The sequence below is a fragment of the Antechinus flavipes genome, chromosome 1 (assembly GCF_016432865.1).
Source record: "Antechinus flavipes isolate AdamAnt ecotype Samford, QLD, Australia chromosome 1, AdamAnt_v2, whole genome shotgun sequence".
In the NCBI taxonomy this organism is placed as follows: Eukaryota; Metazoa; Chordata; class Mammalia; order Dasyuromorphia; family Dasyuridae; genus Antechinus; species Antechinus flavipes.
In genome coordinates, this window is record NC_067398.1 from 384,595,974 (window position 1) to 384,668,062 (window position 72,089).

Genomic DNA, 72,089 nt, shown 5'->3' on the forward strand with positions numbered 1-72,089 from the left:
AGAGTGTTTTGGAGACAAAGGCAGTAGAAAGTGTTTTGAATTATTTCACATCAAAAGATCAAATAGACAAAGATATTAATGATTTGTCAAAATGTCAAATGTTATTATCTTCCAATATAATGAAGAAAAGATGGCTTTTCTCCCGATTTCAAAGCCTATTGAGTGGGCAGTGTCCATATAAGGGATTGTGATGAACACCTTGAGTGGACAAAAAAGAGAATCTTTTGTTTCAAGAGAAAGAATCCTTTACCCCTTGTAATCTTAGCCGAGTAACAATTACCTGGTCCTCAGATCTTCATCTACAAAATAAGGGAGATGGCTCAAATGACGCCTTTGACTTTTTACTTCTAAATATATAACTAGTAACGTCTGGATATCTCTTTCCTCATTTGTAATTGAAGGATGATGGATGACTGGTAAGGACCTTTCAGCTCTAAATCTATTGTCATATAAGAGACAAATTCCCAGAATAATATATTTCTTCTGAGTGTTATAGTGTCTACTAAAAGATAGATTCCCAGTCATTGGAGGCTACATAACATCTAGTACAAAAAACAGATTGGAGAATGATGATATGATAGCTCAGATCAAAGGTTATAACACTATGTCCATTTCGTAAATGTTAAGTGAGTAAGAACTTTAAAGGACCTCGGCCAGTTTTAAAATATGTTTTTTTTTTTTTCAGTCATCCCAAAATCCACATACTTTTTTGCCTGCACAAATTCAGAATAAAAATAATACAAAATAGGAGCTTGTTTTAAACATGTTTAGTAAAGCCCCCCCCCAAAAAAAAGTCTGTGTTGGCCATACTATAAAGTTTGATAATAAATACCCACAAATGAACTTTATATATATACGTGTATGTGTCTGTGTGTATACATACCTACAAATTATATTTATGTGTATATATACAGATTAAATTATAGATGTTTTAGTACATTTACATATGTATAAAAGCACACAATAAATGTGTATATACAAATATATATGCTTGACATACATATATACACACAATATGCATGTTTCTATAAGTATTTGTATGTATACAGATATACTGTATGCATGTATCTCTATACAAACTATATAAGTATTATTTATATGCATATTTACATACAGCCACATATATTTATATACAAATCTATGCACTACATGTATATCTATCTACATGTAAACAAATATATGAATACATACATATATGCATATGTGTTTATATTTTATCATCAGTCCTTTGGAATATTAATTGATTACGATGTTGCTCTAGGTTCCTAAGTTTTTTGATTGTTTATCTTTACAATATTGATATTGCTATACATATTATTCTCCTTGTCCCTTTCACTTCATTCTGTATCAGCTCATAATATTCTCTCTAGACTTCTCTGAAATCTTCCCCTTTATAATTTTTTATAGAAAAATAGCCTTCCATCATATTTATATGCTATATTTTATACAGCTAGATTGAAAAGCACCCCTGCAGATAGCAATTCTTTTCAACCTCAAAAAGAAATGTATGGATTTGGTATATCCTGAGTTTATTTTGCTTAGTATTAACCTCTCCCTTAATCCCTCTCTATCTGTCCCTTTTTCTTTCTCCTGTTTTTTTTTTTCTCCCATTTTATTGTTTCTTTAAGTGTATTTACATACCCAATTATGTATGTATTTTTCTGGCTTCTGACTAGTTCAAATTAGAGTGAACTTCAAAGGCTAGCCTCTGTCTTCCCCACTTTATCCTTATTTGTTTATGCTGCTAATTATATAATTTCCCCTAACCCTCTTCTCTTTCCACTCCCCATTATTTTCTTCTCCTCTTCTCTTTCCATTTTTCTTTTAACATCATTAATATATTCCAAAATCATCCTCTTCTCTTTCAATTCTTTTTTTTTCTCTTCAGATTGTTTTTAAGATATATTGTTATGGCTATCTTATATTTTCTTCCATTTTTCAGTCTTTTGATTTTATTTTAATAATACTTAGTATATCATGAAATCACTGGTTTTTATTTGTTTTCCAGCAGAATTTTCAGTTTGCTGCTTGGGCAGAATTTTTGTATCTTTTATGCCAAACTCAAAATTCCACTTTCAATGTTCTCTCCTGTTGCTTTCATTTCTATTCTATTCCCCCCTCTAGCATTCTCATTTCATTTATTTAAAAAAAGTTGAACTCATTAAAAAAGAAAAAGAAACCACATCTTTCATCTCTTACATGAATTCTAGCTTCATTTCTGCCTTATCTATCTATCTATCTATCTATTTTCCTTAGAGGCTATGTGTGTATTTATGTTTTATGGATATTTTCCTCTTTAGGTTTATGTCTTAAGAGCCTTTGTTACTATAATAGTTTGTTTTTATTGTGAGAAACTTTTTTCTTTGCAAATTTTTCCAGTCTACTTTCTGACTTCATACATGATGTTAGGTCTGGCCTATATAGAGAGGCAAAGTCTGGTCTGATTCTATTGCTACTATTTTGAATTTTTGTTTTACTTTAAATCTTGAGGAATATCTCAGATGGGCAATTAGTATTCCTCAAATAGTCTGATGTAGGACAAAGTCTGATCATTACCCCATCATCATTTTTCCTGATGAGCTCTAAAAATTTCTGGTTTGGATTTTGGGTTTGAACACCAATGGAATGACTACTGTAGATTCAGTATCTGTTAATTGGGAAGCTCTGCTGAGTCAGAGGGACAGAACTCCTGGTTCTCCTTTGGTTTGGAATTCCTGCCATGATTATTCCTCTATAGACTTCATACTAGGCTGAGACTAGAAGTGAGGCCCTTCTCTGCTTCTAGGATCTGAAGTATATGGAAGCTCATGAATTTTCTCTACCCTAGATATACAGGCTATGTGCATTATTCAATGTGGTATTCTCTTCTTTTGTATAATATATGATGGTTCTCTGGGAGCAGGTTTCTTGGGGAAGTTTTCTGGAGGCAGCCTTAGTTTCAGTTCAACATAATAATCACTCCCTTATAATAACCCAGTCCTTTATTATGTCCTTCAAAGTCTTGAACTTCAGCCCCTAGCTCCCTCCGAATGTCTCCAGCCAGCACAAAAGTGGAATATGGAATGAATCTGTCTCTGCCTCCAAGAGTGGACTTCTGTTTAGGCTTCTGTGTTTCTGTCTGGGCTTCTGTCTGGACTTCTGTGTCTGGGCCTGAGAGCTTCTTGCTTATATGCTGTACACTGAGTACACACCAATCATTATATCACTGGGAAAAATTATTTGTTGTAGGATTAAATCGATTCTAAACTAGATTTAAACACTGTCTCCTCAATTCCATTTAGTACCTTGTTTCAAGTTCTGGCCCATAACATCTCCTTGTAGGATTAGATCAATCATACTGAACCATGCTAAATTAGATAATTATTGTCTCTATCAATTTTAATGACTTAACACTTTGTAAGGATTCCAACAATTCAATAGGACAAAATAAATGTGTTTTGACTATAATGAAATGGGCAATTATTAAGATACCATAGGTGTGTGTTTTAAGATACCAGATAATTCATTTATTATCTTTTGAATTCTTGTCTTATTTCAAATCTCATGATCCTTGGCCTGGAAGGTACTCTGAAGGATCATCTTTTTTATTTCCTACTTTCATAGAGGATCACATTAAAATATACAATCATGTCATAAAAGTGGCTTCCCACTGTCTGATGACCAAGACTGGTACATTTCATTTATCCTCCAGGATTATCTGGAAGCAAAGTCAGTCAATCAACATTTATTAACCTCCTGCTATATGCTTGCCATTGTGTTATACAGTAGGGATCCAAGAAAAACAAAAGACAGTTTCTGCCTTTAATGAAGGACAATAACAAATAAAATGAAGCAGAAGAGGGATGGAATTAGAGGAGGGGAGGCATGAGAAAGGAGTTTCAGATTCCTACTGATAGAAAATAGAGACAGCTGACCCAGGCTCCATTTTAAGAAAACAAGGTTCTCATGAGGCATGAGTTCCAGGACTGAAGTGATCTTGCAGGAGGAAGCAGTTTATTTTTTATTTACTTAATATTAAATAATGACTTTTTATTTTATCTTTGGTCTTTTGTTTGTTTTGCTCATTATTGGCTACAGGAACTAAAAGGCAGGGAGAAGAAGGCAGTCATTCCAGCTCAATTCATTGTGACTTTTCCATGGGTGAACAAGATCTTCACCCTTTCTGAATGCATCTAGAAAGAAAGAAAAAAGATGCTTCCAGTCCAATAATTTTAAAGATGCATTTGGTTGTTTTGGCTGTATGACCAATGGAAATGGTTGGTAGAGGAACTCTGCATATCTTCTGACTAGAATCTTCCATGTGGGTGCCTCCATTTTAGTTGATTTAGGCATGTGCAAAGTAAAACCTCATTATATTGTTTTAAATAACCTTTACAGAAGGAAATGAAACAGAACTGAATTCTATTTTATTCTGTTCAAAAGAATTGAGCATGCATTCCTATAATCTTGCAGAGTAAATATAGCAATACAGTTGTAAATAGTTTTTGTTGATTATTTTTTAGTCATGTCCTAAGACCATTGGAGTTTTCTTGGCAAAGATATTGAAGGGGGTTGCCATTGCCTTCTCCAGCTCATTTTACAGATAAGGAAACTGAAGCAAACAGGATTAAATGACTTGTCCAGGGTCATATAACTAGTAAGTGTCTATTGGCATTCTAACCACCATGCCCTTAGATATCCCTATGTATACCAGAGATGAGTATATTGTTCTTCCTTCCTTTAATTTTATGTTGGTGAATTGGTTTCAAGACAAAAACCTAAGGATTTTGAGAAATCAGCTTCACTAAGTTGATTATAGGGCAGATTCTGAAATCTAAACTTTTAGATTGGCCAAATCTTGAGGTCACATCCTGAGCTCTTGGCAGGAGGAACAAAATGAGTAAGAAGAATTGACTTTTATTAAAAGGTTTTCTATATGCTTTTCATTTATTATCTCATTTTGAATCTCAATAATTCCATAAAGTAAGTGCCATTTCTACAAACACACACACACACACACACACACACACACACACACACACACACACACACCTGTTACAGAAGAGAAAATGAAAATTAAGAAAGATTAAGTGATTTTTTTTTAGGATCTCACAGCAAGTAATTATTTGTAATCAAGTTCAGGGTAGGATTCCATTCACTATACTGAAATATGTAGAAGAATTAAGAGACAGAAAACATAGCAGAGCATGAAAACAAAAACTATTCAAATGATCAGTTAGGTTGAACAAAGAAGCTGAGAGATCAGAGGAACAAACCAAGAAAAAAATGAAGGGAAAACTTTTGAGTCAATATTTCATATATTTAGGGATGGTAAAACAAGAAAAGGAGTAAGAAAAAAAAAATAGACCCACTAAGGCCCTTTGGGGTCAGTTCAGTTTCATGAGGCTCTCTCATTCATGATTTTTTTTTCTTTAGCCAGGCTTCACAACCTAACTCTATTATCTTTACAACTCTATTATCAAATTAATGGGCTTGATTAAATACTCACCAATTTTCATAAAAGATCAAGAGGGGTATAAATATGTCTTTTCTTTTAAAGTGTCCAAATAAGGTAGTTCTCTCTCTCTCTCTCTCTTTTTTTTCTATTGCTATAATTAAATATCTACATGCCAATTTTATGATTTCATAAATTATACTTTATACATGATTATTTTGTTTTGATCTTGAATTTCTCACATACTTATTCTAAAATACTAAATAATGATTTTTTAAAAGACAAAAATATCACTGGATTATGATTAAAGTAAGATATATGGTATTTCATTTATTTTAAATAGTAATAATATAAGGAAGAATCAATTTCACTGAAAATACAAATCCTGTTTATTTTAAGGGACTAATTAACAACTGAGAAACAAATGGGCCTTTTTATTGGGCATATTAAAGAAAACAAATGAACTACTCTAGGAACAAGAAATCAGAATTTTAGTCTGAACATTATTGAAACTTCATGATATATTTCTCTGTAGGTCTGAACATTATTGAAACTTCATGATATATTTCTCTGATATATGCTAAATATCTAACATTCAATTTCTAGCATTAGGAGTGCCTATAAAGAGAACCACAAATGTATAAGTTCTAGATCTTCTTACATAATCTAATCCAAAGCTTCCTCTAAGTTTCATGTACATTCTTAGCTCCTGTACAAACTCTTATCCCCTCTTTAGACCCTAATACTCTTTCTTTCAATAGTCCCATACAAATTATTATCTATCACTCTCTCTCTCTCTGTTCCTGTCCATCATTTATTTATTTATTTATCTATACATCATCATCTCTCTCTCTCTCTCTCTCTCTCTCTCTCTCTCTCTCTCTCTCTCTCTCTCTTTCTCCAATTCTATCTATCTATCTATATCTAATTTATCTGTCTGTTATAATGGGATAACAAGCAATCTTAAGGGATGAGAAATTTTTATTACGTCTATACTTTCTCCTAGCAACCCTACACATCTGTTTTGGAGTGGCAAGAGTATATATCTTAGCACCTAATTGACAGATGAGTACTATGTCTAGATCACCATCTTCCTACCCTAAAGATTTGTTCGATAATGAAACATTGTATATCCCTTAGCACAGAAAAAATACTATCTACATAAATATTCTTCATTCTATGTATTCTTCACATTTTATGTTCTTTATTCCATTTGTGTTCAGTGATAACATCAAGGTTATACATTTTTATATTCATAGTTGCTTTTGATTTCTAAGGTCTTTATAGTTTATTGCACACTGATATATAGCAATTTTATGAATAGACTAAGGGAATCTCAAGAAGACAGATTCTGAGTAATGGAGCTGCCTCTCCCCATGTTATATAAAAGCAATCTATAACACTAACTTTCTTTTTCTATTTTTTGCTGTTCTTTTTTATTTTTATTTTTCATTAGAGCTTCATTATATAAAAAATGGGCAATTTTTCAACATTGACCCTTGCAAAACTTTCTGTTTCAACTTTTCCTCTCCTTCACCTCACCCCCTCCCCTAGATGGCAGATCATCCTATACATGTTAAATATGTTAAAATACATGTTAAATACAATATATGTATATGTATATATATATATATTTATACAGTTATCTTGTTGCACAGGAAAGATCAGATTTAGAAAGAAGGTAAAAATAACCTGAGAAGAAAAAAAATGCAAGCAAATAGTAACAGAAAGAGTGGAAATGTTATGATGTGGTCCATATTAATTTCCCAGTGTTCTTTCTCTGGGTGTAGCTGGTTCTGTTCATTACAGAACAATTGGAACTGATTTGGATCCTCTCATTGTTGAAGAGAGCCACGTCCATCAGAATTGACCATCATGTAGTATTGTTTTTGTAGTGTATAATGATCTCCTGGTTCTGCTCATTTCACTTAGCATCAGTTCGTGTGTCTCTCCAAGCCTCTCTGTATTCATCCTGCATCATTTTGTATAGAAAAATAATATTCCATAACATTCATATACCACAATTTATTCAGCCATTCTCCAATTGGTGGGCATCCTTTCGATTCCCAGTTTTTAGCCACTATAAAAAGGGCTGGCACAAACATTTTTGCACATATGGGTCCCTTTTCTTTCTTTCTTTAATATCTCTTTGGAATATAAGGGCAGTAGTAACACTGCTAGATCAAAGGGAATGCACAGTTTGGTAACTTTTTGAGTATAGTTCCAAATTGCTCTCTAGAATGGTTGGATTTGTTCACTATTCCATCAACAATGCATCAGTGTCCCAGTTTTCCCACATCCCCACCAACATTCCTCATTATCTTTTCCTGTCATCTTAGCCAATCTGACAAGTATGTAGTGGTATCTCAGAATTGTCTTAATTTGCATTTCTCTGATCAACAATGATTTGGAACACCTTTTCAGATGATTAGGAATAGTTTCAATTCCTTCATCTGAAAATTGTCTGTTCGTATCTTTTGACCATTTATCAATTGGAGAATGGCTTGATTTCTTATAAATTAGGGTCAATTCTCTATATATTGTGGAGAGAACCTTTAGCTGTAAAAATGTTTTCCCAGTTTATTGCTTCCCTTCTAATCCTGTCCGCATTAGTTTTATTTGTACAAAAGCTTTTTAACTTAATATAATCAATTTTTTTTATTTTGTGATTAATAATGACTTCTAGCTCTTCTTTGGTCACAAATTCCTTCCTCCTCCACAGGTTTGAGAGTAAATGATCCTATGTTCTTCTAATTTATTTATAATCTCATTCTTTATAGTAGATCATGATCCCATTTTGACCTTACCTTGATGTACTGTGGTAAGTATGAGTCAATGCCTAATTTCTGGTATATTAATTCCCAATTTTCCCAGCAATTTTTGTCAAATAATGAATTCTTATCCTAAAGGCTGAAGTCTTTGGGTTTGTCAAAGACTAGATTGCTATAGTTATTGACTATTTTGTCCTGTGAACCTTACCTATTCCACTGATCAACTAATATATTTCTTAGCCAATACCAAATGATTTCAGTGACTGCTGCTTTATAATATAGCTTTAGATCAGGTACAGCTAGGCCACATTCATTTGATTTTTTTTAATGGTTCCCTTGAAATTTTTGACCTTTTGTTCTTCCTGATGAATTTTGTTGTTATTTTTTTCTAGGTCATTAAAAGAGTTTCTTGGGAGTCTGATTGGTATAGCACTAAATAACTAGATTAGTTTAGGTAGTATTATCATCTTTATTATATTCACTCGATCTATGCAGGAGCACTTAATATTTTTCCAATAGTTTAGATCTGACTTCATTTGTGTGAAAAGTGTTTGTAGTTTTGCTCATATAATTCTTGACTTTCCTTTAGCAGATAGATTCCCAAATATTTTATACTATCGACACATTTTAAATGGGATTTCTCTTTCTATCTCTTGCTGTTGGATTTTGTTGGCGATGTCTAAAAATGCTGATGATTTACGTGGATTTATTTTGTATCCTGCAACTTTGCTAAAATTGTGGATTATTTCTAATTGCTTTTTAGTAGAATCTCTGGGGTCTTCTAAGTATACCATCATATCATCTGCAAAGAGTGATAATTTGGTTTCTCATTACTTACTCTAATTCCTTTATTTCTTTTTCATCTCTTCTTGCCGAAGCTAGCATTTATAATACAATATTGAATAGTAATGGTATAGTGGGCAACCTTGTTTCTGATTTTACTGGGAATGGTTTTAGTTTATCACCATTACATATGATGCTTACGGATGATCTTAAATAGATGCCTTTGACTATTTTAAGGAAAAGTCCATGTATTCCTATGCTCTCTAGTGTTTTTTAGTAGGAATAAGTGTTGGATTTTATCAAATGCTTTTCCTGCATCTATTGAGATGATCATATGTTTTTTGTTAATTTAGTTATTGATATAGTCAATTATGCTAATAGTTTTTCTAATATTGAACCAGCCCTGCATTACTGATATAAATCCTACTTAGTCATGGTGTATTATCCTGGGAATGATTTTCTGTAGTCTTTTTGCTAAGATTTTATTTAAGATTTCTGCATTGATATTCATTAGCAAGATTAATCTATACTTTTCTTTCTCTGTTTTCATCCTACCTGATTTAGGTATCAGTACCATGTCTGTGTCATAAAAGGAATTTGGGAGGACTCCTTCATTCCTTATGTTTTCAAATAGTTTATATAGAATTAGAGTTAATTGTTCTTTAAATGTTTGGTGGAATTCACATGTAAATTCATCTGGTCCTGAGAATCTTTTTTAAGAGAGTTAATTAATAGCTTGTTCTATTTCTTTTTCTAAAATGGGAGTATTTAACCAATTTACTTCTTCCTCTGTTAATCTGGGAAACCTATGGTTTTGAAGATATTCATCCATTTCATTTAAGTTATCAAATGTATTGGCATAAAGTTGGGCAAAGTAACTCCTAACTATGACTCTAATTTCCTATTCCTTAGTGGACATTTCTTGCTTTTGATTTTTAAGACAAACAATTTGATTTTCCTCTTTCCTTTTTCTAATCAAATTTACCAAGGGTTTACCTATTTTGTTGGTTTTTTCATAAAACCAACTCTTAGTTTTATTTATTAATTTGAGGGTTTTTTTTACTTTCAGTTTATTAATCTCTCCTTTTATTTTTAGAATTTCAAGTTTAATAATTTATTGGGGGTTTTTAATTGGCTCTTTTTCTAGCTTTTTTAGTTGCAAGCCTAATTCATTGATCTTCTCTTTCTCTATTTTATGCAAGTAAGCCACCATAGATACACTTATTAACACTTTGGCTGCATCCCAAATATTTTGATGCATTATTGTCATTCTTTTGGATGAAATTATTGATTGTGTCTATGATTTGCTGTTTCACCCAATCATTCTTTTGATTTCTTTTTGATCTATTTTCCTCTGGCCCTTTATTGAACATAACTTTTATTGAATCATTATCTGAGAAGAATGCATTTATTATTTCTGCCTTTCTGCATTTGAAGTTGAGGTTTTTAATATCCTAATATATGGTCAATTTTTGTGAAGGTTCCATGAACTGCTGAAAAGAAAGTGTCCTCCTTTCTGTCTACATTTAGTTTTCTCCAAAGATCTATTTTCTAGTGTTCTGTTTACCTCTTTAACTTCTTATTTATTTGTGGTTTGATTTATGTAATTCTGAGAGCGCAAGGTTGAAATCTCCCACTATTATAGTTTTGCTCTCTGTTTCTTCTTGCAGCTCTCTTAACTTCTCCTTTAGGAATTTAGATGCGGATACCACTTGGTGCATATATGTTTAGTATTGATATTGATAGATTATCTATGCTACCTTTTAGCAAGATATAGTTTCCTTCCTTATCTCTTTTAATTAGATTAATTTTTTTGCTTTTGCTTGATCTGAGATCAGGATGCCTACCCGTGCTTTTTTGGCTTCATCTGAAGCATAGTAGATTCTACTCCAGCCTTTTACCTTTATTCTATATATATCACCCTGCTTCAAGTATGTTTCCTTTAAACAACATATTGTAGGATTTCATTTTTTAATCCAGTCTGCTCTCTGCGTCCGCTTTATGGGAGAGTTTACCCCATTCATATTTATAGTTAAAACTACTAATTCTGTATTTCCTGCCACCTTATTATCCCCAAATTATGCTTTTCTCTTTCCTTTGCCCTTTATCCCCTTCCCCAGTATTAGTCTTATGTACACCACTTGCCTCCTGAAGCTCTTCCTCTTTAGAATTCTCTCCACTCCTTGAAGTCCTTCCCCTTTTCTTAAACCTCTTCCTTACTATTTCTGTATTCTATTCTTTTTGCCCTAACTCTTCCCTTTTCATTTTTCTCCTCCCACTTTTCAATGAGGTGAGAGAAGTTTCCATGTAAACCAAATATATCTAATATTTTCTTTTTGAGCCAAATCTGATGAGAGTTAAGATTCAGATTATGTTCATCCCCAACACTTCCTTCCCTCAGATATAATAGGTTTCCTTTGCCTCTTCGTGAGATGTAATTTCTCTCTTTTTACCTCCACTTTTCTCTTTTTCTGGTACAATTTCCTTTCCACATCTAGTTCCTTTTTTATAACACTAAAATCAAATTATACATGTACTCTTTATGTATACCAATAACAGAAATACAGTTCTCAAGAATACTTTTAACCTTTTTATGCTTCTCTTGAGTCCTAAAATTGGAGGTCAAACTTTTTGTTTAGCTCTGTTTTTTTCATCAGGGATAAATGGAATTCACCTATTTCATTGAATGTCCACTTTCTTCTGTGGAAACAAAATGCTTAGTTTTGTGGGATAGTTTATTCTTGGCTGTATAACAATTTCTTTTGCCTTTCAGAATATCAGCAAGCCCTTCAATCCCTTAAGGTGGATGCTGCTACATTCTGAGTAATCCTTATGGTGGCTCCTCGGTATTTGAATTTTTTTTTTTTCTGGCTGCTTGTGGTATTTTTTTCTTTAGTCTGATAGTTCTGGAATTTAGCCACAGTATTTCTTGGAGTTTTGATTTGGGGATCTCTTTCAGTAGGAGATCCATGAATTCTTTCAATGTCTATTTTGCCTTCTGTTTCTATAACATCTGGGCAGTTCTCTTTGATGTTTTTCTGAAGAATAGTGTCTAGGCTCTTTTTTTCATCATGATTTTCAGGGATTCCAATAATCCTTAGATTATCTCTCCTAGATCTATTTTGTAGGTCTGTTGTTTTCTCAAGTAGGTTTTTTACCATTTTTTCCTACTTTTTAATTTTTTTTTTTTTTGGTTTTGCTTGACTGATTCTTGGTGTCTTCTCAAGACATTCATTTCCCTTTGTTCAAATGTGATTTTTAATGAATTATTTTCTTCAATAACTTTTTAAAATTTCTTTTTGTATTTGTCCAATTGAGAGTTTAAAATGAGTTTGTTTTGTTCTATGGAATTTTTTTCCATTTCACCAATTTTTAAAATATCTATATTTTCTTTTTTTCCAATTCACAAATTCTGTTTTCCTTGGAATTGTTTACCTTTTCCAATTCACAAATTCTGTTTTCCTGGGAGTTGATTTCTTTATCCACTCTATCTTTTAATGACTTTTCCTGACTCTCTTGCAAAGCTTTCCTTTCCTTTCCCCATTTTTCATCTAACTTTCTTTTAAGATCCTTTTAAATTTCTTCTATGAGAGTCTTGTATGATGGGTACCAAATCATATCCACCTTTGAATCTAGAGACAAACTGCTTTTAGTCTGCTCTCTTTTGAAGTTTGAAGTTTGCTCTCTTTCCATATAGAAGCTATCAATAGTTAGAGTGCACTTTGTCTTTTTGCTCATTTTGAAAAACAAAGCAAAACAAAACAAAACAACAACAACAACAACAACAACAACAACAAAAACTATGGTCTGCTTATCAGGGGCAGTCTGGTTTTTAAGCTGCCTCTGCAGACAACAGGAAGTGTCAATGAAGGGGCTGTCAGACAGCACTCACTGTCTGTGCTGGGACCTGAAATCATCATCAGCAGAAAGGCAGCTACTAGGGCTATGCTAGGAACAACTACTGCTTCTGTGCCTGGATCATGCTGAATTACTCTGGGTGTTGGATGGGTGTGGCCAGGTCCCAAGAGACTGTAGCATTTTGGGGTCACAGTGTTTACCCCTTTGTTTATAGCTTCTCTGCTGATCTACTGGTTTGCTGCCATGGCAGAGTAGCTTACAATGTGGTAGAGTTCTCCCCGCAGATTTTCCACCAGCAGAGACCATCCCCCATCCCCCTCTGGTCTGCTTAGTGTGAGCTGTTTCCCATGCTCTCATTACCTGCCTGAGACCTGTGCCTGGCCTATCCCCATTTCATCCCACCCATGAGCAAAACAGACCTTTTCTGGCAAATTTTGAGAATAACTTCTGTTGGTAATGTATTGTACTCCCAATATTTGTGAGTTTTGACAGTCAAGTACTAATTCTCAGGCTGAATATCATTAAAATAGATTGAGGGAAAGGAGAGTTTAGGGAGATACGTGTGTCCTCTCTGCCATCTTGGCCCTGTTCTTCTTGAAGAAGAAAAAATACAATGTACCAGAGTGAATCTGTATTTTGGCATCTGAAGACCTGTATTTCCTCTCACAATAAACAGTTCCTTGTTGGAATCCTTACAAAGTGTTAACTCATTAGAGTTGATAGAGACAATAATTATCTAATTTAGCATGGTTCAGTATGATTGATCTGATCTTACAAGGACATGTTACGGGCCAGAACTTGAAACAAGGTACTAAATGGAACTGATAGAAACAATGCTTGTGTTCAACCTTTAGAGAGCTCATATAAGCAAGAAGCTCTTAGGGCCAGAAGCACTCTGGGACAGACACAGAGCACTCTGGGAGATTGAAAGCCAGAAGCCCTCTCTTGGAGGTAAGACAGATTCATTCCAATTTTCATCTTGGTGCTGGCTGGAGATGTTTGGAAGAAGAGAAGCTGAAGCTGGGAGAGGCAAAAGATTAGCAATGAGAGCTCTCAGAACCAAGGAAAGAGATAAGAAATAAATGTTTGGATTTTATCAGATGGCTGTATTTGGAGTGATTATTACCCGGAACTGAAACTAAGATTGCCTCCAGAAAACCTCCCTAAGAAACCTGCTCTCCCTCAGAGAACCCTTATAGTATATAAAAGAAGAGAACACCACAGTTCCTCTCACAAGAAGCATGGCAAAGTTAGATGTCCTAACACTTGGCCTAAGGAAAAAATAATGCCTGTACATAACTTTCTCCCTTCAGGAACAGACATTGGAGTATGTTGGCAGTAGAAGCTAGTCAACAAGCATTTGAATGTGCTTACCTAAGTTATTTTAGAATGAAGATTTCCATATTTTGAAATTATTGCATGGCTAAACAATTCTTCCAAGGTTGCCAGTTCTTAACTTCTGGAATCTAGAGAATAAAATTTTAGAAATTAAAATAAAAATCCTCCCCCCAATATTGTATGTTTTTTAGATAACAAAACACTATACCTTGTTCCTGGGTAGCTCGTTATTTGGATTACAAATCTAGTTGGTTATATAATAAGGCAATTAGCACAGTGGATAAAGATCCTGGGCATAGAATCAGGAAGATGAATTCAAATGTGGCCTCAGACATTCAATAGCAATATAATTCTGGGCAAATCACTTAAATTCTGTTTGCCTTAGTTTCTTTAAATATAAAATGGGGATAATAACAGCATCTACCTTGCAGGGTTGTTTTGAGGAACAAATAACGGAATGTTTATATAATGTTTGTCACATTATAAGTATTTTCTTTTCTCTCTCCAATTCAATCTTATGTTAAGGGAGTTGCTTGTTTGTCCAACCACATGATATATTTGTCTTCTGAGGGGAAATTAAGCACAATGTAGTAATAAGGATCCTAGAGACTTTTTAGAGGAGGATACTATATGAATGCAGAACTCAAAAGAAATATTAAAGAGTTTTCAAACGAAATCCCCTAGTTCAATTTCTTTCTAGGGAGAGTTGATAGATTATTTGGTTGATTTATATATTTCAGCAGTGTGTTTATTGGCTTCTGTAAATTTTTTATGTCTTACACATTTTCAGATGAGATAAAGGCCATCCTAAATCCTGCTTGTAAAGGATTTTATTTACTTTTGTTGAAACCTAAAACCTATGTTTGATAAGAGATTTTCTTGGAGAAACTTCAGAAACAAATCAGAAGAGGAAAACTGACTCCTCTGGATATAGAATACCCTTCCGGGTAGCATACAATACAACATCTGGTTGTCTTGAGCCCCTGGTTTGTGTGTTGACATACATGGAATGAAAAAAAAAATCTGGACAAGAATATTGTTTGGACTGTTACATAAATGCTGAAGAAATTAAAAATAAAGGAAAACCAATAGATCAAAGAAATTTTCACAAAAATTTGGGAGTTCAGTTAGTATTAATGAAAGCAGATTGTGTAGGATAGAGATGAAGAAAGGGAGAATTTTAGGTGGGGCAAATAACCACATTAAGACAGGTAGAGTAGACTGCTGTCACTAGCTGAGCCATAACCTAGCTTTTTGATCTTGGCCAAGATATTTAACCTTTGAGCCTCATTTCTAAAATGAAGGTGCTAGACAAGTTGACTTAAGCCATTCCCATCTCTGATACTATATTATTCTCTGAATTTTCAGTTGACAAATTATCATTCTATGGAAGACGGTATGGAGCTTTTTGAGATTTTTTTTTTTTTTTTTGATGAGAGGAATGCTATGATGTTTAAAAATAAAGGTTGTTTTGGCAATGGTATTAGAATTCAGAACATACTAAAGAAGAGACAAATTATTCCCTATATAACTAGAATAAAACCCAAATCAATTTTATATTATAGTTAAGATTCTGAGTCTCCCATACATATAGAATTCCACTGAAACCAAACCAAAGGGAATAGAAAGGTCTGAATATTGTATGTATTTATTTCCACAAAAATAGTGGTCATGTTAATAAATCTAATGGATCAAAGACAACACATTCAAAAAAGTTTCAATGCAGTTTGGAGAAGGTTGAAAAATCTTTTGATACAGAATGGATGGAAAAGTTGATTCTTACCATTTAGAGGCAAGGTAGAAGCAAGGTGTTTGGGTCCTGAAGATGCAGCTTCCATGTGTATTTCCAAACTTGTGGTCCTTGAAATATAGATTAATGCAAGACCTGGTGGACTTGAAGACAGAAATCAAACTGAAAATTGAAGTACAAATTGATAAAGTTAATATATAGATCTTTCCTTAGTGTCATTTCACTTGGAAACATCATGTCCTTTGTTAATATTGAATAATTTGACAATATCAAAGACTTTGATTGTAAGAACTTTTGAAGAACACTAACTCTTTAATGGTTTCTGACCCTAAAAACAAATCTAAGCTGCCTCCTCTCTATGAGATAAAAATGGCATCTATTGTTATGAGATCAATGATTACTTCTTTGCAGATAATTCTCAAATCTTCCTTTCCAACTTAGATTATTTCTTAAACTCCAGTTCCACATTTCTATTAGTTTCCTCTAGACATTTCCTTGCATATCCTTCTAGCATCCCTAAATTATCATGAATCAAGCTGATTTATCATCTTATCCAACATCCACTTCTCTTAACTGTCCAGTTATGGCTTTTCTACATCTTTGAGGCTAAGGATCTTAGATTGGCATACATGATCTTGCCTTTTAAAAGTCTTGATAAGGTTTTAGAAAGGTGAATGTTGAAAACTATCTTTGCATATATTTGGAAAAATAAAACAAACTATTAAAATAAAATTCAACATAATTTATTTCATTTATTATCTTAAAATTTTTATTGTATGCATTTAAAAATTATTTTTTAAAAAAGGGTACCTGTTTTCACTAAATAACCAAAGGGATCTATACACACAGAAAGAAGGTTAAGAATTCCTGCAATGATAACTTAAAAGATTATATTTATTTACCCTTTAGGATGCTAAATTTTTAAACTTGGGATTTTCTTTGACTCTTCTTCAACCCTTTATTCTTATCAGTTGCTATGTATTATTGATTCTATCTTCACATCATTTCTTAGAATATCTAAGAATTCATAGAATATCTACTACTTCCACTACTTTAATGTAGATCCTATTTATTATTGGCCAAGACTATTGGAATAATTTTTAGTTTCTTCCTTCTAAAACCCATCCTAATTCTTTCTAATGTACTAAGAGCCTTGTTCTTCAGGGCATGCAAAATATCTATCTGTTGCCAATCCATATAGAGGCTTTGGTGAGTCTGATTCCAGAAGTATATGATGAATACTCTGATACTCTATTATTTGTCTCTTTGTCTCTTATTTCAGATCATGTACAGAGCATCTATTGTTTCCTGTCAGCTGAGTGCATGAGAATAGAAAATCTTTTGATTGGATTCTGAAGTAGAATTAAGTATACATACAAAAGGTTCTGCTTCACAGAAGAACTCTCTTTTCCTTGGTGGTTAATGAGACATGTACTACTACAAGAATCTGGATAGGACAGAAAGGCAGCAGTGGTGGAAGAGGTACTGCCCTGCTTTGTTGTCGTTCAAACATTTTTCAGTTTAGTGCTTGTAAAGTTCATGCTAGATTTTTGTTTGTTTGTTTGTTTGTTTGTTTTGTTTTGTTTTGTTTTTTGTTTTTGTTTTTGTTTTTGGAATTAAGGAGTGCAGGAGGCAGGAGAGCCACCAAGAGGATGATCAAAAATGGAATATCCCATTTCCAGTCCTTCTCAGCCCTTAAATACCTTGCTATGATTACATCATTACAGCACACTATGTAAGTGTGAACTAAAGAACCATTACATCACCATGCTAAATACTAAGTATATGTATAGTAAAGAACCATCATCTCATCAATTCCACTGAGTTAACACCTTGTAGTAAGTATCCTTGTTTCAAATATACTTCTCCAGAGTTCAGACCTTCTATAATAACTAGGTGAATGAAGCAGATGGATAAATGACTTGCCCAGGGTCAAACACCTAGACAGGGTCTGCAATCATATCTGAACTCAGGAAAAGGAGTCTTCATAACTCTAGGTCCATACTCTATACAATGTGCCACTTTCTTCCCTATTAGTCTGCAACTTGCTGCTAATTCTCCCTATCTAGACCCTATCTGCCACTGTTTAAAAAAATATATTTTATCTTTGTATGCATTCTTTCCTTACGTTAGATGAAAGTGTATTGAAGATGGAACCAACAACATTATGATCTGGTAAACTTCAAAAAGCTGGAAGACCAACTGAAGTCTAATAACTAGAGTACAGATCAGAACCTTCTGGTTATGGTGGCAGTTGCTGAAGCTACTAAGGAGGGAGCTCAGAAAAGTGACCTACTTCACTCAACCGAGGAGTATACTAATTAGGCACCGAAATATAATGTCCTTCAAGCAACAAAGCATTTTGTCCACCAGCTATGTTACAGCCAGACTTTAATTAAGTTAAGAGACTTTAATTGTGAATTTTAAAATTTGAATCTACTTTCTCCAATCCCTGAAATAGTAGGGGAAAATGTGGTTCTGGTTTTGTATAAGGTTGCATTTTTGTTCTTGTTATGGCTTCTCAGTAAAGATTTCTGGAAAAACACCAACAGATGTTAAATTGTTAAATTATATGAGAGAAATGTTACCTGTTCAGTCAATATGGGTGGAATACAATAGATGAAAACGTGTAAATAATTTGTTGTTCATTTGTTTCAGTTGTGTACAGTTCTCCATGACTCCATTTGGGGTTTCCTTGGCAAGGACACTGGAGTGGTTTGTCATTTCCTTCTTCAGTTTAGTTTACAAATGAGGAAACTGGGGCAAATTTTTGTTAAGTGATTTGCCCACAGGGTCACATAGCTAGTGTCTGAGGTCACTTTTGAACTCAGATCTTCCTGACTTCAGGCCTGATAATCTGCCTATTACGTCATGTAGCTGCCTTTGTGAACAATAGAGCTAAAAAATCTGCTCCCAACCAGAGTAATCATGAGGACTCTAATGGAAGTGCTATCCTTGTTCTAGGGACCCAACATACAAGTGCAAGTGAGAATTGGAAATGAACTACACATTATGTGGTCTGCCAACATATGAATCTAAACATGACTACCCAGAACAAAAATCTTAAGTGGTTCCCCATGACTTCTGGGTTAAAATGTCAACTCTTTAATATTGGCTGGCATATGTGGCACTCCATAATCTGCTTTAGCCTAGTTTCTGCAGCTCCTTCTCTCCCCTTTTCTCATTCATTCATATCTACTTTCTTCTATCACTGAAACATGTTTGTATTTTGGAATTCTTTTCCTTTTTCAAGGTACAATTAGGCTGCCAGTGCCCCTGTTAAGCCAACTCTGATCTCTCCAGAAAAAGTAATCACCATCTTAAATTTTTGGATCTCTCTCATGTACTATTGCATTTTACACTGCATCATAGCTTTTTGTGTTCACAAGTTTTATCCCTCCTATTAAATTTGAAGCTTTGGAGGAGAATAGGTTATCACGTTTTACCTTTAAATTCCTAAAAGCTTTCTAGTAGTTTGCTAAGTGTATAGTTGGCTTTTAAAAATGATATGAGTCAAATTTGAAATTTAAAATTGAAGCCATTAAAAGCTTTATAGTATAAAATAACCTGACTTTGAAAAGTTTGTTAATTTAATATTTAGTTTACCTAATTAATGATATCACATTAATCAATAATCCTTTATGTATATCATAAAATAGAAGTCTCATAAATCATATTCATTTATTAAACATGTCATTCTAAATATGTTATATGTTTATATGAATTATATTTTTAATCAATAGTATGGATAATTTATTTGAAGTAATAGATGCAATAATTTCTCTCATAGAAATTAATATCTAGATCACAGAAGAAGACTGAGCTTTTAAATATATAAATACAGATTATGAAGATGCTGATTTGTTAGATAATAATAAACATAGCCAAACTGAAAACTTTAAGAGATGTTGCCTATTTGATTTTGAATTTAAGGCTATATCCTATATATGAAATTTACTGCTACATTTTCAATTTTTCTCTTTCTCTTGTAGACATAGAACCTGGTCCCTGGGTTCTTATACATCCTTCTCACCAACTGAATTCAAAGGAAGCAAGGAGATTGCAAGATTAGACCAATGGTTTGCATTTGCCATTGGAAAAATGATTTAATCACATTAGGGACTATCAGGAATGACAGAAATGTAAATATTCCTTGGGCAAGATAAAGATAAATAATGTTCTATTGCCAGTTTTTCCATGGAGATAAAATAACAAAATTAATAAATAATAACACCTGACCATATTCTCTTTCAGCTAAAGAGTAAAGGTATGAGCAAAATACTGAATGTGAAAATAACAGCTTCATTCATCTTAGGCTGATCTATAAACTGTGTCATTTACCGATCTTGGGCATATGGTCTATTCTCAGAGACAAAAGTGGTTAGTCAAATACATTCAAACTCTTTTTTTTCCTTTAACAGATTTGTTCCCCCCCACACCTTTTTTTCCTCTGCTCAGAGAAAAAACACAAGATTAAAAATGGTGTGTGTGTGTGTGTGTGTGTGTGTGTGTGTGTGCGTGCACGCGCGCCTTTGAATGTCTTTCATGGAATATGAAAAAGGAAATTTTCCTGGCCATCCACTTTCCAATTTCTGAGTCATTGCCTATCCTGCTAAATTGCTTAATACTTCCCATAGTGGACCTGTGACCTGGAATCTTTATGCAAGATTAATGGGAAAGCAAATGGGAATTAGTATTGGGGTGGGTTGTTCTGCAGCTCTCTCTTTTATCTAGCACTCCACCTGTTTTTTACAATTATTCTTTCATTAGTTTCTGAATTCAGAGATCCTACAAAAGACCTTTCCTTTCCCTGTCTCCATTTCCTCCCTCACGCCCACCCCATCTCCACACTGACACTCCCCCTCCATGCCCACCAAAAATTATCAAACTCACTCTGCCTCTAACTGACATGCTGACAGGAAATTATTACACGTCATTACACTTCTTAAAACACAATTTACCCAGCCTTTGCAAATTATTCTCCAGTGTATGTGAAGGGGTAATGGAAACTGTCGATTTCACTTATACTTGTCACTCGTACTTTCTTCTGGACAATGAACAATTTATGTTTTCTCTCTCAAAAAAACCCCAAAAACCCAACAACAACAACAACGCAATCTTTTGAAATATAAAAAAAGCAACTTCTACAAGGGAAAATAGAAATTAATCTCTTTGCCACTTCTTTTTCATTTGATTGTCTCAACCACAAAGTTATCAATGTATATTTTCAGTAGAGTCCTCCCATGTTTCTCATTTGCATATCTTTATTTATTGGGACGTCTGTGTAAAAAGGCCAAGCTCAGATAGATCCAACCCCTATTTGGAATAGCCTGCCAGCTTCCATCTCACCCACACATCTTAAACCTTATTGTCTGACATATACAGTCTGTCTACAGTGTCTTTCTTTCCACTTCCTCCCTAGAACACCTTCTCCACCCACCCCCTTGCTACCACTTGTGTCTGTGAGACTCTATCATCCAGCCATTTGTCTTTGGGCCTTGTCTGAAATAATTTGAACTGCCAAATCTCAAAATGAATAGGTTTTGTTAACACAAAAGGCTAAGGAACTAGTTGGAAATTTTAAAGAGCTCACCATCCCCAACTTTTAACTGATCATATTGTTCCTCATTCAGGCATTCTTCTGTCAGCCTTATTCCGCCTCAATGGGAGAAGGATGATGAATTGTTTGGTTACTGGAGGCAGAGAAAAAGAAATCCTGTGCTAGGGTCTGGGAATTGGTTAAGTACTTCTGCTGAGCTTCAACCTCATAATCACTCTTAGCAACTTGGCTTCCTTGATTTATAAACTGAGGTGGTGATTAATGATCTTTTAAGTGAACAAGGCAGGCCGAAGTCTCACCAATAGGACCACTCTAACACACTGACGATCATTTGTAGGGGAAGAATAACAGCCTTTGCATTTAGGTAACTGAGACAGCTTCAGAGCAACTCCCAGTCTGCATTCACCAACATTAATCAGCTGTATAGTTTGCCTATTTTTGACATAATTCCTTGAGACCATACCTCTTCAGATCAGCAGCTGGCAACAGGATTTAAATAGAGTTGTAAATGTGAGAGATCTGGAGTTCTCCTTCCAGGGGGAGTAAAAACAACGGGGGAGGAGTGAGTGAATCTGAGTCACTTTGTGAATAGAGCATCCAAATTACTCAGAACCAGGAGAAAAAATATGTATATGTGTGTTCATATGTATATGTATATATATATACATATATATATGTGTGTGTGTGTGTGTGTGCATATATGCACATATACATACATAGATACAGAGACAGATCATAGATATGAATAGAGATAAAAAGATATAGATAAACAAAAACAAATATCTTCTCCCTGCTGGGCCTTGAGTTTCATGCAAATGCCATTTTCTATTTGTCTGGTCTTACCATCCACATCACTCTGTTTTGACCCTTCTGGTTTTAATCCCTGTAGGAAGTGTTCAGTCTTCTAGCTAGCTCCTGAACACCTTCAATTCAAATATGCCCGAGGTCATATTTGTTATTCTTTAGAGCAAAGTTAGAATTCTTCCCTTCTGGGTTATGCTGAACTTGAAGTGTTTTAATGAAATCTTGGCACTAGAAGTCTCCACTGTTTGAGGATGTGCCCAAAGATGATTAATGAAAATCGACAGAAACACTGACAGTAAGTGCTCACTGTACACTCAATCGTGTAATCTTCCTTTCTTGCCCAAATTTTGACTCCTCAGGCATTCACTTTATTCACCTCTTCTTGCCTGCTGGGTCCCACACCTAAGTGGACTTGCTGATCTCTGAGACTGGGCTTGTGTCAATTGCCTCTGTAGCAAGTCCAGGGAAAAGAGCCTTTTTGTCCATCATTTTTGAAAGAAGAGAAAAAACAAACAAACAAACAAACAAATATAAACATTGTTTTCTGGTGATTACAAGATGAAGATTCATGAAAATAATAATTATAATTGAAGTCAATATTGCTGACAAGCAATAAACACAAAGTAGAAACAGTTTTGCTATAGTTGTGCTAAAGAAGGATCAGTAGTGGAACACTAACTTTGGCTAAACAGGGAGCTTTCAGCTCTCCCTAGGGGCAAATTCTGAAATACTTTCAATCTGGTCAGAACTCCAGAGAAAACTTTAATGTGTCTAAAAAAGGAGGGGCCATGGGGAAGTTAAGTCACATATTTATTTTCTGAAATTCAGTGTTAATGAACTAAAACTTTTGCTCTAATATTTGTAATGTTTTCTTCTCAAGCCTTTTACAAGGAAACAGAAGTGCAACTAATTAAATTATTGATTGGCTCAGGCTATGGACAGATAGTTAATATCACCCTCTTTTAAACAAGTCTGTGAATGCGGGCTTTTGTGAAATGCTAACTGAATCTCCCAAACAACAGTTTTTTTGTTTTGTTTGTTTGTTTGTTTGTTTGTTTTTAGGGAGGCACTTAGAGTATGTTTGAAAACTACCAACACAGAACTCCACACTGAGCAAATATGCTAGCAAATATCCCAAAGACTGAAGGGAATGAATATTCTCACTGCAAACAGCTTTTACTTCATCAAGGATAAGGGGGAAAAAATGAATGAACTTTCATTGAAGATAGGACTTAATCTGTGATAGGAAGTCACTTCACCAATGCAAATTATTTTAGTTCTTTGTTTCAGACCTTTGAGACCTGTGGCCTAGATTAATGAGTCTGAACATGGATTTAGTAATATATTAAATCATCTCAAGGTTTAATATTAGTAAAAGAAGGCTGATTTTAGTACCCTTCAATTAAAAGTGATGTGGATGGATTTATGATTTTATTCATGTGGGATGGAGAATGAAATCCTTCCTTGCTTTCTCATCTTGCACAACTTTTGTTCCTGTCCTCTCATCAATCTTTCACCAGGGATCCACTGAAGGTACTGAAAATTCTTCCTTAATCTGTTAGTCAGTCATAAGCATTTATTAAGTGCCTACTGTGTACTAGACACTGTGTTAAGTGCTAAAGATTCAAAAAGCAGCAAAGAACATTCACTGCCTTCAAGGGATTCAGAGTCTAGATCTCTTAATTCTATGTAGATAGCAAGAGAATATCTTTCATCGATGATACAGTTCTTGGTATATTATCTCTCCATCCCTCTTTTTTGACCATACTTCTTTCTGATGGGGTTATTAATGTAGTTTACCATTTGTGAATAAATGCTGTTAATCTGTCACAACTTATCCATGCTCACTAAGTGCCTCTGCATACCCTTTTGAATTATTTGCAATGTTAAGTTTTTTAAAAGTGTGATATTTCATCTCTTAAAAATGTATATCAAACTAAAAGGGGGAAAATAATTTAAAAAAAAACCCTTTGTTTCAGAAAAAAGTTGCACTCAGTAAGCCAATGTTGATGGAATTCTGCTGTATAATTAACATTGTGCTAGGCACTTTACATACAAAGATAAAAAGAAAATAATTTCTTCAATAAAAGAGCATATATTCTACTGAGCTAATTTTTAAAACTACATTATAGGAAGCTATAGATTTAAAAAAAAAATCCAAACCTGGATTTTCATGTGTGTTTGGAACTTCTAGTAAGGAAAACTCTTCTATCAATAAAGATCATCAACTCTATAATGTATAGTTTAGGATTGATGGGAACTAATAGAAAGTACGTGGCTTTACCAGTCATATAAATACTATGTTTTAGTGGCTGGATTTTAAACGTAGCCTTCTTGACTCTGAAGTCCATATTGCTATCAGTTATATACTACATTTCCTCAGAGGAGAGAATTCTAGGTAACTCAATACTTTTGGAGAAAAAGAGGTACATTTCAATTTTTAAGATTCCAGAATGACTTGGAATAACTGGGTGTTTGGAAGCCTAAATTCAAAAGCTATCTGAAATATTTGAAGCACATGGATTTAAAAAAATAATTTTTTAAAAGTCAGTTCAGAGAAATTTATTATATTCTTTCAAATTATGGCTGTACTTTGGGGATTTGAACATAGTCTGCTCAGGCCTACTGTATTGAGAGACAGAAAAAGAGAAAAATATGGAAACAAAGGAAAAGACCTAAGAACAAAATCTGCAGGAATCATTGGATTCCCTAACACAAGATGAGACTGTTGCAGGACTTCAAAACTTGCAGGAATTGTTGGATTCCTGGCACATGAACTAATGGACAATGGATTCCTTTTGGGCTATTTTTAGGACTTATGGACATGTATAAATCCTCATGTTGATTCATGTTATTTGTTACATTACTACTAGCCTGTGTTATGTTACTGTGTGCTTATATAATTTATGTAATTATGTGTAATACCTCCCAGATTGATGGATTTATGTACACCTGTTTCAAATGAGCCCTTTCAGAAACCTGCTAACCTGATATGATTTCCCATTTCCTTTGGTGTTTTCATCTCCCTTCCTGAGAAGTCAGGGAACACCTCCTTTTTATGATGTTTTCACTCCTCTTTTGAGCATTCAGGGAAGGCATGATCACCTTCTTTTTGGGGTTTCTCACCTCCTTGAGAAGTCAGGGAGGTCATGATCATCTATGTTCAAAATCAAAAGAAAGCAGGAGATGTTAGGATTCTTACAAGGTGCTAAGTTGGTTATCTAATTTTTTCATGGTGCTTAGCAGTTTTCTGGTTCACTAATGTGCTTAGTACTTGTTAGAGTTCTGCAAGAGTTCATACCTCTAAAAGAGTATATAAAAGGTCAAATCCACTTGGAGCTTTGGGAGATTCAGAACCAGGATTCAGTCAAAAGATTTACAAGTCCAGGAAATTCACAAGTCAGAAAGACAAGCCCACTAAAAAGGACAAGCCTACTAGAGGAGGACCCCACTAGAGGAGGACTGGGCCTCACTAAAGGAGGCAAGATAGATTTATTCCATATTCTACCTTTGTGCTGGCTGGAGGCTTTGGATTTGGAGGAATGAGAGGCTGAAGCTGGCAGAGACAAAAGACTAGCAGCAAGAGCTCTTGGAACCAAGGAGAGAGATAGGCTTCTAAGAAGGCTAACTAGGCTATTTTGAAGGAGACAATAAAGGATCTGAACTTTTAGCTCCTGGCTGCATTTGAAATGGTTATTACTTTAAACTGAAACTAAGGCTGCCTCCAGAAGCCCCCAAGAAACCTGCTCACAAAGAACATTATATTTTAGAGAAGAATATTACACTACAGAGTTTATTATACTCAGAAAGTCACAAGTTTTGTCCAGGTTCTTAAATATGTACTTGCTATAGATTTCCAATCACTAGGGGTTAAAATTTCATAAGCCAAATTCTCTAATAACATCTTAACATAAGATGATGTAGACCAATAAAAAGTGCATGCCTTTTTCAGGTCTTTGATAATTTCTAGATTAAAATGAGTGTATCTTCTCTTTTCTTGACTTGAAGAGTTAAGCTATTCCTTCACAGGATAAAATTCTATTCTCAAATCAACTGTATCCTGCCTTTCCTCTTTGGCTTTAAGTAGTGTCTTTTGCATTCGAGTCATGGGCGTGGAAGGGAAGGGAAGGAAGGGAGGTTTGGGGGGAGGGGGTGCTGGTGATATCACTGTCCCTCCCACTCCTCCTATTCCCTTCACCCAGGAAAGTGAAGTTGTTAGGGGAGGGTCATGAGCCTGCTCGGATTTAGGCAGAGTTGAAGCTGGATTGTGAAAGTGAAAATCACCAGGCCCTTTAAGTTCACTTATTCCCATGCCTTTTGGCTATTTTATCAGTACCATTCCCCTTCCCTTTCTCTTTCTTTTCATTCTTTCTTGTCTGGTTGTTCTACCCATAACTTTTCTTTTTTCTATAACTTGCAGGATTCTTTAAGGCCAATTGTATTATGTTGTATATATAAAATGTTTCCTTAGAAATTCAATCAGGACTATTTTCATTGTAATATTCACATAGTTGATCTCCTACTAGTTTCCAGTTATCTTCTGCTATTTCTTCTTCCTTGAAGAACCAAGGGGACATCCATTCTAATGTTTCCAAGAGTCCACCAATCTGCTCCCAAGTTACAAGCAAACCTTGCCTCTTTATTAGTCTAAGTATGTTTTCTATAAAGCTCCCTTGGGGTGGGGGGAAATCTTTTCCTAATATCTGCCCCATTTCTGCTAGAAAACAAGTTACCAGTTTACCAGCCTCTTTCCTCTTCATCCTTTTGTCAAGTGACTCTGACTTCTCTCTCCCAGCCCTCCAATACTTCCTACTATTACCTTACTACCATCCATTCAGCAGGCATTAATGATGAGGAGAGCCATCATCTAAATATATGCTAATAGAACCATTATCTTACACGAAATAGGTAATTAACCTTAAAGCTCTCTTTTCTTATTCAAGCACATCTTTTTTTAGAGTTTCAATCCTCTACAGAAAGTGTTGCACTTACCAGGATATCTTATAATATTTCCCTTTGGGAAACTGCTGGTGTTTTATTACATACATATATATAATTAAAACTATTTATTTATTTTCTTTCTTTTTCATAATATGATTTAAAGCTTTACTGATTTTGTGACTCTTAAAAACATTTTTGTTTTTCATTAGTCTGTTTTAAATTTGTTTTTGCTATTTTTCTGATTATAAACCTACTTAATTCATTAATTAATCTTTTAAAAAAATTTTTGAACATATGTAATCAGTGATATGATTTTCTTTTTATTCCTGCATTAGATTCATAATAGAAATATATATATACAAATATATGTATATATTTATGCATATATTTTATTAAAATTTTCATACTAATATAATATATTCTTTAATTTAGTTAATTTTTTTAGAATGTCACAAATTTTATTTGCATTTAATTGTGCATATTTTTCTTGGGGTCTTGTATTAATTATCATTTTATTGGTATAGTAAGTAAAGAATATATTTAATATTTCAGATCATTTACATTTCTCTATAATTTTTCTGTGCTGTAGTACACAGTATATATTTCAAAATATCTTGTGTTAAAGAAAAAAGTGCATATTCTTTAATAGTCATTATTATCCAAGTCTTTTGGTTCTAGCTTCTTCAATAGCTAGTTCAGTATTCTCTCCCTTTTCTTCAAACTCTATCAGCCAGTTATAACATCTGGATTTGGATGATGTGTCGGGAAAGTTCTTTAGAAAGAGACTGTACAGTTGTGTAGAAATTCTAAAATTAGCTCTGTTCTCCTACCCACATGCTGAAGAGGAGCAAGCTCATTGGTTGATTGTAGAGACATTCAAAAATCCTTGTTAGTTTCAGTTGGGTTTAATTTATTTCATTAGTTTCTGGGAAATCTCAGTGAACTCTGAGTGATGGGAAAGGAATCTCTAAATTTTAAAATTTTGAAATTTTAAAAAAATGTCACATGAATTTGGTTGTATCTCAGGTCAAGTGTTTTAGTCAGCCTAATATTCCAACTTTCTTCTCTCTTCTCTTCTAATCTCATTTCTGTCTCTCTCACTACTTTTCCCCATCTGTCTGTCTGTCTGTCTGCTGCCTCTGTTTCTCTCTGTCTCTTTCCTATATCTACACACCAGCTGGTTCAATGTTTCTTACATTATTTTTCCTTGATCACTTGGTTACTTATATTTGATATGAGATACAATTTCTCCTTTCCTTTATTAGCCTTTTGATTGTGTTTTAATACTTTTTAAAGTCTCTTGGAGATATAAGCTTTTGTTTTTTGTTTTTTTTTCATTTTAATTTTCAAGGAGTCTGTTACTTGGATAAGATTTTAGGCTTCTTGTGAGCTATTAATTCTCCTTTCAAGTCATTCCTCCAAAGTTCATATTAATTTTCCAATTCTTTCCTCTGTGAAGCACCTTCATTTCACTTATAAAATCATTTTTCATTTCTTTTATAACTCCCATTTCATTTCTTCAGGACTTCTAATGGACAAAACAAGAGAAATGTATACATAGAAACTAAAATAGACATTTCTGACTAATTTAAATTGAAAAATGTCTTTACAACAGAAAGTACAAGTGTACTGAGGCTCTTCCAAAGATGTATGTAAACATAATATTTTCAAAAAAAAAGAAGAGCAATCAGTTGAAAAATATTTGTAAATTATTATCAATTACAAGGAAATGCAAATTAGAGCAACTTCTTTTCTTTCCCTTTCTTTCTTTCATTTTCTTCCCTTTCCTTCTGTTCCCTTCTAATAGCACATTTCAAAATTAACAGATTTACAAAGATGACAAAAGTACAATTATTAGAAGGGCTAGAGGAGGAAAGGCATACTAATGTGAATCATAAATAAAATTTGAATAAACTGATAAAATATATTATTAATCCTAAGAAATGGTAAATTTGGAATATTAAAGGAAACCTTGGAATACTTAATCTAAGTTAAAGAAAGCAGAAACAATGACCCCGATTATTTAAATTAAATGAACATGAAGAGGCAAAAATAAATAAATCAAATAAATGGTGAATATCAATATCATGCAAGGACTTTAAAGTATAAAGCTTTTTTCTCTGTTAATAATAAAATAAATGTGCTTGAAAAGGTTTGGTAGAAGATTCCTTTGCAAAATTGATTTTTGGAAAGTATAAATTGTGTAAAAAAAAGTTTAAAAAATCAATTTTAAAAATAGGAAACAATAGTAAATATACACATTTATATAGTACTGTTTAAAGTTTACAAAATATATTTTTTAGAATCAACCCTATAACTTAGGTACTATACTATTTTTCTGAATATGCAATGCTGATCTTCACAGATCTTATGTGTCTTAAAACTACCAAGATTCTGAGATAGGATTTGAATCCAATTCTATCCTTCCTTTGTTCATTCCAATAACTCCTTCTACTCTCATATATTTCCTATCTCAGACTCACCAGAGTATCTCATTTATTTTCTTTCTTTCAAATCACTTAACTTCCTTAACCACAGCCTAGTTGTTCAAAGCACATTCTGATCAAAATCTTTCAAAGCCTCCATATTGATTAGTAAATTTCAAACTATTTTGTCTACCTTTCATGTTCTCTGTACCCCTAATCTGTTACTACCTCATATTACCAGGCTCATCTCATAGTATTCATATTTTCTATGTTACCTCTAAATTATAACACTGTTTCCAGAATATGGCTTGTATTTTCTACCTCTGTTTCTTGGTACTAATTGTTCCCCATATCTAAAATATATTTCTCATTAGTATGAGGGGGCCTAAGTACAATTCCATAGCCACAATTATATTGGGCAAATCACTGAAACTTCTTGAATTTCAGTATTCTAATATATAAAATGAAGATGTTTAATTAAATGAGACTTTAGAACCCTGCTAAAATGTTACCTTTTCTAATTTCTCCATTTAAAATGACTTTTTATCCCATAGCCCTCATATTGAACTTTGTTCATAACATTTGTTATAGTGACCAAGAGATTAAAGTGGTAATAATAATAATAAGGGTATGTGAGGTGATGCCTACATAGGAATCAGCTCTTACAGAGCTCTTCAATTTAACTTATTTGGCAAATAATTTCTAAATAGATACGTCAATTCTGCAACAACAACAACAAAATACATGGCAAAAATTCTAATCCAATAGACATCTACATCAGGCTTGAAGGCTTAACAGTGGGATAGCCAAAATGAATATAATTGTCAAATAATACTGAAGATCTACAGTGATTGTTTAATACTCAGTAAATGAAAATTAAACCAAAAAATGTTATAGGGAAACATGAAAAAAATGGTTGATTTCATGATTCAAAAGGTAGACTTTATAGATGATAGAGACAATGTCCTTGGCAATCTCAATATTTCACACCTGGTGCCCTAGTAACTAATTATAAAAAAACAAAACAAAAACCTACGTAAGCTATATCTATAATGCATTGCCTGTTTTGAAGCTCTATATCTGTTTCATATATTATCATTATTTATATATTCTTTGCTTGAGTAAGTTGTTCTTAATCATCATGTTACAAATATTTTAACCTATGGAAACTTCCTGAGTGCATATTATACAGAGCCTTACTTCAAAGAATGTAGCTACTACATGAGACCACCTATGTGAGTATCTACTTGATAAAAAAAATGTAAGTGCTTCCTGTATCAATTCACTGTTGCTATTATTAATTTGTCTTTCCTCCATGCTTCATCTGATGTGAATTTTGATCATGATTATGTGATATGAAGTATGTGTATAAGATCTGGAATTCTAGAGGCACTTATCAAAACCTAGATAGGCATAGAATTAATTGGATAGTTGCTAATATTGTTATTAAGATGGAAATTGATAACTGACTGCTTTATATTTATGCAGTTAGTACAATAAGTCTTTCAGTGATTTTAAATAATGTCAATTATTATGTTCTATTGAACTCAAAGAACCTGTAGTTGTTTCTTATTATTTTTCTGAGATCTGATTTTGTTCTACACTGGTTCTTCTATTGGATCATATTCTATTGTAGTGGATTCATGGATACAAAAAAGGGCTCCATAGTAATTGACTTTGGTTTAGATGGCAATATTTATCCCTTTCCCCCCACTAAATCAGTAACTTGCCAAATAAAGGGACAGTAGTTGCTGGCTAATGACAGTAGTTCTATATGTGGGACATCTGAACACTGAAGCATTTAGATTTATAGACATAGATAGGAACAATGTACATGGTTATTTGGTGTTTCTGTCAATAATCCATAATCACCTTGATGGAAAAAAGAGATTGAATTTGCCTTTCTATTTGTCCTTAGCACTTAGCAACTTACCTTGTACACAATAAGTGCTTAATAAATGTTTTTTGGCTAAACTAGAAAAAGACAGATAAAAGGAAAAATGATACTTCTAAGAAAATCCTATTCTCATAATGCACAGGGATAAATATTCAGGGTTAGAGGATGGAGAGATTATACATATGCCAATGATGTTTTTATAATTTAATGCTTTGAAAATAGGAAATAATTCATTCTTTTTTATTCATGTTCCCAGTAGCATATATAATAGCTGAGGCATAGCAGATGCTTAATAAATTTTATCAGTTATTTATTTCCCTGCTTAAAAAATAAAATCTTTATTAATTTATCTTATAATGAGATAGGGACTGACAAATGACTAAAATGTTTTAAAGAGCATTATCCTTTATTGTATTTCATAGTACAGGGGAAAAAAAACAACTGACTGAGAAAATACATTGAAAAGAGCTAATTTAATCATTATTGAACTACATGAAAGCTATGATCAAAGCTATGACAAAAAAATCAGCTAAAATTTCCCCAATATTCTGAACAGTGTAAAATAGGAATTGAAAGAATCCCTTGATTGCCAATGGAGAGGTCCCCAAATGAAAATTATAAGGTATATATTTCTAATTCCAGAGCTCCTAGGTTAAAGAGAAAATATTTCAAACAGCATGAAAGAAACCATTCAAATACCATGGAGCCTCAGTAACCATCATGCAAGATTTAGCAACTTCCACTTTAAATGAACAGAGAGCTAGGAATATGATATTCCAGAAATTCCAGAAATCAGTAAAATTAAATACAATCCTTCAAGGAAAGAAAATGTATATTTAATGATATAGAGGATTTTCAAGCACTCCTGGTGAAAAATAACAACAAAATAAAGATAACATAAGAAATTAAAAATAACATAATAACAACAATTTGACTTTGAAATATAAGACTGAACAGAATTGTAAAAACCTAAATGCAACTTTAAGAAAGCAACATTATTTAATTGGTGAAGTGTATTATTTTATTTGGGGGGAATTGACAATGCTTTATGACTATTGTAGCTCACTTTACAATTTAAATTGTCACTATTCTATAAATTATAACATCTAGAAGAAAGGAAAAAAGAATGAAAATGGATAAAAAACCCTCCATAAACATTTTGGAATTTTTAAAATTGCTAATAGCCTGTTGACAATGTCAGTTTCAGTGTTTCCTTTCACCTCCAAATTGGGAAAGATTTTTAAATAAATAAATACTTCCTTACAAAGTGCAATGCTTGCCATACTTTAAGCTGTTGCATTGTTTTCTTCAATTTATGTTATTATTGTAGTGTGTCTATTAAAAATTCAGTAATTTCCCCCTTTTATAACTTTTTCAAGGAGCCATCCTGCTTTTCAAGTTTTCTGCTCCATCTCTCTGCCATCTCCCATCACTAATATAATAATAGATTATTTGAAATCTTTTTCATGACAGTAGAATTTCACTGGAGCAGACTGCCTATTTTGAGATAATAACCTCCTCTGAACATTGCTGAATCCATGCCATGGCTGAACTGTCCAAAAGACCAATTATGAATCTAAAATGACTATGTAGATAAATTTCATATAGTCTGAAATATCACCTCTTCTCCCCTGCCTTATTCACAGCCAAAGGGAAAGGATGACCTTACTATTAAATTCTATTAGAAGTTATTTCACATCTACATACATATATAGATACATGCACACATGCAAACACATATGAAATATAAATTTATGTGAAGTTTTAGACATTATGTCTCTGTTGCTGTCTCTGTCTCTCTTCAATCCAACTTCAAATTGCACGTATGCTCAATTTCTTTTTGATTTTTCATTTTCTTTTTCTTTTTTTTAACAATTATAACTTTTTATTGACAGAAGCCATGCCTGGGTAATTTTTTACAACATCATCCCTTACACTCTCTTCTGTTTCGACTTTTCCCATCCCTCCCTCCACCTCCTCCCCCAGATGGCAAGCAGTCCTATGTCACAGTATATCCTAGATACAATATATGTTTGCAGAACCGAACAGTTCTCTTGTCGCACAGGAATAATTGGATTCAGAAGGTAAAAATAACCTGGGGAAAAAAAATGCAAATAGTTTACATTCATTTCCCAGTGTTCTTTCTTTGGATGTAGCTGCTTCATTGATCAATTGAAACTGAGTTAGATCTTCTCTTTGTCAAAGAAATCCACTTCCATAAGAATACATCCTCATACAGTATCATTGTTGAAGTGTATAATGATCTCCTGGTTCTGCTCATTTCACTTAGCATCAATTTATGTAACTCTCTCCAAGCTTCTCTATCTTCATCCTGTTGGTCATTTCTTACAAAACAATGATATCCTATAACATTCATATACCACAATTTACCCAACCATTCTCCAATTGATGGACATCCATTCATTTTCCACTTTTTAGCCAGCACAAAAAGGGCTGCCACAAACATTTTGGCACATGGAGGTCCCTTTCCCTTCTTTAATATTTTTTTGGGATATAAGCCCAGTAGTAGCATTGCTGGATCAAAGGGTATGCACAGTTTGGTAACTTTTTGGGCATAATTCCAGATTGCTCTCCAGATGCTCAATTTCTATTACCTGAGTTCTACAATTGGGGTATTGTGCAAATGTGAAGATTCACCTTAGACCAGAAAAACCATTATAGCCAGGCACATTTCTGTATACTTCTCCATCAGTTTTAACTTAGTGAGGTATACTGGAAAGAACATTCATCCAAAGACAATAATACCTGAGTTTAAATCCCTTCTTTGCTATTTACTACCTGTGTGACACTGAGCAGAACAGTTAGTTTCTCTGGGACTGTTCCCTCTTCTATAAAATAAGGTCCTTGAACTTGTTAGAATTCATCTGGTTCTCAAACTTATGATTTATTTTTTTTCTTACTGCCCCAAATTTATGAAAGAAGCTCTAGAAATTTTGAATTCATGCATGGCCCTGGTTTTATTTCATGGGACATATAATACTCTTATCTGAAACCATTCCTTCTCAGTCACCTGTGACCTTAAATGGCAGACAACACATATCTGCTATTTACAAAGGAAGAGGTTAACCAGAATATGAAAAATAATCATTATATTTATGGCAGTATGATAGACGACATAAGATTTTTTGGGGGTGATTTGACTTTCCTGGAAGGATAATTTTATTTTTGTGACAAAAAGCAACATTTGTTTAGATTACACATCTGTAGTAAATAGGCTGCACTTGGAGAAAATACTGCAGTATCATTTCAGAAGTTTATTTTGTTATGGGTGGTTTCATCTTCAACCAGTTGTAGCATTGATTTCTCTCAGTGGGTTAATTATCAGAGGTAGTTTCAATCTTCCTTGTAATGGACGGAAGGAAAAATGATGTTTTGATTTCAATGAAGCCTATTGACAATTGTGCTTGGGTTTCTCTTGGGTCCTAGAGTCAACTGACTTGGAAGTCTGTGTCATACAAGGACTATGGATGAAATTATTCATCTTATCTGTGGTTATAAAATTTTTGGCATGGTCTGGAGACTTTGTAAAAAAAAAAAAAAAGGAGGGGAAGGGTGATAGTGGTGGTATATCATATGGTTTTCTGCTCCCATTTGCAAGAGCAACATTCAGTGTTGGAAAATATGAAATGATGGGAATGTGTGGAAGTTGAAGCATGAGTTATTTATAGCTCAGTCCATCTTTTTTTGACAAGATGAAGATTGAGTAGGTAGACTGAATACCTTTTGTCCAGAGAATTTTTTTTCTAAACTTACAGCTGCAAATTTCCCTTCAGGAAGGCTGACTCAGAGAATGGTCTCCTGATCAGGAAAGCTCCATGCTCTTTTAGGGAGTTTCAAGTTTTGCTGCTTCATTTTCTAAATAATCAAAATATCTTTTCTCTTACTACCCACTAGGACATATCTTAACAATTTCTATATTTCCACTTAATTCTACCTTATGTTTGTTCAGGACTCATGAATTTTGAATTTTCCCCCCCTTTTTCTGTAGCCATCTCACAATATCCCTGGGAAGCAGGGAAATCTCAAAGCTCTGAGATGATATTATTACAGCCAAGTTTCTAGATAATTCTGAGAGAAGCTTTTATTGTTTTGACTCCATATTATTATCTACTACTTGGTATAGTAATGTCATGTCAGGATAATATCTACAAAATAATTAATTTTTATTAATTACTAATTAAGCCCAAAGAAATAGTCTCTTAACTAATCCTTTCACCATTATTTTGATACTACTGTGCATCTGTAATTTTCTTAATGAAAGAGAACCACTTAATTACAAAAAGCCAGTTACAGCTTTTTATCTTATCTATCACCTCACATAAAATCTCTAAATTCTGGGGATTCTACTTAAGATCTCTAGATTTTACTTTGATATCAATAGCACATGACCTTCCCAGCAGAAGCAGCTGATATCTCACAAGATAGACTGCTGTACTTTGACACAATGAATCAATAAAGATTTATTAAGAACAAAGGAGACAGAAAAACCAGAATTCAAATCTGGTTTCAAACATCTACTAGTCATGTGAATATGGGCTAGTCATAAGCTCCAATTGTCTCTGTTTTCTTGACTATAAAATGAGGGTATTAATGTCACCTACCAGGTAGGGTGGTAGTAAGGATAAAATGATATGATATTGCAAAAGCACTTAACAGTCTATGTGGGATAGTATAGGTACATTTTGTTCCCTTCCCATTGTTTGCCCTTCATTTTAGCTCCGTGGCTATTTTTTGTTTGGTTGTTTATATATTTACTTGATAACATCTTCTACCAGGACTACTTTTTCTATTTGATATTTATTTACTTTTATTTTATTAATTATAATTTCTAAAATCACCTTGACTTCCACATTTTTGCTCTTCCTCTCCACTATTTGGGGTGGGGTGAGAGAGAGAGAGAGAGAGAGAGAGAGAGAGAGAGAGAGAGAGAGAGAGAGAAAACAGACAGAGACAGAGAGATGCAAAGAAAGGTTAAAGAGTGACAGAGAGAGAGAGACAGAGAGACAAAGAAAGACAGAGATAGAGACAGAGAAAAACTGAGAGAGTCAGAGCCAGAAACAGAAAGACAGAAAGACAGAAAGACAAAGACAAAGGCAGAGACAGAGTCTGAGTCACAGAAATACAGAGAAAGAAAGACAGATGGACATACAGAAAGAAAGAAACAGGTCAAGACATATGGGAGACTGTGCAACAAGAGAACTGTTCGGTTCTGCAAACATATATTGTATCTAGGATATACTGCAACATGTTTAACATATATAGGACTGCTTGCCATCTAGGGGAGGGAGTGGAGGGAGGGAGGGGAAAAACCGGAACAGAAGTGAGTGCAAGGGATAATGTTATATATATATATATATATATATATATATGTTACCCTGGCATGGATTCTGTCAATAAAAAGTTATTATAAAATTAAAAAAAAAATGGGAGAGACACAGAAATAGAGGCAGCAACAGAGAGAAAGAGAGAAAAGAATGAGACAGAGTTATAAAGTTTAGGAAAACTAAGCAAAAGTTTAACTATGTTTGATGATATATAGAATATGTATGTCCACAGAGACTATGGACCTCTCCTAACAGGTATGCTGGAGCCTGTTCAAACTGACTTGCAAGGGGAAATTGCTAAATTTTCAGTGTTATTATTAACACATTGGAAATTAGAAAACTTACAAATCCAAAGTTTTTGTTGTTTGTTAATTTTCCTTCTCCATCAAGAAAACCAATTCTTAAACATTTGCCATAATACTCCTGGAAGGTCTGAAATTTTAAAATCTTTTATTCAAGTGCAAGCTTGGTAACAAAGTTACACAGCATTTAATTTTTATTTATTTGTTGCTCTTTTCAATTACTTTGTTATAGTTCTGTAATTTTTTTTTTCTGGTTCAATTTACTTCTCTCTGCAGCAGTGAATGCAGCTCTTTCCATACTTCTTTGAATTCTTAATCATCCTGTCCTATAACATAAGAATATTACATTTTATTTATATACTACAATTATCATAATGTCACATGATCATTAATTTAGAGTTTAAAGAAGGCTTAGAAGTCATTAAATCCATCACCCTTGGACCAGATGAGGAAATTGAGGCATACTCATACATGTATTTGTAAACACACATACATATACGCACATATGCTGTATATGCTTTCCTTTTTTTTTTTTAACACTCTTGTAATATACAGATATATATTTAGTGGTAGACATCTTGGGTCTCTTCCTGTTTATATTCTGAGAGTGATCCAATAAAATTATTTTTCTTTCAAGAAATATTAAATGATTTTGATATTTGCATGGGTAACAACTTGGAGCAGAATCTTTAAAATGTGATTTTGTCTGAAAAATTAAGTGCTTCTTTTGTTCTTAGAAAGAGCAAGCATAAGTTAAACAGTAAAAAATAGTGGCTCTTTGAATTGATGACTGATGACATTTATTATCTGATCTAGAACAAATCACTTAATCTAAATGACCCAGTGGAGAATGTATTAGACTTGTAGTCAAGAATTCCTGAGTTTAAACCTAGCTTCAGAAACTTACCAAGTATGTAATCCTTTCTTGTGTTTAGTCTTTCACTTGCAAAGCAGAAAATAATAGTACCTACTTTTCAGGGTTGTTTTAAGAATAAAATGAGATAGTATTTGTAAAGTCCTTAAGCTTAAAACTTACATTTAAACAAAACTTGAAGTAATGTATAAGTTTTGTTGGTATTATCATCATTATTATTGTCATCATTATTTAACCTGTCTAGATTTCAGGTAACTTGTTTCTAAAATAAAGATTTAGATTGTGTGATATCTGAGGTACTTTCCTGTTTATAGAACTCTGGTCCTATGTGATTTTCATTCTTATTCTTCTTTCAAGTATGATTTTAGCAAAAATGGCTTTGATAGATATGCAGAATATTTTTATAAAATTTTATAGAGATAGGAAAGTTAGCATATGGTTTGATAATCATGAATATTTATTTGAGTAATAAATAAATAAATAAATGATGTAAATGAATGGATAAATAAGTAAAGAGTATTAAAAAAACACAATTTATCAGACATTATGCTAAATGGTGAGGTTAAAAATAAAAGTAAAAATACAAGCAAAAACTTCTCATTCTTTCCCTGAAGTTATCTTCATGTCAAAAGAGCTGCCAGCAAGGGATGGAGAATTTCAGAAAGTAGTTGGTAGAATCAGGAATGTCTTCATCCGACATTTGGTATACTACTTTCTTTCAGATTTGATGACTCGATGTTCTTAAATGTGTATTGTCCCCAAGAAGAACCCTTCATTCATATTAAGGTTAGTCTTTTTTTTCTTGCAACTTTTAATACCATATCTATTTCCTTGCAGCAACTTGGTGACAAAAATGTAGTTAGTTTAAATATCATAATCATTATCAGTCTAAATAGTGCTATCATAATGGAAAAAAATTTTAAAAAGATGTAGAAATTTTAAAGATCTTTCCATTTTTGTATTTATTTTTGATTTGGCTTAATTGGATATTTTTCAAGACTCTGTTTTTTCCACTGCTTAATGAAATTTTTATAAATGAATGTTATTCACAACACCCATCATAATACCATGTCAGATTTTATAAACAAAGTTTAAATTCTAATTTTGACATTGGCTGTCAGATCTCTCTATATGGCATATAGATTAAATGTTTGCTTGGGTAAGGTGTGGACTCTTCTGATTTCATTATGTTGATTGACTTCTATCAGTTTAATTTCCTCATTACAATTGGTGCTAACATCTATTTTATCTAATTCTCACTTTTAAGTACCAATATCTTTTTTAAAGTAAATTAAATGTTTGTCTTAATTACACACCATATTTATTCTTCAATATCTGTTCTTCCTTCTGATTTGCTATTGTTTCAAATCTTTTATAACAAGATAATGAGTTGCTTGGGCATATATAACAGATTGAGAAATGATCACCAATCAAAACTCAGTTATTTTCTATTAAAATAAATTATTAGTGTATGTGATTGATGTTATTTAATATTGTCCTTGTTAAAAGGTTCTGCACTCTTCTTGAGAAAAATATTTTTGTAATATAGAAAGGAAACTTAATACATTGTACCCATTTTTGCCATCTTACATTCTTCCTTTGGAATTATATTTTCCAAAATATTTTAATTATTGTCTTATGTGGCCAGTTTTGCATTTTAGCTCTAACTGTTAGTATACACATTGGTTTAATACTGTAGGTCCTACAGAATTTTTCATAGAACTCATAGAATTTCTTTACCTCCTTATTTTAAAATAAGTGCTACATGACCAAGGGATGTTTTTTGTTGTCTACATGATAAAAACAACTCCACTTGACCCTTTTATCTGGTTTCCTGAGGAGGCCAAGTAAAGCAGTCTTCTATGTTATTTCCTTTTCCTTTTTTTTTTTTTTTTGGTTAGTTTTATTTATAAATGTAATATAAATGGATCCCTCTGTGTCACAGAAACAATATAATCAAATTAGAAAAGATTGTGCATTGTGAAATCTACACATTTATTCTTTGTTCCTTAGAACACATAAAGGTATAAAACAGTAAATTAAAGAAATTAAAGAAAACTAAAGAAAAAGTCTAATTCTTTAATATTGCAATTCCAACAAAAAATCACAATTTTTGTCTTAACAAATTAAAGATAGTCATCTGAAGAGTAATGTCTATATTTTTAACATGTCAGAGTATTGTAGATAGTGCTCATGAAAAAATCAAACTTTAACAGCATTTATCATTTGATAGAGTATCATTTTCTGAAAGTTAGTTACATTCACTTTCCCTAATCACAAATTTGTGATTTGTGTACACAAGAGTCATGATTTATTTAGAAGAAAATTAATTTCAAATGAATGAACTTAACTTGAATGTGTATGAAAATACTATTTAAATGAATAATTATACAACCTTTTTATTATAGCATTTTAATTTTCTAAGTACATGTAAAGACAAATTTTAACATTCATTTGAGAATTCTGAGTTTCAATTTTTTTTTTCTCTTTGACTCTCTCCCCTCTCTAACCTCTAAAATGGGAACATTTTGATATAGGTTATATATGTACAGTCACATAAAACATATTCCCATATTAATCATATTGTAAAAGATACAAGCCAAAGGAGAAAAAAAATCCCATTGAAAATGAGTAAAGTAAATGTAGTTTGCCTCAATCTGCATTCAGACTCCCTAAATTCTTTCTCTGGATGCGAACAACATTTTTTTCCTCACGAAACCTTTGGAACTGTTTTGAGTTTTTGAGAATAACTAAATGATTCACAGTTGATCATCACAGAATATTACTGTTACTGTGTACTGTCTTCTGGTTCTGCTTCCTTCACTTTACATCAATTATTTTCATGTAAATATTTCCATATTTTTTCTGAAATCTGTCTGCTTATCATTTCTTAGGATATATTACTATTCCATCACATTCATATACCCAAACTCATCCAGCAATTTCCCCAAATGATGGATATCCTCTCAATTTTCAATTCTTTGTCAATTTTCACACTTGACACATAAAATGTTTCTTGTGCAAGTCAATCTCACCTGAAATTCCTTTTAAAATCTTTTTTTGGATAAATGCATAGTAAAGACATTGCTGAATCAAAATATTTGCACGATTTGATTTCCCTTTGGATATAGTTCCAAATTGCTCTCCAGAATAGTTGGACCACTTCCCAACTTTACTAACTACACATTAGGGTTCAAATTTTCCACATCCTCTCCAACTTTTCTGTCATATTAGTTAATCTGATAGGTATTAGGTGGTATTTCAGACAATGTAGCTTCTTTTATGTAGTTACATATAGCAAAGAGAAGATAATAAAAATGGACATCAAATATAATTTTAAAATCTTTTTTCAAGTAATTCTAAGCACTTTGAGTCATGTAATAATTTTCCCCTCTTGGAATTTTTAGAATCTAGAGCAACTTCAAAGTTTGCTGGTAATGAGGAGTCACTCTCCTTAAAAACTTGTTCTGCTATGGAATATTATTTTTTTAAATATATAATAGATTTAATGTGACCATTAAAATCATGAGATCATAGATTTGCAACTAGAAGGAACTTTTAAAGATCAGTGAATCAAACCATCTGATTTTTCTAGGTATAGAACTGAAGTAATCAGAGAGTAAATGACTTGTCTAGAGTCACAGAGTTAGTAAGAGGCTAAATTAGAGATGTAACCCAAATCTTTATGGCCCAAATTTCAGTGATCTAGCCTCTGTGCCAGTATGAAGATTAAATATCTCATGAAATGTATGCATTGGAGATAATTGTAGAACTTGATTAGAATGTCATTCCTTATTCTTTCAAGAATCAGCAACTCAATGAAATCTTCTCTAAGCATAAAGGGCAAAGTTACCTCCTATAAAATACCTGGAATGAGGATTAAAAAGTGAGTCTTTCAGAGGAAAGTCCTTGAGGAGGTTCCCAATATATGCATTGTATAGGATGGAAAATGTGTTGAGTCCAAGGAAATGAAGAAGACAGACAAGGTTTATGGTAAGAAATCTTACCACAGAATCTTGGAAAGAAAATCACACTTTTCAAGTTGTGAAGACATATAAGTAATGGCATTTTGTTTTTATTTATGTTCATTTGTATAATTGCATAGGCTACTGAATCATAACTCCACCTTAGGGAACATTGGGTTCATGTGGGAAGAGCCACTAGTAGAATGTCCTAATTAGATTCAGAATATAAAAGTTGTGAATTGATGTGCAGTTCCTATTGACCACTCCCTAACTTTCCAGTTAATCAGTAATCTGGAGAGATTTCCATAGATATTAGACTTCCAGAATTGAATGTACTACCAACACAGAATCATGACTCAGAGTATCAGAAAGTTTGAATCAAAAGGGACCTATTCAGCTCCTAGTACAATTGATCTCTCCTTAATTTCGAAGAAAAAGAAGACAGCCCAGAAAGTAGGAAAGTAACATCTGGACTAAAGTGGTTTCTATGTGGTAGTGATTTAAAAAACAAAAACCAAAAAAACACTGATTTTTAGAGAAGATAGGTAATGGAGTTTAAATATATCAGGAGTTACAATTTGATCATTAGCTATAAGATAAGAATTTTCTGGTAGTCTAAACAGAAACAAACAAAAAGAAGATCTTTCTGGTAGCTGTCCAACCTTAGTATTTTACCTAATGGACTTGTCCAGTATCCAGGGTGGTGAATGTGAGGTCAGGAACATTCCTATAACCTGCTTTTATTTTTCTCTAGAGTGGTATATAGGTTGGTTTCAGAGTCATTAAATTATAATATAACCACTTAATATTTTGAATGCACATAGGTAATGAGTCAAAAAAACTAGAGATGATATAATTTTCAAAATCACTGAATGTACCAGGCTGGGACATCTGATGCTTTTCTCCCATATCTCAGAATGCTCATTTTGGAAAAACTTCATCTGTAAGCTCTCATTAGCCTTTGTTCTCTTTCTCATTATCATCTGTCCCTACAACTTAAAATGTGGATCCATGAGCTTCAAAACTTCCCTGTAAAGAGAAGGGTCAGCTCAAAACATTTCATTTCCTCTGGGAAGCATTTCTATGACTTCTCTGATTTGTCTCCCATTCCCTTATGTTGGTTATATCCCCCTGTGCTTCTGTCTTTCCCCATTATAGTTTAAGCTCCCTAAGGTCAGGGATTATCTTTCTCTTTTTCATATTTCTATCCCCAACCCTTAGCACAAGACCTGATACAACATAGACAATTAAATATTTATTAATAATGTGTTGACTGTTTTAAAAGGAAAGGGGATTTTGGGTGGAGAAGGGGATTACACAAAAGAAAACTGTATTGGATGGAATGATATAGCTCAATAATGCCTGCAGTATGTGATGTAATAATGGATTTAGTATTCTAAATTGGTAAATTATTAAATGTAAGTTCAATTAGTAAATTTTCTCTTCACATGGGGATAGGAGGGAATACATTGAATTTTGTGGTGGAGTTCATAAATGTGACATAAACTTTATTCTCATTCAAGAATATGTGGGAGGGAACTTTTTATTTATTTATTTATTTTCGGAAATCTTTAAAGCACTTATGCAACTAGGGAAGAGAATAGGTATTATAAGGTGCTAAAGTCATAACAGAGAATATTTGAGGGCAATGTAATTTTGCCTTGAACAAAGCAAAACAATATGAAGAATGATTGGAAATTAAGGTAGAAAAACTTCTATAATGATACAGTAAACAAAGGTCATTTCTATTTAGGATTTGTTTATACAAAATTAAGAAAAGCAAATAGGGCTAACTGATGTGTTTAAAAGCAGTAACTGTCAAATTCCCAAAAGCAGGGGTATTTTCATGACCAAGTTTTAATTTAAGCAGAAAAGTTAATGTATTGTCGATGACAATAATTGAGTTTATCTGTTTGAGCAAGAAGGACAAGATGAATGGTGTCTTTAGGGTGATGGAGTAACTGATAAGATACTGATCTGTTCCAGGTAATAGGTGAAAGAGTATTTAGGGATCACTCTGAAAAAACTGAGAATTATGAGAAAAGTTTCTTTATAAACTCTGTAAATGTGATCCTGTAATCCAAAGCATAGTTAATGTTTTTTCATTTGCAATATTATTTGAGAAAGCAGGTATTGGGCAACATTGTAAAACATAAGACTAACTTTTACTAAATGGAAAATGTTCTCAATAATTGTCAATGATATTACTTATTGTGGGCACTATCAATAGTTCCTTATGTGAGTTGGTATTTTGGCAATGAAAAAACATAGTGTTGTTGCCCATGACAAATTATCACTATAAAATCATCATACTATCTGCCATCACACTATGGCAGAAAATAAATAAATAAATAAATTTGACCTGAAAGGCTATTCTCCCCTGCTTTCTTGTAAGATGAAGCCAATGTAGTAGAGAGATAAAATCAAAAATTTTGAGCTGTAAGAAATATAAAATATCATACAGATTGACATTCTTTATTCTATAGGTGAAGGAATGGAGAACATGAGAGATTAAGCCCAAGATCACATTGGGTCGCTAATGGCAGAACATTAATTTTAATTTGGTTCTCTAACTCCAAATTTAAAAATCTTTCTACTGAATCATCAGTTTAATTCAATTAACTGCAGCAATCATAAGATTATAGAATATAAACTGAATCTATGATTTCACCTGTACAGGGAACTCCTGGATCAGGTAATTCCCTCTATTATGCAGTTTATCACTTTCTCTTTCTCTTAGACTTTTAGAAATTTGCCTTTGGGTCATTGAGAAATTAAGTGATTTCTCAAGGGTAAAATAGACAAGATGTGTAAGCCTGGAACCCAAGTCTCCCTTGCTCTAAGATCAACCCTATATGTACTGTAAAAAACTACTTCTAAAATTTCTTATTAATTGAGATACAACCATTGTGCATTGTGAGATGTAATTCAGATTTATGAAGAAAGGTTTGTCTAAACAGAAGGTAAATGGTATCAAGAAAAGTGTCAAGAAAACTGAAAAATTGTAGTCATGAAATAACAAGATTACAAGAGAAATAAGCATCCAACTGCTAGATAAAATGCAAATTGTTTCAAATGTTTCCATTACATTTTACATATAACAATTTAGAGCATTCAGAACTATATAATTCAGAGACAGATTGTTGCTAAACATTAAGGGATCAAAATAAACAGCTTATAGTCTATAAATGATAACAAAATATCAAAATTAGCATGTAATATTTAAATCATCCCAACTTTGCTATGTTTAAGACTGCTAGCAAAGTCATAGATGATCTCAGTTATTTTGAAACTGCTCATTTCCCACACTGCAAAAGTATTTCCTCTACTTCTCAAAATGGCACAAGTAAGGATTCTTCAGAGCATTTGTTTTCCAAATAAAAGGCCTGTTCGTGTTCAAATCAAACTTCAGATATTTATTGTCTACATGGCCTTAGGAAAGTCACTTAAATTGTTTCCCCATCTATTAAACAGAGATAATAACACATACCTCTATAGGCTGTTTTGAACATCTAATAAGATAAAAATTGTAAAACACTTACCATAGTAACTGACAAATAGCAAGCACTGTATAAATGTTCATTTTAAAAAGACATCTATTTAAGATGGCAAGGATAGATAGCAGAAAATGAATATAAATTGTCTAACAAAATATGGTAATGCTGGGTACCAAATAAAAATGAACTAAAGCTGTTAAGGAAAGGCAAGCATAACAAAAAGATAGGATTTTATCTTTTTATGTTTGTTTTAAACTATCTTGGAGGAAAGATTAATACCATAGAAGAAGGAAAACACTCCTGGCAGGAATGATGATAACTAATAACACAAGGGATGCAAATAGTCCAGTTCTTTCTTTCTTTAACTTATCAAGGAGAATATCTTGTGATCTGGAAAGGAGGACAGAATAGCACTAGTTTCTAAGAGTTTCATATACAAATAGGGAGGCAATAAGAGTTCAAGTTTTTTAAGCACAAATAAAGCACAGTTTCAGGAAGTGAAAGACATAATGAATATGATGCCTGAATTCCCTACCAGTAATTTTTGAAAGATCATAGAAAATGATAAAAAATATGTCAACATTGGGGAAGAGTGCATGTTTATATTATGTTATTAAAGGTAGGAGAATAGAAATTTTACATTCTGGCAAAAACCTAAAAAACATTATTAAAGGCCTAGTTGGTAAACTTCTAGGAAGTTTGGATTCCTTAAGAATAGGTCAAGTCAGGAAGCAAAACCAAGAAGGCAGAGTAAAGGCAAGAACTTGCCCAACTTCTCCTCCAAACTACTCCAAATTCCTTTAAATAATGATTCAAAACAAATTTTAGAGCATCAGAACATCCAAGAAGACAGAGTAGAACATTTTCCAGCAGAAGGCAACTAAGAAGCTCAGCAGAAAAGGGTTGTGACACCAAGTTGGGAATCTACTGTGCAGGCCCGGGGCAGGGCTCACTGGATCAGCCTTGTACTCATACTCCAGCCTCAGCCCCAGCCCTAGACTGAATCCAAGATCTGACTTAGCAACAATACTGGTGGCTTCCAGAGCTCTGAGCCCAGACACATCAAAAAGGAACTGGAAGATCAGCAGAGAGTTCTGTGGAAGCAGAATAAAAGAAGCCCAGGATACAAACCCAGCACAGGCCCAGCTCAGATCCAGTTCCTGTGTGGATTGTAGCATCAAAGAGATAGGACCTCTGAATTAGCAGCACTGCTGAAGGCCTCTGGACCTTGCAGCCTGAGAACACCAGGGAGGATACCAGGGTCAGTAGAGAGCGTCTATGGCAATGGGGTGGGAGTTTGGTATGCAGTTCCAGCTCAGCCCTGATCAGCAGAGCCCCAGCAGCAGCCAGACTAAATCTTATAGGTGCTGTGAGGTAAGGACACAGCTAATAGCTCTAGGGCAGAAAAGAATGCTTGTGATCAGATTTCTAGAAAGATTTGTGAAAATAGCACAAAAAATTCCTGAAACTTGGGACAGTGCACTCTTCATCCAGGAAACAGAGCCCTACTTTAACAAAGAGTTAAAAGTAAAGTAATAGTTTGGGAAAATTAATTGAAAAGAAAAAAAAATATTTCTGAACACTGAAACTTATTACCTGACAAAGAAGAACAAAATACCCATTCAGAAGATAATAACAAAGTCAAAACTCTTATATCAAAAGCCTCCAAGAAAAATAAGAATTAGACTCAGGCCATGGAACAGCTCAAAACCGACCTTGAAAATCAAGTAAAAGAGATAGAGGGAAAAAAATAGAGGAAAGGATTGAGAGAGGTGCAAAAGGAAATACAAAAAGCTAATGAGGAGAAGAATGCCTTTAAAAGCAAATTTGGCCAATTGAGAGAGCTCACTGAGGAAAATAGTTACTTAAAAAATATAATTAAGCAAATTGAAAGATTTTCATGGGAAATCAAGATACAGCAAAGCAAAACCAAAAAAGAAAAAAGAAAAATAGAAAAAAATGTGAAATATCTCAGTGGAAATATGACTGGCTTGGAAAATAGATCCAGGAGAGACAATTTAAAAATTATTGGTCTACCTGAAAGTCATGATCTGAAAAAGATCCTGAACAACATCTTTGAAGAAATTATCAAGGAAACTGCCCTGATATTTTAGAACCAGAGGGTAAAACAGAAATATAAAGAATCCACTAATCACCTCCTGAAAGAAATCCCCAAAGAAAAACTCCCAGAAATATTATAGCCAAGCTCTGGAACTCCCAGGACAAGTAGAAAATATTGCAAGCATTCAGAAAGAAATAATTCAAGTATAGTGGAGCTATATTTAGGACATCACAAAATTTTGTAGCTTCTATATTTAAAAAAAACTGTAGGGCTTGGAATATGATATTTAAGAGAGCAAAGGAGCTAGGATTGCAACCAACAATTTCTACCCAACAAAAGTGAATATAATCCTTCAGAGAAAAAGGTGGTCATTCAATGAAACAGATCATTTTCAAGCATGTGTGTTGAAAAGTTCAGAACTGAATGGAAAATTTGATTTTTAAATATAAGACTCTGGAGAAGCATGAGGTGGTAATCAGGAAAGTGATATCATAAAATAAAAATTTATCTGTTACATTCCTACATAGCAGAATGATACTTGTAACTCATTATAACATTCTCATTATTATTGCAGTTAGAAAAAGCATATCTAAACAGAGGGCGCAGATTGAGTTGAAAATTAAAAAAAAAAACTCTTTTTTTAATGATGAAATTAATGGGTGAGAGAAGAATGTACTGGGAAAAAGGGAATGGGAAAAGTGGAATGATATTTAAAAAGAGGCTTTTACTATGGAAGGGAAGAGGGGGGAGAGAAGGGGAATGAATGAACTTTATTCTCAACAGAATTGGCTCAAATAGGAAATAAATATATATGTACTCAATAGAAGTACAGAAATGCACCTTATCCTGCAGGAAAATAAGAGGGGAATGAGATATTGGAATGGGGTTAGAGTGATAAAAAAGAAAACATTTTGGGAGAGGGAGTGTTCAGTAGCAAAACACTTTTGAAAAGGGACAGAGTAAAAGGAGAGGGAGAATAAATGGAGGAGGGAAATACAATTAGAAATAGTAATTGTAAAAAAAAATTGAAGCAAGTTCAGTGATAAGCTCTCATTGATCAAAAATTAAAGGGAACTGGCTTAAATTTATAAAAAATAAGAACCATGCTCCAATTGATAAATGATCAAAAGATGTGATCTATATCCAAAGGGCTGCAAATTCATGCATAACCACTGACCTAACAACAGCAGTACTAGGCATGAATACTAAAAAGAGATTTGAGAAAAAAAGGGGAAAAAAAGGAAAATGATCTATATGTAGAAAAATATTCTTTTTAAAAAATGTTAAAACATATTCTTTTTTAAAAAATGTTAAAACATTGTTTTGAATATAACTGGAGAAAATATTAAATAAAAACAATAAATTTTAAAGACAAATAGGTCATATCAAATTAACCTTATTTACTTTATGAGTAAGTAATTCAGAGAAAATGATAACATTTGTATGAATGAAGGAAAAATAAAATAAAAAATGAAATTAACACAACCCCAACAGTATACACAATCATTAATACAATGCAAATGTAAAGATTACCAAAAAGAAGATGAACTTTGAACATATGAATAAACAATGTTCATTCTATAGAACATATATTGAAATATAAATTACTCCTCATAGCAAAAAAGCACTCTAATAACAAGAAGCACTATCTATATTATCAGAAGTAATCACCGTTGTAGAGGTTTTCACTGATTTGTTTTTATTAATAATAAAAAGTTATACTTAAAAATAATTGTGCTATTAAAATGAACTGCATTAGTAAACTTTAAAAAACCATTTGGAGGGGAATTCAATCAACTTCCAATCTTATTTATAAATTGCATTTATTATTGTAATGGGCTGAGGCTTGAGTTGATGCACTGAGGTCCCAAGCACATGAGGCTAAATAGTAATTGCACCATACCCTATTAATATATAAGCTTGGAGAAAGAATGGCCCCTGCCCACTCTTTGTGCAAGTCCTGATGTGTTGTATAGGAAATGATGATTTTGGTGGGTGGAGGCAGGGGAGTGGAAAAGGAAGGGGAAAGAGAGACTTTTTGCATTGCCATTGCCACGGTTTGCTCAGCTCAGATCTCTCTCTATTATCTGGCTTCCTGTCGCAACTGCCCATATTGCTATCGCAATCTTTCTTGCCTATATGTGCTATCGCAATCCTTATTCATCTCTTCACTTCAATAAATATTGAAGATTTTTCCCTTAACCTGAATTCCTGACTCCAGCTGATTTTAAATACATGGTCATTACAATTATCATCGCATAAAATCCTTCTTAGAGTTTTCTAGTTTACTAGTAATCACTCTAGAATTTCTCTAGACAACAATGATGCTTAGAACAAATGTCTGATAATGCAGGTGAATGTTATTATTCACCCAATTTCTATCAATAACTGAGTAACTAAATAATCTTTTCTCTCAACTCAGATAAATTCTGGAACATTCTAGGCACATTGCCAAGAAAAACCTTGCACCTTGAAAGGAGCAAGGTATAAAACCTTGATTTCAGACTTTGTAAGGCAATTTGTTCATGAACATGGTAAAATTTTCATATAGCTCCCTACTGTTTCTAATTCCTCCCTTCAGTTCTAGTGAAAAATGATGCAACCAGCACCCATGTGGGATAAATTTCTATTTCAATCAGTTTATTGGCATGACAACTTATACAAGTACTGCTAATGTGAATATATCAAAAGTAGATATCTAAGAAAATGTTTCATAACATGTATCTATTTCTCAAACTATATTTTCAAGTCCATGACAGACTCCAGTGTTTTGGGGAGATGTTTTCTCCTCTTTTAGGCTTCTTTTGTTTGTTTTAAATTTATCATTTAATATATTAAGATTTGATTTACTATACTATGTTATAGAGATATTTGTTTTAATCCATAAATTTAAGAAAAAAAAAACTTGTCTTGGTATGATTTTTTTCCACAAAATGCTCCAAAGCTGTACTTTTTAGAATAGATATATTATGCTTAAGGGCTCTTAATAGAGATATCCTAACATTGTCATAAATGATATTTGAAGAAATAGCATTTTTTGTTTTCATCTTTTAAAAATATTTTAAAATGTATTTATTTTTAGTATACATTGCTTTATGAATCATGCTGAGAGAGAAGAATCAGAGCACAAGGGAAAAACCATGGGAAAGAAAAAAAGCAGAAAACAAGAAGTGAACATAGCATGTGTTGATTTGCATTCAATATCCATAGTTCTTTTTCTAGATGCAGATGGCATTTTTTGTCCAATGTTTATTGTGATTGTTTTGGATCACTGAACCACTGAGAAGAACCACATATTTTATAGTTGATTATTGCACATTCTTGTTGTTATTGTGTACAGTGTATTCCTGTTTCTGCTTGTTTCAGCATCAGTTCATATAAATCTTTCCAGACTTTTCTAAAATCAGCCCTTTTATCATTATAGAACAATAATATTTCATTAGCTTTATATACCATAGTTTATTCAAACAAATCTTTTTTGGTCATAAATTCCTCCCTTCTCCAAAGATCTGATAGAAAAATTTTACCTTGTTCTCATAATTTGTTTGTGGTATCACCCATTCTGCCCAAATCATGTGCCCATTTTGACCTTATTTTGGTATTGGATAGAAAGTATTTTTAACTAATATCTAAGATTCCTAATACAGATATCCTAATATTGTCATAAAGGATAGTTGAAGAAACAGAAAGCATTTTTTAAACAAATATTTAATATTATTCTTTTTGGTTAAAAGTCAACAATAAAACCTACAATAAGTATTCATCATATAACCTCCAATTTCCTTGGATCATAGAATTTATGACTGGCAAGTACCTTAGAGGGCATTAAACCAATATCGTTCAGTTTAAAAAATAGAAACTGAAAACTAGAGAGATAAAGGCATTTTTCTAATTTCACACAAGTACTAAATACCTTAACCAGGCTTGCTACCCATATTTTATGCCTCCAAATTTATACCTGTTTTTCTAGTCATTTCAGCTTTAAAAGCAATAGAATACTGTATAAAATTTTAGAGGGGGAATAAAGCTAAGGTAAAGAGTGTGTGTTTTTTCTGATTTGAAACTTCCATATGGGCTCCCAAGTAGATCATATTATTTCATTAATAGTTTATAATTTGGGCTATTTACTATAAGTAGAGAATAAATAAAAGTTTCAAAAATATAACTATATCCTGACTAGTATGAATAATGAATTCCATGAAGCAGTCACATTATTTGAACTATTTAAAATTATAATTACGTAAAGTGCAGTCATTGGTTCCAGTCTAATGGAAACATTGATTGTGAATTAGAATAATTAAGCTACTTTACAGGAATGATTATTCATACTAATCAGGACTTAGTTATACATCAGATAGTAGGGCTTTTTAAACGAATGCCATGTCTTTTATGAGTTCCAAAAGTTTAAATTAAAATGGAAGACTAAAGGTCACAGAGAATTTGTAGGACCAAAGTTCATAGGGATTTGCTGAGCTGATATGGTTGTATAATATATGTATACATACACACATATATGTGTATATAATATCACAGAATTTCCCTAATCTGTATCCTTGAAGAGATTTCTATCATGGCTTTTTCATACATAGAGGGAGAGAACATGAAGAATGAAGGATCAGCTGTCATTGGACTCTGCTTATTCTGTTATGTGGTAAAGGTGTTCCTCCCAAGGAGCTATCACAGGAAAAACAAAGGCAAAAGAACAAACAGGTGTTTAACCAGACCTATATTGGGTTTAAAAAATAGAGATAAAGACAGAGAGGAATTGAATACAAGAATACAATAGTGACTAGATCAAACCTGATTAATTGCTATATTTAATGAGTCTATCAAATTGACAAAATTATTCTTCCTGCTCCCTTAGGAATTCAGGGAAGACACACACACTCATACACACAGAGAGAGACAGAGACAGAGAGAGACAGAGAAAGAGAGAGACAGAGAAAGAGAGGGGGGGAAGGGAAAAGAGGTGAGGAGAGACCAAGAAGTTCAGTGTTCAGTCCTGTGAGCACATTCAGGAGCTCTTGTCTAACATCAACTCAGATGAGTGGTTGGGTAAATTTATTTTTGAAAGCTTAGCACATTATAAAATGCAGAAGCTCTTTCTCTGATTTGGAACATTTATAGATAATTTGTACCTATTTCTTGTTCACTTATTGTGTGGCAAATGAAACATTTTAATTAGCTGCTATGCCATAACTTAATGTGCTTAATGTGTATACAAGAGAGTATGAAAGTGCCAGATCATTTTCCTTTCTTTTGAAATGCATGAAGGAAGAAAAGACTTAGGCTTGTAGGTAAAGATAAAGTCCTTCATTTAACTCTAAAGGCTGACCTATAGCACTTAATGCATGTACTTCCATTTCTTCTGCTTATGTCATGTTTCTCTCTCTCTCTCTCTCTCTCTCTCTCTCTCTCTCTCTCTCTCTCTCTCTCTCTCTCTCTCTTTTGTTCTCTAGTGAATGGATATGGAAGATGAAATGCATTAGATTATGGCTTTCTCACATTTGAAAGGTTGGAAGACCCAATACCATATGTGTATATATAAAAATCTATACCTAAATGTAGACATACAAAAATAAATTAACAAGTCTATTGTTACTATCTTCCTACCAGTGACTGCTGGAGGTATAATTCACACCTTTAAAATGGATCTCTTCATGTGAGCGGATGATGATGATTCAAGGAGACTGAGAGTCAGTTGCTGTTCTCTGACCTCCCTACTGAGAGGCAGTTGCATTGTCTGACCTCTCTCCTCTTTCCTCTTGCCTCCAATTTATTTCATTCCCCTTCCACAAGGAACATAGCAAAGACTGCTTTGCAATTTCTTCAGATGTTATAATTCATAGATGTGGAGGCTCTCAGAGAACTGATTTGCCCCTTCACTTAGGCATGGTCCTTAACACAAGTCTTCATCATATGCAAAACATGGTGATAAGTTCTGAGGATACAAGTAGAAAAGCATGGCAGCCCTTGCTTTCGAGATGATCATATTTTAAAGAAGAAAACATCTATGAAGCTATGCGTTTTAGGGCAAGTCAGATAGAAGGATGCCATAGTCTTAGAGTACAACAGCAAAACAGATGTTACTTCCCCTTTTTAACTTCATTTCTACTAACAAAAATCATATTGGTTTCAGTCATTGAGCCATTTGATATACTTGAGGATTTTGGTGAGAAAAAAAAAATTTTTCCGGATGTTTTATTAGCTTGGACTGTAGCAACTTCAGAAGCAGTTGCCTGATTGCACCTTCCCTTGGCTTTATTTCTTGGTTGATGGCTGTTGATGTTTGGCTGAAAATGTGGTTTGTCCCAAGGCTTGTGAATTCAGTGTCTTGGGTCATCTCCATCAGCATATAAACAAACTTCAGATGTCATTTTTAACTACAAAATTACATAAAATGATAGAAAAGGAAAGTGATACATGTTGGAGGGGATGTGGAAAGATTGGGACACTAATTTATTGTTGATAGAATTGTGAATTGATCCAATCATTCTGGAGAATAATCTGAAGTTATGCACAAAAGTTTATTAAACTACCTATACTCTTTTACCCAGCAATAACACTACTTGGTCAATTTCTAAGAAAAATTGGGTGGAGGGGAGGAAAATAATCTATAATTTTAAAATATTTATAATGGTTCTCTTTGTGGTGGCAAAGAAATTTCACAACTGGAGAATGACTTCATTTATGTTATCTTCACATTGCTTTTCTTAAAAAAAATACCAATAGCAATGGGAAGGAAAATTAATTAATCTACTAATCCATTAATTTTCTTTTGGAACTAGCTGGGCAGCTAGGTGGCACAGTGAATAAAGCACTGAGCCTGTAGTCAGGAAGACTTGAGTTTAAATATGTCTCAAATACTTATAGCTATGTGTCCTAGTGCTAATCACTTAACCTCTGTTTACCTCAATTTCCACACATAAAATGGAGATGATAGTGAGTACCTCCCAAAGTTGTAAGAATCAGATAAAATGATAATTGTAAATCGATTAGCATATAATAATTGTTACATAAATGTTTCCTATTATTATTTGCTATATTGTCAGAAATCAGTTCAAATCTGGAGCCTGCAAATAAGATATAACATGGCTTAATTGGAATTAGTTTTAAATGGGGAGAAATGGATTTACAATTTGGGGCACTGCTTGATGATGGTTGGGTAAGACCTCAGCATAAGCCTGGAGGAGAGCAGGTGAGAGGCTGCTCAAAGGGTAGATGACCTTGCCCTTTGCTAAAGATAAGAAATCCTCTCTACTTTGAAGTGTTGCCCTAGGCTGGTCTGAGCATTTACTGTGCTTTGATCGATTCTGTTTGGCACTGTAGATTTAGCATCTCTGTCCCCAAACCCTATCAACTGTGATTTCTAGTACAATGCACTACTATAACATGTTGCTTTTCTGATTGTACATAGCTTGCTATTTCAGGGGAAAAATCAAGACATTTATTTTTGTTGAGGAAATGTAGTTATAAAATTGTTAAGAGACAACTCCAAACAGCCAATTTGGGTAGCTCACATATCACCACAAGCTCACAGTGTGTTGTTATTTTAATGGAAAATATTTTGTAGAATACTCTCATTTTTCATTACACTTCCCTAACATCCTGTCTTTTAGTTGGTGGATAATTGTTTTCCTGCTGGTTAAAGTACTTTATGTCAGCACTTCATTTTTAATGATTTGTTCTGCCAGAGTCTAAAGGTATCCAACCTATTGCATGCAGGAAGAAAATGGACAATAAAGCAGTTTAATTAATGAGAACAGTATATAATCTTAACATTACTTGATGTATTCCAGTTAAAAATCAATGATTGGCTTTTAATTCTCTGATGAATATAAAGTTATATGGAATAAAACACTACTAAAGACACTCACATATGGAGGTCCAAACTGATGGGAAGCCTTTTGATTTATTATATAACAGATAGGATCTGCATGATACAGTATCCTGATGGTTTATGAGCCTATGAAAATCTTATAATGAAGGTTATTCCTGAACTCATAAAATTTCATATTCCTGCCTGTACTCCATCATCAAACTGCAGGAGGAGATTTGGAATGATAAACATATTAATTATAAAAAATAAACCTTCCATTTATTTCTGATGAGATTTTTTTTTAGTTAAATTTATGCTATGGAAGATGAAACTCTGCCACCATACTTCATAGCAATAGTAATAACAGATGACATTTATATACTATTTTATATACATTGGCATTTTGCAAACTGGAAAGTGCTATATAAATGTGAATAATAATCATGGTGATTACAGTGATAGTAATAATTACTATAAATGCAATATTAACAACATACTGACACACCTAATTATATTCCTAATGCCTTATATTATTGTAACTATTATTATGTAATGCATTTATATGCTATTGGAAATATTACTGATATCATTATTATACATATTTATATAGAACATTATAAATTTGTAAAGTAACAATTTTTTTAAAATTCTACATTTTTATTTTCAAAACAATCTCATGAGGTCAGTATTGAAACTATGATCAAGTAATCTAAGTACTGAAGAATCCAGGTCTCAGAAAGTTGGAGTAACTTATTTAATTTAGGAGTTTATCTTTCATTTTTCATTTACTCCCTTTCCTCTTATTTTCTCCTTAATTTTCTGCAGTCTGGCTTCCATCCTCACCATTTAACTCATACTGTTCTCTCCAATCTTAATGTTGATTTCCTAATTGCCATATCTACAACCTTTTTTCAGTTTTCATCCTTTTTGAACTTTCTGATACTTTGATATTGCAAATCACCCTCTTCTCCTTGACACTCTTTTCTCTCTAAAATGTTTATAACCTTTTTGTCCTGGTTCTCCTCATAGCTTTCTAATCATTGCTGAATCTTCATCTAGATCATGGCTGATATATGTGGACATTTCCAAAGGCTCTGTCCTGGGTTCACTTCTCCCTTTATATTTTTTACCTGGTGATTTCATTAGCTCTCAAATGCTAAAGGTTCAGTTATCTCTGAGATGTTCTCAGTCATATATCTACCCCCAATCTCTTTACTAACCACCAGTCCCCCATCTCCATCTCACTTCTGAACTTCTAGAACTATATGTCCATTAGATATCTTAAAGTCAGTAAATTCAAAACCCTTTCTTTCCCCCTATAATCCTATCTTGTTCCCAACTTTGCTATAACTTTCTAGGACAGCACCATTCTTCCAGTCACCCAGGCTAACATCTAGGTGTCATCTTTGACTACTCCTTTACACATCCCACATATCCAATAAGTTATGAAGTTCTGATAGTTATATTTTCAAAAGTCCTTTTGTGTAGGCCTTCTTTTCTCCTTTGACATTGCTACCACCTTAATGAATGACCTCATCACCTCATTCTGGATTATTGGGAGAGCATTTCAGGTGATATCCTAGCTTTAATTCTCTATTTCAACCCTTTCCTATTAAGATATTAAATTAATCTTCCAAAATACAGGTCTGACCATATCATCCCCTATTCAATGAATTTCAGAAGTTCCCTCCTCTGTCCATCATATATAAAATCCTCTCTTTGACTTTTAAAGTCCTTCAAATATTTTTGCTGACTGTCCCATATGCTCTCATAATCTTTGTTCCTTGGATTCCTTGGCATCCTTAAAGTATAACCTAAAATTTTGCTTTTTGCAAGAAAACATGAAGTCTTTCTGAATTTCTTTTAAGGGTATGACCTTCCCTCTGGGATATCTTAATCCCCTCTCCTTTCTCCATTTATGTCTTGTTTGTCCATCACTATTTATACAGTGTCTTCCTCATTAGAAAATGAATCTCTTGAGAATTTTCCCCACTTCTTTCTTTCAATCCCTAGTATTTAGCACAGTGTCTGCTGTATAGAATTCATTTAATAAATTCTTGTTGGTTTAATTCTCATCTTTCAGAAGGAGAAAATAATGAAAATACCAATCTGGAACTGATTTTTCACAGGAAATTTTTTTTTTTTTTTTTTTTTGCTGAGGCAATTGCGGTTAAGTGACTTGCCTAGGGTCACACAGCTAGGAAGTATTAAGTGTCTGAGGCCAGATTTGAACTCAGATCCTCCTGACTTCAGGGCTGGTGCTCCATTCACTGTGCCACTTAGCTGCCCCAGGAAAAAAGAAATTTTGCAGGGAAGTGGAAATATTGAGAAAACCTAAGAAAAAATAGCTGTGTTATCTCAGACTTGATGAATATAATGCATGATCATCCTTGTACTGTGGACTTTATTAGAGATTATTTTATTAAGATCAGATGTAGACTATGCTCTGAAACTATGGAATCAAGATCATGATAAGACAGATGTCAGACATTCAGAATAAAAATTCCAGCTACAATTTCTAAGTGATTCAATAATAACAATAATGATAATAATATAAACAGAGTGGTATATAAAAATGCCATTGTGATTATATATGTTAGTCCAAAGAGGTTTACCTTTTGTCTTCCTCAAAACCTCTGGAAGGGTGGATGACCCAAGTTAATATATGTTTATGTTGCTTACTGATGAACTCACACTATAAAAGGACATATATAAAGGGGGCAAGTAAAGAAAGAGGTCTATTGAAGAGAAGAGAGAAATAATTTTTCAACCCTTTGCTACATGTCACATACTATACTAAGTGCTTTATAAACATCTCATTAGGATCTTCACAATAACTATGAAAAAGAAATACAATTATTATCCTCACTTTTCACTTGAGGAAATTTAGGCAGATTGAAGTTAAGCAACAAGTAGCTGATATATGTCTGAGCTGATTTGAAGTCAGTTGTTGTCTCCAGGACCTACAATCTTTCCAGTGTGCCATCTAACTGCCAGATAAAGATTTTTACTAAAAAGATAGCAAGATTCAATATCCTCAATTAACTGTGGCCATAATTCCAAGAAGTCAATGAGAAAATCTAGTTTCCCCCCCGCCCCCGCCATTCTCTATAGACCTCTGATGAGTTTTATTATGGGAAATATCCAGGGTAAAGTTAGGTGAAGGAGAAATGAACAATATTGTATAAGATTTCAGTAATGTCTATTTTTCTCCCTTTATGGCAGTTCCTACATTGAATATTGAGGTTTTTTTTTTCCTCAGGGCAGAAATATTTATGCATGGCATGGGAGGGAAAAAGATTTGTTATATACCCAACCAAATGTTATCTCAGTACAAAATAAGTTAGAAAAGGGACACTACCAATGGATTGATTTTTCTACAACTCCATCACAACAGTCCCCAAAGTATGCTTTTTCTAAGTAGAATAAAATAAAACCTGGACAAATAAACCCTTAGAGGCTTATAACACCCAGAGAATCATTAATGGGCCCAATTTTATTGGGAACTCTGGAATGTATCTCCTCTATTGTTAACAAATTTTATCTTTATCTTTAAACTTTTCAAACAATTTTTATATCAATATCATATATCATACAAACATATCCAATGAGAGTATTTTCTCTTTCTGTAAATGTTTTATTGATGCTCTTAAAAAAAACAGCATAGAACTTTCATTTATCTATTTTTATGACTCTTTAATTCCTATCCTCCAATAGAGCCTTCTTTCTAAAGCAAAACATGATCAAATAAGTACTCATCATCATTAACTGAAAGAATTTATTCTTCACTCTATTTCATCCACATAGCTACATAAGGACACACCTTATATTATCTCATAGAGTCTTATTATATCCAAGTTCTAATTTTGAGAATTTGAATTTAATATCACAACATTGAATGTCCCACTTCTTCCCACTTCAAAGAGAATTTGAACATTCTCTTGTTCAAACTAAGCATATTCTTTATCCTCATCATTATTTTCATGTCCCATGGATATCCCATCTTTATTCCTTCAACTAATTTTCAAAATTCTGGTGTAACATTTTCCAATTCAGATTTGACAATGCAGGATGCCTTTTCATTTTATTAGCTATTTGTTACCCTAAAATTTCTTGTGATTGTGACTTTTCAGTATCTCTGACCTGTAATTGCTTTATCCCTGCCTTTCCCCCTTTACCTGATTTTTCCATTCTTGCTCCAGGACTACCAGGAAACACTGGAGAAAGTTTTGAAATCCAACTTATTTTATCTCTGAATTTCATGATTCAATTCCTTTTAAGTTTCATTTTTGTTAGTTTTAACCCAGACATCTAATCTTTTGGATAATTTGATGTTACATAGACACCTCAAACTCAACATGTACAAACAAAACTCATTATCTTTACCTCTACATCCTACTCCTCTTCTGAGATTAGCAATTTCAGCTATAAATAAGCATTCATCTTTTCAATCATCTAGGTTCACAACCTTAGAGTCATTCATTTTCAACTCTTTACTACTTCACCTTGTATTTGTCAAATCTTAATGTCTGTAGTTCTATAACTCTCATAACATCACACTTTGTTCATTCACATATCCACCACATCTGTTCAAACCCCATAGACTTTACTCAGAAGTATGACAATGCCCTAATGATTAGTCTGTACTCTCTAAAGTGTTCTGAGAGACTTTCCTGAAATTGAGATCTGACCAGCTAATGCTCAGTAAACTCTGGTGATGCTCAGTTTTCTCTAAGATCAAATAAAAACTCTTATTTTGGCATTTATGGTCCTTTATAATTTGGCCTCAATTTATGTTTCAGTCAATATATTACTCCACTTTAAAAACTCTTAAGATCCAGTAAAAAGTTTTTACTATTTATCATATAGCTACCTTAAGCTATCTCCCATCCTTTGCACAGGCTGTAATAGCCTGTGCATTATATAATCTCTTTACATTATATAATCCTTCACTCTTCACTCTTCTGTGCTCTTCACAATTATCTTGTATATATCTATTTATTTTGTATATGCTCAAATAAGGAACTGCTTAGAAACTATATATGACTTAGACAGATTTGCATAGACAGAAAACATTTGAGACATGATTCAAACCCAGCTCTTGTAGACTCATTTATCTTCTCTGCAATCTCACTGAAAAATTGTTTTCTTCTGTTTTCTTCTACCTATTATTGAGCTCCACATATTATAAGCACACTTATATTTTCAAATCATTAATTAAAAATATTGGAATGGCACAGGATCAATGATAAAACACTCTTAGCAACACTCTTTAGAATATTATTCATATTGATCAATTCTGATGGATGTGGCCCTCTTCAATAATGAGATGAGCCAAATCAGTTCCAATAGAACAGTTATGAATTGAACCAGCTACACCCAGTGAAATAACTCTAGGAAATAAATATGAACCACTACATAGAATTCTCAATCCATCTATTTTTGTCTGCCTGCATTTTTTATTTCTTTCACAGGCTAATTGTACACTATTTCAAAGTCCAATTCCCTTTGTACAGCAAAATAATTGTTTGGACATGTATACATATATTGTATTTAACTTATACTTTAACATATTTAACAAATATTGGTCAACCTGCCTTCTGGGGGAAGGGGTGGGGGGAAGGAGGGAAAAAGATGGAACAAAAGGATTTGCCACTGTCAATGCTGAAAAATTACCCATGCATAGATCTTGTAAATAAAAAGCTATAATAAAAAAGAATATTATTCATATTCACAGTGAACTTTTGACCAGTATTCTTTGTGTGCACTTGTTCAACAATCTGTAAATCTACCTAGAAGCCATGTGATCCAGCTTATCTACAAGTATTATAAAGTGTTTTCCTCAAATGATGTGATATATATTTCATTTTTTTAGTCTGTCAACCTAGTAAACATGTTGAAAAAGGAAATAAGGCTTCATAAATCCGTGTGCTTAGGTCAAGTATTGTTAATGATTGGAAATGCTTCTTTAAATTTAGAGAGAGACCCCTATCACTCTTTTCAGATCAGCAGCATTTCTCAAAGACTTCTTTACCCTCCTCTTCACAGTACCAAAGAAACACTGGGTTCTTGAAGGTTATGGCAATCATGTTCAAGTTCTGACAATTCCTTGTCAATTGGAAAAGCTTTGTGTATGGGCCTGTTTCCAGGCTTTGTCTATTGTTTAAAGACTAGCTTAATGAAATTGAAAGAATTTCATCACCAGGCTGAGTCCACACCAAATTTGTTTGATTGCAGCAATCCCCAAAGGCCATCTATGCAGTCACAAAAGGCTGATGATATACATTACTAGAGAAGTCATCATATCCCAACTTTTTACAAGTATTAATGAATTATAGAAGAAGCCTCTTTCTGAAAAGTTTCCTCATATAAGATTTGACTTACATAAACAGCAAGTGTCTAATATGATATAAAGTCTGTTTCATTTATACAATTCCATAACTATGGACATATAAACTAGGAGGCTCCCAAATTGCATGGAAAATACTAAGCCCCATGTGAAAAGGAAATAACAGAATTGGGACATCAGGAAAAAAAAAAGTATTGATGACAACATATTAGTTTGCTGCTGAAATCAAGATGCTAATAAAAATGGATGAATTCAGGGTTTAAGTTTATTATTAGATATTTTAAATAAAATCAGTTATCTTGAATAAGTCACACAAACCTCATAATAGTTTCTGTCTCTGCCTCTGTCTCTATGTTTTTGTGTTTCTATATCTCTCTGCCCCTTTCTCATAAGTCTTTCACTCAGGGATTTGTCAATTAAGTATCACTTTCTATTTCCTTGTTTATGATCATATGAGTTCTAAGCATCACCTTGCCAGATAGATTGATTGTGCACATCATCCCTCATATAAAGACATTAGAATGAAAATCACATACTTATGTCTATATCCCATTGCCTTCTAGAAAGAAAAAAACAACTCAATTAAACCAAAAGTATGTGACTTTTAAAACTTCTTTTTATGGCATTCATTTAAAAATATGAATTGTCACATAATACACTGATCCTTTAGGATTAAGCTGACATTGCTTTATCCCCAAGAGAATATCATTTCCCTTGCCATATTTTTTTTTAAATTGCTGCAGGGAATTTGCTACATTGCATTAACATATCACACATGGGAAATATACAAGATAAGTGGGAAGAGATAAGTAAAAATATTTTGTAATATGAGAATGAATGATCTGTTCATACTTTGGAGCAACAGTGTTTGCTGAAAATAGGTTGATTAATACATAATTGTAACAAATTATTTCTAATTACTAATAGCTAGCAATGGAACCAATGATATCATTGGGCTGAAGAAAATAGCCAGATAGGTTTCATCTCAAAGGGTCCCACTAAAATTAGGAGTCCAGTAGTTAACAGGCAGACAAAGAGTTTCCCATGACACTTCACAGAGAAGCCAAAAAAGTCTATATTTCAGCACAAGATCAATGAAATATAATTTAGATCAATATTCCAAATATCTACAGAATTTATCTTCTTTCTTGAGCCAGCTACTATGTAGTTTGTAAAAACATTGATTTTTTGATAATTTTTAAAAAGTAGCATATAGTTTAATTTTCCATTTCCTTAGAGGAAACAATTTTAGAAAGAAGCCAGAGCAAAATAAAAAGCACAAAAAGACATAGAGCAATCAAAACTAATTAATAGATTGATAAATATGGCATTGAAGAGAAAGAGGAGAAACATATTGTTTTCTTCTTCACTGTAATTATTTACATTTATTTCAAATTCAATTTAATAATCCTCTTAACAGATGTAAAGATAAGGTAGAGATAAGATAACAGAGTAAAAGTAGGCTCTTGCTGTGGTCTCTCCCAAACCCCTAATATACCTTTAAATAACGACTCCAAGTAAATTCTACTGTGGTAGAACCTACCAAAAAAAAAAAAAAAAAGAGTGAAACATTTGTCTAGCCCAAGGCAACTTAAAAGGTTGACAGGAAGGACCTGTTTCATCAGGGTAAGAGAGGAACCCAGTTCAGTTCAGGTCATGTAGGGCAGACAAGGCCTCATCAAATGAAGAGTAGGCCTCAGAACTACTGAAATAGTGGCAACAATGGCAGTTTTTCGACATCTCAGTCCATAGATGATAAGGGAAGGGAATCAGACAAATGGTCAGAAGGAGAATACAGGTGTCCCTTTGATGGCACCACAGGCAGGATTTTGTTGCATTGCCTATGCTTATATCTAGGGCACAATTCTGGATCTTAGTTCCTGCTGGAGGAGGAACACTAATACAATTGAGCTTGCAGTCACAGGAGAACAAGAACCCTGGTTGCAATTCCAGTTTAATAGAGTGCTTGTGGTCACTCACAAACCACTGCACAGTATAGAAGAGTAATGAATACAACCCTTCCTAGATCATACCACCTTACAAGTTCCCACAATAACCTCTAAAAACAATTGAACCCAAAACATGAAGTTTAGGACACTGACCCCTCTACTTGGAAAGCAGAACCTTACTTTAATACAGAATTAAAAACTCAAATAATAAACTGGAAAATGAGTAGACAACAACAACAAAAAAATCTGACCATAAAAAGTCACTATGGTGATAAGAAAAATCAAAACACATTCAGAAGATAACAATCAAAATTCCTGCATTCAAAGCCAAAAAAAAAAAATGGTCTCAGGCCACAGAAGAGCTGAAAAAGGATCTTAAAAATCATATAAGGAAGATAGTAGAAAAATTGGGAAGAGAAATGAGAGTGAAGCAAGAAAATTATGGAAACAAAGACAACCACCACTTATTAAAGAAAGCACAAAAAATGTCAAAGAAAATAATGCCAAAAAAAAAAAAAAATAAAAAGACTAGACTAAATGATAAAAGAAGCAAAAAAAAAAAAAATCTAATGAAGAGAGGAATGCCTTAAAAACAACAGAATTAGCCAAATTGAAAATGATATACAAAAATTCATTGAAGAGAATTCTTTAAAAAAGTAGAATTGGCAAAATGGGAAGGAGGTACAAACGCCCACTGAAGAAAATAATTCCTAAAAAGTTAAAATAGGACAAGAGGAAACTAATGACTTTATGACTTAAAATTAAAAGAATGAAAAAAAGCAAAAGAAAATGTGAAATATCTCATAAATAAAACAACTGACCTGGAAAATAGATCCAAAAAAGATGATTTTAAAAATTTTGGAGAAAATTTGGAACTTAAAATTTGAAAAAAAAAAAAAAAACAGAATGGTAATTTTTTACATGTAAATGGGAAAAATAAAATATTAAATAAATAGAGATGAAAAAAAAAAAAAACAGAACAAAAGTAGTTAATAGGGGTTTGACAATAGTGTCAAGATCTAGGATTATACTACCTTGGAAGTACCAGATCATTCCAGCCTATAGAAAAAAGAATTTCTTAAGAAGCAAAATGGGTTAAATGGAAAAAGAGATACATATATAGTTACTGAAGAAAAGAACTTCTTAAAACCCAGATTGGGCCAAATACAAAAAAAAAAAAAAAAAAAAAAAAAAGGTAAAATAATCACTATAAAGGCAATAACTCCTTTAAAATGATAATTGGCCAAGTGGAAGCTAATTACTCAATGAATCATTCACAGTAAAATAAAGCTAAAAGAATGAAAACATATAAGAAACTGAAGTTAACAGAAAAATCAGCTGGCCTGGAAAACAGATCAACAGAGATAATTTAAGAATTAATGGACTACAAGAAAGAAAAAAAGAATTTTTGGATTACTTCAAAGTTATGATCAAAGAAAAAAGCTGAGAATTCACATTTCAGGAAATCATCAAGAAAAACTACCCAATATGTTATTAGCTTCAGAGAGTAAAGTAGAAATTGAAATAATCGAATAATCACTTCCTGAACAAGATTCCAAAATGAAAATTCTCAGGAAGATTATAGCCAAATTCCAAGGTTCCCAGAACAAGGAGAAAAAACATCAAGCCACCAGAAACAAATAAAATACTGTGGAGCCACAGATAAAATTGTGCAAAATGTTGAAGGTGTAGAGGGCTTAAAACAGTGGTTCTCAAACTTTTATTCTCAGTATTTTTATACTATTAAAATTGTGGAGAATCTGTCCAACAATGTTTTTGTTTATGTGGGTTAGAGTTGCACCTCCACAAGGATTTCTTCCCAAGATAATAATTGAAGGCACTAGGCTGGAAGAATTATCATTCCTAAGACTTTTGAACTCAGAATCCTAACCTGTATACATGTCCATCATGATGAGAGAAGTTGTTAAAGGTGGTAATTATGATTTAGTAGATTCTCTGGGGTTCTCTAAGTATACCATCATGTTATTTGCAAAGAGTGATAATTTGTTTTTTTCATTATCTACTCTAATTCCTTTAATCTCTTTTTCATCTCTTATTGCCAAAGTTAGCATTTCTAATACAATATTGAATAATAATGGTGATAGTGGGCAACCTTGTTTCACTCTTGTCTTATTGGGAATGGTTCCAGTTTATTTCCCACTACGTATGATGCTTACTGATGATCTTAAATAAATGCTATTGACTATTTTAAGTAAAAGTCCTTTTATGCCTATACTCTCTAGTGTTTTTAATAGAAATGGGTGTTGGATTTTATCAAATGCCTTTTCTGCATCTATTGAGATGATCACATGGTTTTTGTTAATTTGGTTACTGATATAGTCAATTATACTAGTAGTTTTCCTAATATTGAACCAACCCTGCATTCCTGGTATAAATCCTATTTGGTCATGGTGTATTATCTTGTGGATGATTTTCTGCATTCTCTTTGCTAATATTTTATTTAAGATTTTTGCATTAATATTCATTAGGGAGATTGGTCTATAATTTTCTTTCTCTGTTTTGGTCCTACGTGGTATCAGGTATCAGTGCCATGCCTTTTTCATAAAAGGAATTTGGTAGGATGCCTTCATTCCCTATTTTTTCAAATAGTTTATATAGTATTGGGGTTAATTGTTCTTTAAATGTTTGGTAGAATTCACATATAAATCTATTTGGTCCTGAGGATTTTTTCATAGGGAGTTGATTAATAGCTTGTTCTATTTCTTTTTCTAAAATGGGACTAAGCAATTTACTTTCTCCTCTGTTAATATGGGCAACCTATATTTTTGTAAGTATTCATCCATTTCACTTAGGCTATCAAATTTATGGGCATAAACTTGGGCAAAGTAATTCCTGTTTATTGCTCTAATTTCCTCTTCATTTAGTGGAAAGTTCTCCCTTTTCATTTTTAAGACTAACAATTTGATTTTCCTCTTTCCTTTTTCTAATCAAATTTACCAAAGTTTTATCTATTTTGTTGTCTTTTTCATAAAACCAACTCTTAATTTTATTTGTTAATTCAATAGTTGTTTTTTTTTTTACTTTCAATTTTATTAATCTCTCCTTTTATTTTTAGAATTTCAAGTTAAGTATTTGATGGGGGGGGTTAATTTGCTCTTTTCCTTGCTTTTTTAGTTGCAAGCCCAATTCATTGATATTCTCTTTCTCTATGCAAGTAAGCATTTAGAGATATAAAATTTCCCCTTATTACCACTTTGGCTGCATCCCAAAAATTTTGGTATTTTATATCATTATTGTCATTCTCTTGGATGAAATTATTAATTGTTTCTATGATTTACTGTTACACTCATTCATTCTTTAGGAAGAGATTATTTAGTTTCCAATTACTTTTTGGTCTATTTTGCCCTAATTTTTTTACTGAATATAGTTTTTGTTGCATCATGATCTGAAAAGAATGCATTTATTATTTCTGCCTTTCTGCATTTGATTTTGAGTCTTAATGTCCTAATATATGGTAATTTTTTGTATAGGTTCCATGAACTGCCAAGAAAAAGTGTACTCCTTTCTGTTTCCATTCAGTTTTCTCCATAGATCTATCATACCTAACTTTTCTATTATTCTAGTCACCTCTTTAATTTCTTTCCTATTTGTTTTGTGGTTTGATTTATCTAATTCTGAGAGTGCAAGATTGAGATCTCTCACTATTATTGTTTTGCTGTCTATTTCTTCTTGAAACTCTCTTAACTTATCCTTTAGGAAGTTAGATGCCACTTGGTGCATATATGTTTAGTGTTGATATTGCTTCATTATCTATGGTACCCTTTAGCAAGATATAGTTTCCTTCCTTATCACTTTTAATGAGATTAATTTTTGCTTTTGTTTGATCTGAGATCAGGATGGCTACCCCTGCTTTTTTTGCTTCACCTGAAGCATAACAGAATCTGCTCCAGCCTTTTACCTTTACTCTATATGTATCACCCTGCTTTAAATGTGTTTTCTATAAACTACATATTGTAAGATTCTGGCTTTTAATCCAGCCTGCTATCTGCCTCCACTTTATGGGAGAGTTCACCACATTTACCATTTAAGCTAGGAATTCTATATTTCCTGACAGGTTATTATCCCCAGATTATACTTTTCTGTTTCCTTTTCCCCTTAATCCCCTCCCCCATATTTAACTTATAGGCACCACTTTTCTCAAGCAGCCCTCCCCCTTCAGAATCCCTTTCCCTTAGAGTTCCTCTGTCTTTCTTATACTTTTCCCCTACTATTTCTGTATTCCCTTCTGTTTAGCCTACCCTTCCCTTTTTGCTTTTCCCCTTCCACTTTTCAATAAGGTGAGATAAATTTCTCTGTAAACCAAATATGTCTAATACTTTCTCTTTGAGCCAAATCTGATGAGAGTAAGATTCACACAATGTTCATCCCCCTCCCTCCTTTCCCTCAGATATAATAAGTTTCCTTTGCCTCTTTGTGAAATATAATTTCCCTCGTTTTCCTCCACTTTTCCCCTTTTCTTGTACAATCCCCTTTCCACCTCTAGTTCCTTTTTTTATAACAGTAAAATCAAATTATACACTCACTCTCTATATATTCTATTCACTCTCTATACATTCACTCATAATAGAAATACGGTTCTCAAGAGTTCTTTTTACCTTTTCATGCTTCTTTTATTTAGCTTTGGTCTTTTTATCAGAAATAAATGTAATTCAACTGTTTTATTTAATGTCCATCTTCTTCCCTGGAAGAAAATGCTTAGTTTAGTGGGGTAGTTTATTCTTGTCTGCATTCCAAGTTCCTTTGCCTTTTGAAATATCAGATTCCAGGCCCTTTGATTCTATAATGTGGAAGCTGCTAGGTCCTGAGTAATCCTTATTATGGCTCCTCCAAAGAAAGATTGTTTCTTTCTGGCTGCTTGTAATATTTTTTACTTGGTCGGATATTTCTGAAATTTAGCCACAATATTCCTTGGAGTTTTAATTTTTGGGTCTCTTTCAGGAGGTGTTCAATAAATTCTTTCAATGCCTATTTTTACCTTCTGCTTCTATGATATCTGGGCAGTTCTCTTTGATGATTTCCTGAATAATAGTGTCTAGACTCCTTTTTTTTATCATGATTTTCAGGGAGTCCAATAATCCTTAGAATATCTCTCCTAGATCTATTTTCCAGATCTATTGTTTTTCTAAGTATGTATTTCACATTTTTTCTATTTTTTTCCTTTTTTTTTTTAGTTTTGCTTGACTGATTCTTGATTTCTTATTGAGTCATTTATTTCCATTTGTTCAGTTCTGCTTTTTAATGAATTATTTTCTTCATTTACTTTTTAAACTTCTTTTTGTATTAAAAACTCCAATTGAGTTTTTAAATGAGTTGATTTGTTATATGGAATTTTTTTTTTTTTCCATTTCACAAAATTCTTTTTTTTTTTAGGAGTTATTTTCTTTTTCTAATTCACAAATTCTGTTTTCTTAGGAGTCCTTTACCTTTTCTAATTCACATATTCTGTTTTTTAGGGAGTTGTTTTCTTTTTCCAATCTATCTTTTAATGATTTATATGCCTTTTCTAAACCCTCTTGCAAAGTTTTCCTTTCCTTACCCCATTTTTCTTCTACTGTTAAGATCCTTTTTAATTTATTCTGGGAGAGCCTTGTGTGGTGGAGACCAATTTATATCATCCTTTGGGGCTTCATCTAGACACAATCTGCTTTTAGTCCCCTCAGGGTTTGAAATCTGTTCTCTTTTACTTTAGAAGCTGTCTATAGTTAGAACTCACTTTCGCTTTTTACTCATTAAAAAAAAAAAAGTTGAGATCTACTTTTAGGGCAAGGATGTTTCAAGCTTCCTCTACAGACACCTAGAAGCAGCATTCCCTGTGCTGGGATCATGCTGAGTCACTCCCAGTGCTGGAGGGGTGCGGCCAGGTCCCTTGAGACTCTGATATTTTGGGGTACACTCTTCAACTTTTGTGTTTGTATTGGATGTTTTATAACTTCTCTGCTGAGTTACTGGCTATAGAGTAGCCAACACTGTGATAGAATCCTCCCTGTAAATTCTCTGTCCCATGGAGACCACACCCTACCCTAAGTCTGCTCAGCATGTGCTGGCCTCCATACTCTGACTCCCCATCTGCATCTGGCCTCTTCCCATGCCTGTACCCAATCAAAATGGACCTTTTTTGGTATTCTTCAAAATTATCTTCTGCTGGTAATTTGCTGCACTGCCAATATTCATGGATTTAGCCAGTCTAGCACTATTTCTCAGGCTGAGTTTCATAATTAGTGTGAACATAGCAGTAGAGCTCAGAAAGAAATGTGTGTCCTCTCTGCCATCTTGGCTCCACCCCCAGAATTTATATTTTATTTAAAATTATTTCCACAGAGCAATCATATAGAAGTAGTATCATTTTACATGTCAAGTATTTTTGTATAATGTAGCACACATAATGACTTTTTTTTGGTCACAAATAGAAAAACCTTTCTTGGTTTTGAGGCAGTCTTCACATAACAAAGAGCTTTGCATATCCTGGAATGTAAACAAAAGGGAGCTTTTCAACCACAGAGAGGAATAGAAAAAGAGGATTGCTTTTCCTACTTCTCTGTGTGCCATACAGAAAATGGGTAAGAATTGCCATTTTGCCAAACTAATGACTTCCTGCCCTGCCATTTTACTAGTCAGGCAAAGAGGACACTAAAGAGCAGAATAGAAATCTTGTGTCCTCTTCCTCCAAATCACTTCATGAACTCTTTTTTTAAAATAAAATCTATTTCTATAACCTTTTCCTCATCACTTCTTGGATACATTATGTGTGCCAGATCTAGAATTCATTTGAGGTAGGTAATATAGATTGAATATGAATGTAACCATAAAGTTAATAAAAACTACTCTCTCCAATCTAGTTAACAACTAGTCACTGGAGCTCTACTAAAAGCCTTAGACCCATAGCAAGTGTAACTATATGATATTTTCTGGCCACCTGTTTTATCCACCACCAATCCCCTAACACCCCATAATCTTAGATTTGACTTGGGGACAGAAAATAGCTACCCTGATTTTGGGGAAGATGCTTGGCAACAAAATCAAGGCAAAAAGCAGAGAATGACTATCTCAAGAATAAAGATAAGCAAGGAATCCAAAATTCAGGTGGTGTGGATGTTGCGGCTGAAACTAGCACTGTTTATCACAAGAGATGGGGTCAAACAATTACATCCCTTCTCTTCTTTTCTCTCTCTGAAAGGAAAGTTGAATTTAAGGTCAGAGTTTAAATTTCTTGTTTCCATCAGGGTTTAGAAAGCCTTAACTTTTTTTCTAAATGTTTGTTCTCTAAGCTGAAAAATGTGATAAAACTAAGGACAAATATCAATCTAAAGTGAAGCAATGTTACCTATGGCTAGTAAAGCTGAGAAAGATGGAGATTCTTTGCTTTGAGATAAAGTATTTTGCTTCTTATCTGGGAGACTTGGAGACATACCATATGAGAATTGTGTGGTAATGGGAAAGTCCAAGGTTATTTTCTTTGCCTAGCAAAGAACTTGAGACCAAGGGTCTTTTACTAAAAAGCCATGTTGTATAAGCAGGGATATACAAACTCCCAATAGAAAATGAAATTCTAGGGACAATTAAGTGATAAAGTAGATAGATCTCAGAGCCTGGAGTCAAGCAGTATGTATTGAAGTTGAGACGACTAGGGAGAACTACGAATACACTTCAGTTCATTACACATAAGTTTAGGTCAGACTAACCACATTTTTCTTCCTTTCTTCCTTCTTCCTCCTTTTTCTTTCTTTTTTTTTCTTTTTCTCCCTCTTCTTTCTGCCTCTCTCTTTTCTTTCCTTCCTTCCTTCCTTCCTTCCTTCCTTCCTTCCTTCCTTCCTTCCTTCCTTCCTTCCTTCCTTCCTTCCTTCCTTCCTTCCTTCCTTTTTCCTCTCTTTCTCTCCTTCTCTCTCTCTCTCTCTCTCTCTCTCTCTCTCTCTCTCTCTCTCAATTCCTTTTGATATCGATTCTGATCTATTCTGATATCTTTATTCTAATATAAAAATAGAGTGAGATTGAAGTGTGTGTGAAAGAGAGTGAGAGAGAGAAAAAGATGGATGATGATGGTGATGATGATGATGATAATATTTAAGTGCTTATGTATTAGAGAAGTAGAGAGTTAGCTTTGGCAAAGAAGAGGGCTGCTTCTCTTCCAGAATCTGGTGCATTTGAAAGTGATAACAGATGAAAATGAGAGATATTTTGATGTGAAAAGTGGAGGAAAAAAGAGTGTATAGAAGATAGTTTTGATCTCTGAAAAATGGTAGGCAAAATCATTTTATGAAAGAAATTGGGGATAATTTGAGTACATTGGGGCTCATGAAGAAAGAAAGTTTAGAACAGCGTTAAGGAATGATAAGTAATATATTTATAT